Source organism: Sturnira hondurensis, unplaced genomic scaffold (assembly GCF_014824575.4).
Source record: "Sturnira hondurensis isolate 20B ecotype Veracruz unplaced genomic scaffold, ASM1482457v3 Scaffold0006413, whole genome shotgun sequence".
NCBI lineage: Eukaryota > Metazoa > Chordata > Mammalia > Chiroptera > Phyllostomidae > Sturnira > Sturnira hondurensis.
The window spans coordinates 765,019-837,107 of record NW_028079044.1 but is presented as its reverse complement, the minus strand read 5'-3'; the positions used below and the strand labels follow the sequence as shown (position 1 = coordinate 837,107).

The window sequence follows — 72,089 nt, the reverse complement described above, 5'->3', positions numbered from 1 at the left end:
CCACCTAAGCTACATTTGTATCAGCCCACATTCGGAATAAATGGAAATAAAAAGGAGACAGCCATTTGCAGGCATCAGAATTGGTTTGCACATACACATTACTTATTAGCTTGAACAGCTTGCTGCAAGGGTCTGTTGATTCATTTTTATTCTCTGGAACCCCTGCAGCCTCTCCTCCAAAGCCCAGCAGACTCTTAAACCCTTGGGTCAGGTAACTGCTTCTTTTATTTTTTAATAACAGCTTTATTGAGGCCTAATTAACATACCATACAATTTGCCCTTTTAAAGTGTAAAATTTAATGGGTTTTAGTATATCTACAGAGTTATACAACCACCACCACTATAATTTTAGAACATCTTTATCACCCCCATAAGAAATCCCATACACATTGGCAATCATTCCCCATTCCTAGGCACAGGAGACATCAAGAAATGAATTGGAAAATATCCCTGGCCTTGAGGAGTTCAAATTCCAGATCTGAGTGCAGCAGGGAGAAGTAGGATTGAAGAGGATAAATAGATGCGTTGGACGAGAAAAAAGCAATGTAGTTACACACAGAAACTGCCTTTTTGTCCAGTCCTCCCGGTGATTCATCCAGCCTCTGCAGAGCCTTTTTCTCATTCCAGATGAAGTTTTTGATAAAATATTTTTGGTCCGGGGTTTTCATAACTAAAATTTTGAGAACTCTTTTGTGTACATAGATTACTAAAAGAGGGTAAGCAAGCCCATGTGCCCCAAGCAGTGATGGCAGCTGCAGAGGGGGGGCACTCTCAGATTGCCCTGGACAGCACATCTGCACACTGTCAGGATTATCAAAATTGCCATGACAATGACCCAAGGGCTCTTCCTTGAATAAACCCTGTAAACATTCAGCTGACTTCAGCCAGACCCAACTGCGTGCCCTTGAGGTTTGCATACTGTTAAAAAGAGAGAGAAAAAAAGAAAGAAAGAAAGAAAAAGGCTGGGGTGGGTAGGAAGTGTGTAAAGGAAGGACAGAGAGCCTGAAGCAAAGGAGGAGAGGCCAGTGAGGCCTTGGAATAATGCTCAGCTGAAGTATGAAAAGAGCTCACTAGACATTCTGACTTCATCTTCCTTTTAAAATGTGCAGGTAGAACTGCTTGCAGCTCCAGGTCAACGTGCAGGTATCTCAAGGTCTCAGAACTTTTCCTCACTACTGACCACAGAAGAGTAGCCCTGTGAAGGAGAGAATGTAGAGAGTCCAATTCCTAAAGGGTTCTTATTTAGACCCTGTATCTAGAGCTCAGCCTCTGCTAGGTTGTGATGTTGTCATTACCTTTCGACTTCAGAGTCCTGACTTCTACATTCTCAACCCTCCCATTCGGGGCCCTGATTCGAATTAAAGATAAATTTCCCTCATTACACAGATGGGCATACTGAGGCCCAGAAAATGTATCAAAAATGTTGAAATGCCTTTGTCAAAAGAAGCAAGGTAGTGGATTAGATGACCCCTAATTCTATTCTAACACAAAGGGTCTAGAATTCAAAGACTTGCCCAAAGGAACCCAGCTATTTGGACCTTGGACAAGAACTCAGATCTCTCCACTGCCAGTCCAGAAGCCGCTGGAGGATGAATCTTACTTCATCTTTGCTGAGAAGTCCACCAGCAATTTGGATTTTTCAGCTTGTATCATAAACATCTGTTGAGCACTGCTATCTTGGGTGGAGGGATAAAGGAATAGAGCAAGGAAACATGCAGAACTCCCTTTATACTGAAAAACACAGTCACGTTTTGCAAACCAAATTCTACTTTTAAATGGAAGGTAATTTCCATATACATAGATTTTACCATGAATGCTTATAAAGGGGGCCATCTGTTTTGCAAAGTGAATGATCACTTCTTACTGTAGGATATATAGATGTTCATGTTTGGTTTTCACTAAAGTTTTATCCATATTTTTATGGTCATTTTGTAGACAGTAAAAGCAAGCTCCAAAAGGGACTTCTGGGTCCTCTAAGAGCCCCATTGAACAATCAGCCCTATCATGACTCTCTAATCCCTTCCCTACTCACCCAACCTCACAGCCTGGGACTCTCAGGAGCTTCATCTGATCTCTTCACGTTCCCTACATCGGAGCCCGAAGCTTCAAGGTAGCCATAATTTGGCAATTTTTGAAGCGAGACTCTCAAACAACCTTGTGCTGGATACTGGCATGGAAGAAGAGGGCCGTGTCCCTAACACACAAAGCCACTCTGAATTTCCATGATCCCCTGCCTGCTGGGCCCTATTGCTGCAGGGGGACATAAGCTCCTCTGACACTGGCCTGGACAAGTGCTGTGTATTTGGGAAGCCAGAGAAAAAGGATAAGCAGAAAACATCTTCAAGCACATTATCAGCCTACTTGATTTCTGCTGGCTGTTCCAGACAGCCAGACTCCCATCTTTGGAGGAGGGACCCTTGAGACCACAGGCTGGCAAAACACGGGCTCCCTGAGAAAGTAATGAACTGCAGGAACAAACTGTTCCTTTTCCAAGAACAAGCAGCCCTGTAATCTTACCCTTACTGGGACAAAAGGTATTAAATTATTTTTCTTGCTTTCCATGTTCCTTTAATGTGACAGTCATTGAACTCTTACTGCTTATTCAACCAGCTACTCATTTGTCAATTAAGCACAAGTATAGCCCTTAAACTGTGGTCAGATGCTGATGGTTAGCCCTTGTAAGGGTATCTGAATCCTTTCTCTCCGGCTAGGCTGTAAGCTCTTAGAAAGTGGAAGCAGAACCCTATGTCTTTGCTTTATCCTCAGTCTTGCTGTTTTGAACAGAACTGACACTCAATGCACTAATTAATCTGTAGATGAGAATTCTTAAGGGCTTATAACAATTATGAATCTAAATCCACAAATTGAGACAGGCATAAAAATTACTTCTTTATTTTCATAAAATCAAATTCATTTCCATTTTGAGTTCTCATCTTCCTGGACTTGTAAGAATTTCAACTTCAGGCCTTACTGGGGTATCTTTCCTCCTCAGGGTGTCCCTAGAATTCAGGTGGCTTCCACTGCGCTCAGAAAACCAAAGTAAGGGCCTCTATCTTCCTCCTGTCGTGCTCACTGCTGACATTCTCATTGTCCCAAACAATGGTGAGCCCTTAAGAAAAGGAACCTTTGCCTTTGGGAGCAAAGCAGCCAAGGTCAGTCTCTCTTGGTTTATTTTTCACCCTTCCCTGAAATCTTGCCACCGCTTTGAGTAAGGGACTCTCACATTGCTGAGCCCAAGTCCTTGCCAGGCTTTCTCACTACCTTTTCCCCAGTCTTGCTAAGAGTCTGAGGGAAATCCCTCTCCCACCCCTCGTGTTGCTTTCCATGGCATTCATCAGAGTCCCCTAAGTGACACCACTGAGTCAGGGCAGGCTCTTACTCAGAACACAATCAACACACATCTGCTTGCTAAAATAAGTAGGAAGCAGTCCATTAGCTTGTGGTCAACAGAGCAAAAAGACCAGGAAAAAACACACATGAAAAGAGGAGAGACTTTGTATTTCATTGGTTGTAAGCAATTGAAACTGACTCTAAAAAATACAGACAAAATAATAATAATTTATTAGGATAACAGAACACTGAGTAATGTTCTAGAACTGAAGGAAAATATGAACAAGCAGTCATCAAGAAGGATGGGGGAAAAAATCAATTCCAAGAATTTCAGTCAGATTCTCACAGATGAAAGAAGATTGAGTGGACTCTAGTCACCTCTGTCAACAAGTCATTCAGTGAAGTCTAAACTCCCAGGAGAGAGTCTGATGGGCCTAACCCAGGTCGTGTGAACTGCACCTCTGGGGCAAGACAGTTGGAGACCAAGGAGGGCTGAGGTCAATAGGTTCACAAAACACATTGAAGAGGGGGCAGAGAATTCCCCTAAAGGAAAAGCAGGGTGCTGCTGACAAAGAAGGGCCTAATCGGTAGGCAAACGATTAGTGCCCATCACACACAAGAGAGCTTCTCCAGGTAACAAGTTGCCAGGGGCAGAGCATCGTGTGTGGAGGAAACAAAACATCCTCATCAATATTAATGACACAAGTAACGATACTTAACATGAACTTGGAACACTGGCAGATGCAAACACCAAGCGCTGGCTGAAGAAAAATAATACAAGCATTAATACATGAAAGTGATCACCCCAGAGCAGACGGTGTGGGAATAGAAAAGAATAGGCCACCTGAAAATTAAATAATACACCAAATGCAAGACTGTTTTCTTAGGAATAAAGATATTATCAGTTTTCACGGAAGGAAACTTGAGATTTGTTCAAGAATCTCACTCCAAAAAACATACCTCATTGCTGTATAAAGGTGTATCTAAGCTATGGGTTGGCCAGAAAGTCCACATGGTTTTTTCCATAAAATAAAAGGCACACTTTTCATTTTCACCAATAATTTATTGATTTGGATATTTTGAGTATGCTGGCTATCTCCCACATGGTATAACATTGTTCTCAATTAATGTCTCAATTTGAATGCTATCAACTTCAACTGGTCTACCTGACCAGGGAGTGTCCATCCTCCCATGAGAAATCTCTGGCGTGAAACTTCACAAACAACTCTTGACACGTTCTATCAGTCACAGCACCTTCTCCATACACTGCACAAATCTTTTTTTTTTTTTGCATCTCAGTTGTGTTTTTACCTTTCTTGAATAATAAAGCATAATACATATTTTCTTCCATCTTCAGTATTAAAATGGCTACACAAAAACTCACCAATTTTGATAAGCATTTTTAAACACATACTGATATGGCAACTGTCATGATACAACCTAACAAAATCATTTCACATGAAGTTAAAGAAAGTTAAGTGCTACTAGAGCCATCTTATGGAAAAAAACAAACTCACTTTTTTGGCAACCCAGTAGCTATCTACTAATATACACGTAACTCTCATAATTATATGTGAATTCAATTACTGTCAGCTAACGATTTTATATTTATCACAAAAGTCCCTATTTAAAGAATCCATCCTGTTTTTATTAAATATGGATATTTTCTGTGGACATCATTCCGGAGGAGAATTGCAGACCTATGCAGAAGGTAGAGAAAGATTTGGGGAAGAGAACTTCACCAACCACATAGGCAACACCACCTGGTGCACCCCTCCCCCAGCCCAAAGAAACCTAAGTTAGTCCTCATTCCAGGCTGACCATTGCAGGCAGATTCACAGAGAGACTTCGATCACACCCACATTCCAACTGGAACATAGTTAGTATCAGAATTTAAGGAAAGTTCATACACAGAGATCAGGCTACCAGATCTGCTCTCAACTCTGCCCACCCTCCACCAGCTAAATCATGCCCAAAATCCTGACCCACAGGAACTGTGCAGTATGTGTTATTTTAGGCTGCCTACTTTGTGGCAATTTGTTACATAGCAATAAGTAATTAAAACAGGTAGCGATAAAAGTATATTATTTAGAAGTGAAGGAAATGCCATGGCTGTAGATGGGACAGGAATATGAGAAAGCATCGTGGTTTTCAACATTCAGTGTTTAAAACCATTTTTAATCATTTTAGCAGGAACATTGCTTTGATGCAAAAAAAAAATTTAAGTAAAAACTTACACACTCCGTAGGACTCTTATGGTGGGCGTTACTATTGGACATTGTCTGAAACCGGGAGAGCCAGTCACAGCAGAGTCTGAGGGGAAGGTGCAAGTCAGGACAGAGAAAGACCAGATGCTAACGTAAAGTGCAGAGGGCCAGAAGCAGCATCCTAAGCTTGATAAAGAAGAGGGTAGAGTTGGAAAATTAACCATCGATGTAACTGGTGAGTACTGGGGTTACACTGTTCACATCTGAGAACCACATAACTGCTCAGAAAATCAACCGGTATCTGTGGCTTGCTTTATAAGCTACCAGGGACACAGTCTATGAGGCACTGAGCTGACTTAGAGGCACAACACTAGGACAGAGAATAAATTTGTTTTTTTTTTTCCTCCAAGGAACATGTTTATATCATTGGACTTAGGATATAAATATTAGGTTGTATTCTCACTTTTTATTTAACATATCCAACTTTTCTATGGCTCTTAATTAGTCCAATTATTTTAATTATTGCAATATCTTACTGATTAAATGAGTCAGTTCCCTTAAATCACTGCCATATTGCTGAACATTCAGGTTATCTCAGCTTCATCAGACAAACACCACTATCTTGAGATCTTTTTTCTCATGCCCATAAGCATAGATCTGGACAGGAATTATGATATTGCTTTCCAAAAAGATGAAATCATTTAAAATGCATGGATGTATCTGTTTCACGATTATTTCTCTATCATTTGGTGTTTGCTTTCAGAACCTTTTTTTTTTTTTGGCTAATTTAGAAGTAAAGTCATACATCAGGTTTTCTTTAATTCTCATATCCCAGTTTCAAGGTAGAATAAAGTTGTCCTTTGTGTTCGCCTAGCATTTGTCTTATTCCTTGGGTGAACAGTCTATTCCCCCAATTTCACCCCACTCTCGACTTCTCTGAGGGCTCTTCCCATTCCTCATCCTCCCTAATGCGGGGAAGCCCCCATGCCATCCTGAGCCCACTTCCCTTCAGACATTCTCTCCCTGCATTCCATCCACCACTCCAGAACAGTGTTTCTCAGAGGGTGGACTGGGGCTCCTCTTCCTAAAAAATCACCTGAGACACTTTTAAAATGCACATTTCCTGTCCCGAGCCAAATGTACAGAAGCAGAACCCCTCAGCGAGCCCCTTGAATGCACCTCTTAAGTAGCTTCTCAAAAGTGATTCTAAGAGATGACAACCATTAGGCTAGGATCCCCAAATTTGTCTTCCCCATTTCAGTCTTTCCCTTGCTCCACGCCAGTGCAGTTCAGTTGCCTCCTGGGTCTCCCCAGCCAGCTGTCACTCGAAGCCACCTCTCACAGTGCCTTTGGCACTGCTGCAAATCAGCTCCGCTGCCTCCCTTCTGCCAAAAACAGGAGGACCGTTCCCTCGGCCTGTCAGCCCCATGCGGCACAATTCAGCACCAACGCCTATTTACAAACTATTCTTTGAAGGAGATTCCCCTTTTGATAAATGCCCTGCGGGCCCTAGGGTAATAACTGGTCTTTCTGTTTGTCTACGTGTGACATGATGTCCAGAAAGCATAATTCAATGTGACAGGTGTTATCAGCACCATCAGACAGTGTGGCTTTCTGCGCATCTCTAATAGACATGAGAGCAAGAGGGTCCATCAGTGGGACTCACGCCTGACTGCAGGGACAGGATGAGAGCAGGAGGGCAAGAGAAGAGGGCCACCACCTCCCCGCAAAGCAGCTGGGAGGTTTTCTTCACTCTCCAGACCCCAAGCTCTGTGATCTGAATGCATCAAAGGGCAATCATATGGTTCGTTCCAGCACAGTTCTGAGGGGAGGAAGCTTCCTGTGTACTCCTCCCTCCCCTCCGTCGAGGTGCATCCACCTCCTACACTATGTTCCCTGGGTCCCACGCCACCCAGGGGCCCTTGAAATTATTCTTAAAGTAAATAGTTCAAATGACAATGTAATCAAATCAGTTCCCACCCTGTGCTGTATTTTCATTTTGAAAAAGGAGACTGCAGAGGGCAATAGGTACCCTAAAAGGATATATTGATAATGTTGGGATTTCCAGACCCTGACTGTCCACATAGGAGGCTAACAGGAGAAGAACAGGAATCCAGGCCATATTTCCGATCACCACCAAGTCCAGTATTAGTGACCTATCACCACGCCAAGCTTCTGGCTTCCAGTTTAGTGAAGGGGTTCTTTGCCACAAATTTCTGTTTTCTCAACCTGTACTCCAAATCAGTATTCTCAAAGCATGTCCCAAAGAAACACCAGTCCCGTGCATATACTATGGCCCCCTTAGAGATTCAGAATGCACCTTGAAAGTTCTGAGAAATTGTCTAGTAAAGAACATTGTTTAACTTTAACCCAAGTTTTCCCAAATTCCTGAGTCTTAACACCTTCTCCCTAAATTCTGCCAATTAACCTGGCAGACAACCGGTATCCTGTGGTGTACACTTCGGTTAGTTGTACATCAGACTTTTTAAAATCAAATCCTCTTTCCCCTGGTTTGCAGGCCCATGCTCAAACCATTAGCCAAGAGTTTACACCAGCCAGGGCAAACTCTCTCCTTTTTTATTTATTTTATCATGTCAGAAAGTCTCTCTTCCTGTATTGGCTCTGCTGAATATTTTAGTTTGAAATTTAATTTCTAAACCAAGGTTGCAGTTTATTAGGAGCCCTTCCCTGAAGTACAAAGCATGCTTGGTGAATTATTTAGCAAAATGCAGCTTCTCTAAAAAGAATGCTGTGTTTCTACATACGATACTGCCTCTTTTTTCACTCATTCACATTCATTCATTTGTTCATTCACATTCATTCATTTGTTCATTCATGCACTGGACCAGTTTATTCCCAGCAGCACAGAGATAAATGCTATCAATCAAAGGGGAACAGTGAGTGCTATGACGGATAAGAATAGAAAAGTCCTATTCTTTCCCAGCTGAGAAGGGAAGGGGGGACTAGGCAAGTCAACTAAAAGTCACAGCAAGGCTCATAGTAGAGATTTGGAAGTTTGGTTGCAAATCAGAGACACTCAACTCCAATTAGCTTAAGGATAAGAGAGGGTGTAATGGCTCATTACTTGGGAAGTTCAGGGGAGGTGCTGGCCTCAGACTCTGTTTGCCCACACCTGTCTTTCACATCTGTTTTTCTCTCTGTAATTTTAATCACTGCCAGACCAGGTAGGCTTTTTTCACAAGACAAAGACAGCAGCCCCCCTTCATTCCTCCCAGCAACAGGACCAAAATGGCAAGCCCCTTCCCTAGCTCTCTCCGGCAATCTTGGAGACTGACTTTCAGGCTCCAGACCATCCTTAAGCCTCCACTTACAGGTCCTTCCCTAGCGCTCTGTCTCCATCAGCCTGCTGCTCTAGTCAGTTCCTCCTAAAGCTTACAGGAAGCCCAAGGAAGAGCTGGAAATGGACAGCTGGTCACATCTCTGACTTCCCACCACATAGACCGTGAAATGAAAGATGAAATTTCCAAGCACGTCACAGAGAGGTTGCATGAAATCTCAGTGTTAACTTTTAGAGGTCATCTTTTTTGTTTTCTTTGTTTTTGTTTGTTTGTTTTTATTCCAGGTGGCAAAGTGGATAGCTCACAGGCCAACTACTATATTTTTCTTTCCTTAAACTTTCTTTTTCTTCTTCTGGCCTACTTTCCTTTGGAGGAAAAGGTAAGTGCACTGCTTTTAAGAGGAAAGAAATATCAGTTATGGTACTAATAGGATATGTGTCAAAGAATCAGAAAATCTTACCTAACCTGTTTGAGGTTTTTTTCACTACTTTGCTCTTAATGTGACATGAAATGATACTGAGTTTTGATATAGTGTGTCATAAAGAAAAATAGGATCTCTGATCTTGTGAAACTGCTCCTTCCCTACCCACCCCCAAAATTAAAGTAAACTGATTGTTCCTTAAATTTTTTTAAAAATCTATTACAATCAATTGGGTGATTTTAAACACATACACACATATTATTTGTATGCATGTGCTAACACACCAGAGTCCATAGTAAGGATTCATGAGCTTTGTGTTCTCAAGGAAAATTTTATTCTAGAATTTCCATTACAGTGTTTCACAAATCGTGTTCTGGGAAGCCCATGCATCCAAGTTGCTTGGGCACTTGTTAAAACAGACTCCCAGGCCTCATCCGATATCAACTGAATTAGACTATCTTTGGGGGGGGGGGGTCCCAGGAATCTTTGTTTTTAAAGCTTCCCAAAGGATACTTCTGCACCTTAAAATATGAGAAGGCTTGTTCTAGAATTTTGAAAAATTTTACCAGGATTTCTGAGTTGTAATGTAGATATTTTTATATCTCTAAGGTAGAATAAACTTATGAATTCCAAGAACTTTAATTTGTCAGTGAAATATAATTAGCAGTCCTTGTGGATCATGCTTTTTTGAAAGTCTATGACAAAAATAACTATAAATACAGTTACATGACATAGAAGTTCTTCATATTTAAAAACACTCACTCTAGGTTATATATTAATGAGTAGGGTAGGTAAATTCCATTGTGACAAACTTTTGTGATTATAACAATCAATGTTGATTTTGTTATAATTAGTACATTTCAAGAACTGATGTGATAATTAAGATATAATTGAACTTAATCAGGGATGTAAAAATTTTATGAAAACTCATTACAGTTGTAAGTTTTCTTTCAGATGAACAACTTTCACTTTTCATAAACTGGATCTTATTTCCAATCGAACACAATAAGAAGTCAATACACACGATCCAACTCCCCCCACCAGCGTCGACGGAGGTGCATTTTAGAGCTAGGAGAGCCTAAGGACTGAGAACTCCAACCCCTCCTCCTACAGGTGAGGACATCGAAGACCAAGTCACATGGCTGATGACGGAACAGTAAGGAAAATCTAGGCGTCCTCACTGCCCTTTTCTTTTCTTACAGGCATTTAAGTAGCCCCTGGGGATACCCAAGCACAAAATTAAATGGTTCTTCAGGGGTGGGCGGGAGCAACCATTTTTTTTTATACAACAGATGGGCTCTGGAGTAAAAAGAAAAGGCCACACGAAACACAGATTTGAAATAGGTGCCACTCACCCACCTTGAAGTATTCATTGTTTTTTTCCTGCAATTTAGGAGATACAGTGGAAATGTTTAAAACTCCCAGTGTTACCCTGACTTCCCTACCAAATTCTGACAAAGCTAAAACAGAGGAAATGTGACCCCAAAGTAGTCAGGGATATTTACTTGATAGATTCAATGTGGCTGGAAAGAAATCAAGCAAGGTTGTTAATTTCTTCTCAGATGATTCATTGAGCATAGGCTATAGGTCTATGCACGGGCTTTCATTTATGCATTCTTTTACTCAACAATATATGCTGAGCACCTACTAGGAGCTGGGGGCTCTGACATACCCTAGCAATAACAAGATGAATGGATGGGAGGAGGCAAAAATAAAACTGTAATTGCAGTGTGTTACATCAATGGCACCTGTTATATCGGGTGCTATGGCCACAACTGTTCAGCGAGGTTGAATTAGAGAAGACTTTAGAGTGGAAATGACATTGGGATGAGTTGTGAAGGATAACTAGCAGTTTATGTAATGGAGTAAGGAAAAGGAGGGAAGAAATCATTCCAGGTCAGGGGAACAGCAAATGCAGGGGTGTGAAAGGGTGAAGAGTAGCCAGGAAAACAGCTGGAGACAGGGATCCAGAAAATGAGGACAATCCTGTAGCCATAAGCTTTGTTTTCCATGTCATCTAGCACAATGCTGTCATCTAACAAAGCCCAATGATTTTTTAAAAAATAACCTTTTAAAACTCTGCCTTCCTTGGGCAAAAGACTCCAAGAGACCAGAGACTGGTCACCGAGCCAGTCTGCCTGGGAGAGCTGGCTTCAGCACAGAAGAAAGGAAACTGTTCTTACTTCTGGTCTGTACAGTCTTAGATACCTTCCCACCTCTCAAAATCCAGCTCTCCCAGAAAGACTTCTAGGATGTCCAGAGTCCAAATAGAGTCTTTGGAAGGAAGGCAGGAAACGTGTTTTAATGATAAAATTAAATGGGGAAAATTATGGATTTACCCCATTTACCATAAAAGGTAAATGGGGTAACCATAAAATGGTTAAAATGAGGTTTACCATAAAATTCTGCCTCCTTTCAAAGCCCTTGGTATGTAGATCTTACAGTAATATTTTGCATTGGCGGGAGAAAACAGGTGATAGACATGATTCAAATAGGCTTCTGCTGCTTATGAGCTGTGTGACTCTGGGGGAGTCATGTAACCTCTTGGGACATCACTTTTCTGGTTTAACACCGGCTAGTTTGCTGTGAAGTGTAGCCTCCCATTGAAGTAACTGCTGGATATCACTAGAGCAGTTTCAATCATTCAACAAACCCTTACCATGTAAAGCCAGAGGAATACAAAAATTAATCTGAACTGTACTTCGCTCGCTAGTACCTCACCATCTACAGTGCAGATCGGAACAGACTCAGGTCGCATGGAGGAAAGCTGTTACTCCCAGCAGAATATTGACGCAGGACTGGGGGAGTGTGGAGGGAGACGGTGGGGAAGAAGGAAAAGGAATCAGGGCTGCGGCTGAAGGAGAGGAGCTTCTCAGCTGCACGCTTTTGCCCTTCGGCAGATTCCGAGTGTCCGAGTATGCGTGGGCCCATCACAGATGAAATCCGAGAGGTTAGCGGGACTGACACAACTCATCCAACTTCACACTCACAGACCCAACGGAGCCAGGGCCAGAATTCAGAACTCCCCACCCCTCATCCAAAGCACGCACCATTACCAACTCGGCCTCCTAGAACTAGGGCTGTTTGCAGATGTGGCAGACAGGATAGTCCAGGGAAAGCTGCAGTGAGGAAGCGATGGGGTCACAGAACAGAAACTCAGCTGCAAGGAGCGCCACCGAGGGAAGGGGTGGGCGGGAGGGAGGAGGTGGGAGGACAGACCTAGGGGCGGGGAGAGGGGCGCGGGGCCGCACTCTAGGGCTGTCAAGGGCACCCGCCCAGCTGCAAGAGCCCATCCTCAGGCTCTCCCACCATGGGGCGGCCGTTCCCAGAGCGTTGGCTGCCTCTGGCGCTGCTGTTGCTGCCGCTTCCCGCGCTGCCACAGGCGCTGAGCCGGGTGCACTGTCCCCCGCCCTGCAGCTGCCCGCCCGATGGCGCCCTGCGCTGTCCTGGCCCGCTGGCTGGCCTCACCCAACTGTGAGTATGTACCCCCACCCTGGGACCTTTACTTGCTCCTGGCCACCTTGCCACTATACTCTTTGGCCCACTTTACCTGGAATCTTGAAGAAAGACCATTCATCCTATCAAAACCCACCTGCTTTTAGGATGATGAGAAGCCAAAGCGTGGGGTCTGTCTTTACCATCCTGTGCCATACCTTGGATCTGGGCCCCACCTGCTGGCACAGCCTCCGGCCCCTAACAGCCCCAGGTCCCCTCTTTCTCCTTGGTTGGGGCCACAGCAGGGGGTGTGGAACCGCCCAGAAGCCACAGGGGACAGGGCAGCTGATGCTCCTCAGTCAACCGCTGTCTCTTCCAGGAGAATCTTGCGAGAATCTTTGAGCCTTGGGTCTGCCAGGTTGGTGCAATTTACTGTGACCCCTGTCGTCCTATGGTCCTCTAGGAATACAGCGTTCTGGCCCTGTGGCCAGGGGCAACCTCAACCCAGACTGTTGGGAAGCTGCCTCCCCTATCCAGGGCCCACGTACACTTTAGTGAGCTCCACCTGGTCCCATGCTTACTTGTACTTCAGTCAAGGCCTCATCAACCAAGGCCCCCGTGCCCCACCTGGGGCACACCAGCACCACCTCCACACTCTCAGCGGCAAGCAGGTGGAGGAAGTTGTTTCCTGACATGATAGGGTAAAGAGGAGAAGGGGGGCCTTTAGTACTAGTGTATCAGAGTGTTACCCGGTCCCCTTTCTTCAGTTTAGAAAAAGGTACCACACATAATATGATTTTATTTATAGGAGATGTCCAGATACACAGAAAGTCAACTACTAGCTGCCAAACTGCAATACAGGCATGGTGACTGCTAATGGAAGCAGCTTTTGGGGGTGACAGAAATGATCTAAAATTAAATGGTGGTGATGGGAGCACAACTCCATGAATATACTGAAAACCATTGCATTGTACACTACAACTGGGTGAATTTTGTGATATATGAATTACAGTTCAATACATTCATTAGAAGATAAAACAAAAGAATAGTAGTGCTCTGAAAGTATCCGAAAGGCACCAAGTTGGTGGAGATCTAACTGTTATGTTCTAAAAATTAGAGGTGGTACAATCCCATGCTGGGGGAGGAAAGAGACACTCCCTGCCCCTCTCAAATTCCTTGGGTCCCAGCAGTCTGTCAGAGGCCCACTTCACTGAGGGGGTCCCCTTCCTCCTGAGAGTCTGGGCTTCTCCCCTGGAAGAGTTAGTGGCCTTCAGGGAATATTTGTGGTTGACAGATACAGTTTAAAGGTTGAGGGGTTTATATTAATTAGTTTCCATTAATTATCTTGTCAGCTCAATTCCCTGAAGGTGAGGACCATGATGATAGAATGTTTCAATCAATCAACAAATCCATGGAACTTGCCTTCAAAGTCCCAGCCCTTGTCCTTCTCTGACAAGCCTCTCATCTTGCTCTCATGAATGATTGTGCCGCTAACAGCCTGTCTCACTTGCCTGGTACTCATCATACGAATTACGACACACTGAGATCCAAAGAGATGCAATAACCTACCCAAGGTCCCCCAGCTAATGAGTAGCAAAGACACGTCATCTATTAATGATCTCACTATGTTTGCTTTCTTAGTAAGAAAATTACCCCATCACATATATATATTTTTCCCAGCTTCTTCAAAGTTGGCACTGAGTAGAAACCCCCCAGTGGGAGGTGGGAAGAAGTGTACCGAGTCCCAGCTACTTTCAGATTCCGCTTTTTCCTGAGATCACTCAGCAATTCTTGCTGCCATAACCATGGTGGCCTCAGGAGCATCTCTCTTCCCTAGAGAAGACTAAAGTGAGAAAACAAAGTGAAACAAAAACTTCCTTGTTGCCCACAGTTTAAAGAAGCCGAGAGCCCCTCAAAAAACTTTTAAGGGCTGATTAGGTTTGAGGGTAGAGTCTGAGACAAGGTAAGTACTGTCAGCTGTCTAGTCTCACTCTCAAAAAGGAGCTGGTTGTCCAGGCTCTGAAGCCATTTGCCACCCCTGTGGGGTTCTACAGAATCCTTAACTTCCTCCCTTCACATGCACTGTATTGGCACCCACCCCAGGAGCATCTTCTCCTAGATATGTAGACCCCTTAGGTCAACAAGTGTGCTGCCCCTCACAAGGTCGGACTTCCCGAGAATCAGAAAGTTGAGTCTGACCTCTCATCCTTCAGGTGAGAATGCTATGGAAGTGGAGCTGGTAAAGGCCCAAATGGGATAACTTTTTTATCAGGATGTGGTGACTTCAACATCAATATGACCAACAAGATTCACAAGAATAGAAGGGTAGCCCTGGCTCGTGTGACTCAGTGGATTGAGTGCCATCCTGTGAAGCAAAGGGTCACTTGTTTGATTCCCAGTCAGAGCACCTGCCTGGGTGGCAGGCCAGGTCCCCAGTAGGGGGCACTCGAGAGGCAACCCCGCATTGAGGTTTCTCTCCCTCTCTTTCTCTTTCCCTGCCCCTCTCTCTAAAATAAAATAAAATAAAATCTTTTAAAAAAAGAATAGAAGAGTAAATATTTCAAGACGATGTTGCTGAAAGTGTGGTCCCAGACCAACAGCAGGAGCATCACCTGGGAAATGTTAGAAACGCATGCTCTCGGGCCCCAGCCCCAATCTACTGACTCGACAACGCTGAGGGTGTGGTCCCGCAGCCTGTTTTAATGAAATCCCGAGGTGATTCTAATGCATGCTGAAGTATGAGAACCAAGCCATTGCTCTCCACGGAGCACATAACCTCCTGAAAAGCAAGAAGTATGTTTTAAACTTCCTTGCACCATACACGTCCCTTCTCCATCCCCACTGCCCCGCCCCCCCACACACATCCACAATATCTATTTATTACAAAGGCAGCTGTGATCAAATCAAAACCCCAAACTCCAAGACACGTGGAAAATAAACAAGATTGAGAAAAGTTTTTTTTATCCTTAAAGAAGAAGGGGGGAAGGAATTCATCGAGGACAGGCACTGATGATACGAGGGGTGGGGATGGAGTGGGACCTCAGTGTGGGTGGGAGGAGGAGAGCATTAGTCTCAGATTATAGGGAAAGGGTTAATCTTGGAAAAAACAGGGAGACTTATGAGTCCTGGAGTAATAAAATAGTTGGGAAAAGGAATAATTCAACACTCAGGTGTCCTGACTAGTGTGGCTCAGTGGATTAAGTGCCAGCCTGTGAGTCGCTGGTTCAGTTCCCAGTCAGGGCATGTGCCCGAGTTGTGGGCCAGGTCCCCAGTTGGGCATTGATGTTTCTCTCCTTCTCTTTCTCCCTCCCTTTGCATCTCTAAAAATAAATAAATAAATACTTTAAAAAGTATTTTTAAAAAACACTGAGGTAAAGGACAGGAAATGTGTACGGGTTCGTGTTAAAGTCCTCATTTTCTTAATGACGAATGAATGAAATGGTAAATGGTAATTACAAGATAGACAAATGCTATGAATAACAAGTTATCAGGAGTTTGGAAGAGAACTGAAATGATGAGATAAGACTTCCAGAAAAAGAGGGATGTTGTCTTGCACTAAGTTATCCACAGGATTTACTCAGCAGAGAGAAGAGAAGAGGAGCACTTTCCATTCTGGGGGCTGGAGAAGGAGAATGCCACGGAGCACCTTAGCATTCATCAGCAGCCCCTCAGTAGATACTAGTTTATATTTTAATTATTTCAGGCCTTGTTGGTCCTATCTTTAAGACCTCCAACCAACACTCACTATTTGGTTTAAAGGGTGGAGGGGAACTGTACATTGTAAATGCTTGTCCTTGACAAGCCCATTACTTGCAAATTTTGAAGATGGTATTGCTCAGTTTTTCATATCCCTCCAACCCTTCCATATTTTATTAAAACTTAGGTATTTAAAATCTAAAATGTGATGCAAAAAAAAAGCCTCCCACTTTTCACTCATTTTAATTGGGGAATAAAAAATAGAAAAAATGATTAAATTTTTTTTTCTTTCCTTTTCTTATTAGTTCCAGACAACTGGAAGGGAAAGAAAAAAAATCTCACCTTGCCTATGGTTATATAAAGATCTTTGTCTCTATGACAACAGAAAGGTTGATCTGCTTGATATAGAAACAGCTTCTGAAAAATCTGTTAGTAAGAAAATGCTAATAATAATTACGGAAATTTATTTTTTGTATGTTGTTCCTACTGAACAGAGATTAAACTTTTAGACTTTATTATAAGACACGATCCAGAGACTTTGGAAAGATAAAATGTGCTGTACTCGTGAGTGCTGTACTCATGAGTCCAGCTTCACAAGAGGATGTCGGTTTCCTGACATCTTTCCTAAATGTCTTTCTCCTTCTTCCACCTGCAGTGGAAATCAGGGTCCAGAATAGTGTTTAATGTTGTAGAAATATGTATAGGAGGAGTGTGTGGTCCCTGACCTTGAGGAGTCCACAGTCTACATGGAGAGATACCCAAGAGACTGATGTACACAGGGAAAGAGGCAACACGGCTCTAAGGAAATTCAGGAATAGACCAATCACTATGGACTGAAATCTCCAAAGGAAGGCTTCCCAAGCCAGGGGACATGAGGCTGAACCTTGAAGAAGAAGAGAAAGAAGAGTCCAGGTAGAAGAACCACGGGTTATAATAGACTAGAGAAGCACAGAATAAGGTTGAATGTATTTTTTTCTTATTATACTCTCTCAGGCTCTTTGGGGGGATTTTTTTAAGGGAAGATAATAATATCACCAAAAACAGTTGAGTAGATTAACAGATAGTTGTGCAAAAAAAATTCCAATATGTAGTTCTTAACTAATAAACTTTCAAAATCATTCTTGGACAGTTAACTGCAAAGACATTAAGTAAAAATCATGATGTGGAGTCATTTTCCCATGAAGCTTTCCCCAATGCACCCACCCACCAACGCACACACACACTTGCTTTAATTCCCTGGACTTACATACATTTTTGCACATATCCCACCACAGTGTAAGATTCCCAGAACTTTGAGGTAGTTACTGAGCTACACACAGGGCACTCAGATGGAGGAGACAGTGAGATAACAACCATGAACCAATGCAAAAGGAAACCCGCATTCGTTAGCATGCGCCCTGTCTGCATGTCATTTTAAAATTCCCCACCCTGGCTGGCATAGCTCAGTGGATTGAGCATGGGCCTGCTAACCACATGATCACGGTTCGATTCCCAATCAGGGCACATGCCTGGGTTGCAGACCAGTTCCCAGCAGGGGACTCATGAGAGGCAACCATACATTGATACTTCTCTCCTTCTCTCCTTCCTTTCCCCTCCCCTCTAAAAATAAATAAATAAAATCTTTTTTAAAAAAGGAAAGAAAAGAAAAGAAAATTCCCCATCCTAGAGAACAGGGAAGCAAAGGGTGCTGTGGGCACCAGAAGGAGTTCTCTGTCTTATGTCAACATCCAGGTCCCAGATTTTGCAGACCCCTGGTCTGTCCTTTGAAAGCTTCAGGAAGGCAAGACTGGAAGCTTACCTATATTAATATACCCCAGCCAGATTATTTTAATTTTATGGTCTATGAAATTGACTAATTAGCCAAAAATCAGTCCCCAGCCCAGGATTCATTAAAACAAAACCACCACCAAGGCAGCCTGAATTGAGACCCATGGATTTCTAGTCCAGACACCAGGTAGGAGCCCACAGGACAGACTGGAAGCCTACCAAATTCTTGCCAGTAGGACAGTTTGTCCTATCCTCAGCTTCCCTAAACCTGGCCAGACCAAAAAAATCTCAGAATTCAGAAGCTCATGTCCCACCTCCCTACCCCACAAAAAAGCAAAGGCCCCAGGTAGTGGTTGATCTTGAACCTTAGTTGACTCAGGTCCCCCAGCTATAGCTTCAAGGCAATTCTTAAACATGGCTGTGCCTATAAACAGGCTCCTTGGGGGAAGCTTTGCAAGAACCAGATTTTATTACCTTTAAAATCATCCTTTTGGGGAAAGTGAATGATGGCCCCTAGAGAGACACTAAAAAGCAAGCAACAGAGTTCCCAAAGTCTCGGTGGAAGTGTAGAGCCAAACGGTTTCCATACAGACCCCTTTGGCAGTAGACCCAGCTCCTGCTTTGGAAAGCAATAATTCCTTGACTTTTTTCTTGCCTTTTTTTAAATTTCAAAAGCAGCATCAGATTAATTCAAGGCTTGAGTTGTGTTCCTTTCCCCATCTCTATCTTCTTTCCAAGTCCCTCAATTTGGTTTATTTTCATGCCTTAAAATGAGGCCCCAAAGCTTTATTTCCAAAATATAATCTCCCAGAGTAGCTGTACCAGACAGTGTCTTAGCCGTGGGTAACTCTGATCTCACACAAGCACCCTTACGGCCAGTTGTGCCACTGTGGTGGGGAGAGGCCCTGCCGCTCACTTCCAGAGCCCAGGGGGCTGGCTCCACGGGAGCATATGTGTTCTCTTCTGGCAGCTCCCCTTGGTGTGTGAAAAATCACATTTAATGCAGATTTTAGCAAGTCTCCCACCAACTATTTTTTAGAGAAGGGAATTAAAATAACCCCGCCCACCAAACAGGTGGGCTCTCTGACTTGGTGGGCAGCTTCTAGCAACTTCTCTGTATGGTCCTCATTTACTCCCAGCTTCTGCCTCACTGGAAGCTAAAACCCTCTCCTGGCCAGCAAACCCTTCACAGCTGCTCTGTGTGGCCCTGAACTCATGGCTCTGCAATGCCACCTGAGCCAAATTCAGAATCATCCTTGACTCTGATGAAATGAGGTGACTGCTGGGTCTCTAATTCTATCTCGTGAGCAAGAGCAGACAGCATTTCTGAGCCCACAGGGATGGGGCTGCTCTGGTGTATGACAGGGCAGGGTCCAACCCAGCTCCCAGATTATCTGAATTGATCAAAGACCAGGATGAAGACCAGGCAGACCTGAGTTCTAGCGCCAGGTCCGTTCTCCCTAATTTGCATTGTGGATTCAGGTTACTGATAAAGCCTCTGTGCTGTCTGTAAAAGGTGTGTGATGATTCCTGCCCAGTGGCTCTGACTGTGGTGAAGACAAACAAGACACCACAGCCCAAAGTGCTGGAAAATAAAGGTTGCACATAGCTACAAAGTATTATTGTAACCATCTGATGATGCAGAGAAGACTGCATTTACTGTTCAACCTCATAGCCCATATATGAGGTTGAACGGTCCATACCTATCATCCAGGAGCAAGCCTAATGGACTAGTCTAGTTCCTGGTAGTTGTTAATTACAGAGAATGACCTACTATATCTTCTCTGCCTCAAAGGGGAATAAGTACGAATCCCCAAAGAGCAGAGCTCATTATTGCCTAGAGTCTGATATGCTGGTCTTTCCAGCCCAGGCTGAGCTGCCCCTGACATACCAGCTAACACCTGACTATAGGCTACTTTCTATCGTTCAATTGGTTCACTCCCATCTGCCCAGAGACAGCATCCAAACCCATTCTGCATGCTTTCTTTTCCCCATTCCCCATCCCTACGCCTCAGGCTGAGAACAAAAAACCTTCCGTCAGATTTGTTGACCACTCAGGAACTAAATACTGAAATGAACAGGTCAACATACAGGATCCAATGACAGTCTTCAAACTAGGAGAGAGAGGACTACAGCTCTCAGATGACTACAGGGAACAATAGAAAGTGATAAAAGTCTGATAAAGGTTATAAACAAAATCTGACAGGAGTTCAGAGAAGGGAGCCATCCTTTCTAGCCAGAGTAATAAAGAAACTTCGGTAGAGATATCTTTTGAGCTGTAGTATTTTAAGCCTCACTCTCTATAGGGGCAGCTGTGTTAACACAGTTATCCTGTAAGGTCAGTCCTGCCCTTCGACACCAGCCTAGAACAGCCACTGGAAAATCACTACTCTAGGTCTTCTGCTCACACTGACCACCAGCACCTGCCCTGGCTGTGCCACGGAACACCAATGGGATGATGGGACACTTCCACCAGAAACCTTGGAAGGGCTCTGGTGGAGGCTTCTCTCATTTGCAAGCACTGGAAATCAACTTTGAAAACTTAATCGTAAGAGATAAATCTACTAGAAGAATAAAGAGGTAGAAGAATGAGGGCAAGATCCAGTGAGAATCTGGCATTTTAGCAGTAAAAGGTCAGGGAACTCCTTTCTACATTCCACTTTTACAATGAATCAGCTGCACAGACTCCTGTGTGTCCATTACAGTTTTAAAGTGCCAAGGAGAGAATCTGATTGGCTCCCCCCTATTCCCCGCCCCCAAGGCAGAAGCATATGAGCACAGTCAGTGAGATGCCTCTACCATGATGCCATCAGCAATGAGATGCTGAGAAAGAAGGGGCATTTTTGAGCCAGGCAACCCCATAAGCGTATCTGCCAGAAAACACCCATGCTGGTAATTTCATGCACTTCAAGTCCATCCTCAGATTAATTAAAATATGTGGTATATCAGTTGCAATCACCTTTCACCGGCTCACTAAATATTAAAAGAAAATAAAGTAAAAAAAGTTTGTAAGTGTCTGGAAACAGACTCTTATAATGAAAGCGCTCCTGAAGCATATCTGCAATGTCGCCTCCCTGACAGCGTAATATTCTCCACTTCTGTAAAATATTTTTGAGAAATCATTACAGATGACACCAATGTTCCCCCAGGACGACTTCAACATGTAGTTTTATTTACCAGAATTATTCTTGTCATGTTATATTATTGCTGGAAGAATTCTAGTTTGGGGGATAAAGATTGGATCATTTTGCTTCGCGTTTTTAGAAAACTTTAAATGGGTTTTGAGTGAGAGCTTAGGTGTATTTACCATTTTCCTTTGAGGCTTTATATTTTTAATTTAGTTGTAGCACAAGTGACTTGGAAAATCCATTATCCAGGAATCTTCTTGAACATCTTGCTTCACATTACAATTCATAAATACCCAGCAGCATCTTTGGTTCTCTGGAACGGCTGTGTTAGAGGACAGTCACTCAAATTGTACTTTCCAAGGGTGAGTTCCGACTGAGTGGACTTTTTTAAATCAATGAGCAAATGTAAATTCTGCAGAGTGGCTCCCTAGAGTTGAAATATTTAATGGAAAGTTGTTTTTTATCATTTCTTTAAAAGCTATCAGTTAAGGCCTATAATAGACACCTGAACCCAAAAGAAAGGTGCCAACTTAGGACCGTTTACCCTTCCTTTCAGTTGTCTGTATTATAAGGTAGTCAAATGTCAGGGACAAGTCACAGTTTTATACGCTTAAGAATCCGTGACAAATTGAAGAGTACACTGCAAAGTACTGAAGCCTACCCCACCCCCAACAAGGAAGCAGAGTTCTCATTAAGCATAAGTGGAGTAGCTTGAATATTTCACAGTGAGCAGCTGTGAATTAGAAGTACTTACTGAGCTCTTATCTTGTGCTTGATGCTGTAGCAGTATTATATAAACATTTTCTAACTTAATGTCAAAACTCTCTGGGTTAGTTAGTATCACCATCATTTACAGTTATGGAATGAGGCCTGGCTGCAGGGCCTAGCCTCACGGCCCCACTATGCTGCTTCCGGAGAGCAAGCACACGGCTGACGGTGAAGACCCCTTCCTTAAAGAACGGAGCACCTGAGATAACGCTTTAACCACGTAGAACGTGACCAGCAGAGAAGTGTGGGTGTGCCAAACGGTGGAGACAGGGTGACTGAAAGCGGGAAAGTGTGAGGCAAGTTCAGGAAGCACAGCAGTCCGGAGTGTCTAGGGAGGCACTGTCCAGTAGAAATATAATGTGAGTCACAGGGGTAATTTTTATTTTTTAATAACCACATGTAAAAAGCTTTGAAAGGGTGCAGTTTTAATAAAATGTTTTGTTTAATTCGATATGTACAAAATAGTATTATTTCAACATGCAATCAATATAAAAATTATTGATGAGATACTTACCATTCTTTTTCCTGCCAGTCTTCAACATTTAGTGTGTATTTTGCACTTCCCGTGCATCTCAGTTTGGACTGGCCATATTTCAAGTGCTCAGCCACGTTCAGTGTACCAGTTATATGAGGGGAACAGTGGGTGACAGGGCTGATGAATGAAGTTTGGGCCTTTATCTGGAGGCCCTGGAGCACAAGGCTGAGACATTTGTCAATATCTGAGTAGAAGAGTGACACGGTAGGAGGTGTCAGGAAGATTAATCTAGACTGAGCAGGGGAAACCCAGGACAGGGTGAGAGGAAACCAATTTGAGGAGCATAGAATAGTCAAGGTGGAGAAAAGAAAGGCCAAGAAGAGTGGCAATGAAAAAGGAATAAAGGGGCTAGAAGCAAGAGATGTTTGAGGCAGAATCTACCAGAGACTGAGTGTGTAATGATAGAACAGAAGAAATGTTCATACAGGGCATCTGGTCAACTTCAGATAGCAATGCATTAAAAACAATACCTGTGTGGTTCTTAAGTGCTGAGGAGAACTGAGGAGAGAAAGAAAAAACAGTCTGGTAGGCTCTGATGCTTCAAGGAGGAAAAGGAATTTGAGCTGCATCTTTGACGTTGAAGACCGTGCACATGTGCCATGGAGAAGCTGATGGCTCCATCAGAAGGCGAGGTTGTCACGGAAGAACCAGGGGATCATGTAGCCCGGTATGTGAACAAACCTCCAAAGGAAGAGTGCTGATGTGGTTTGATTAGTGAAGGGACAGAGCACTGGACCAGGAATGAAGTAACCTGTGTTCCGATCCAGATCTGCCACTCAATTGCCACGTGATTTCAGGGAAGTCGTTTCATTTTTCCTTACGTAAGGTTCTTCATCTGTAAAGTGAAGAGTGACCCTTTCACTCTGATTCCTTGAGCCTTAATAAGGCAAGTGCTTAAAGGTGGTCAAACAATAATCAAAACTACCTAGATGTATTTTTAAAGCATGTTCCAAAATTTTCTGATGTATAACTTATTATATTGGATGTCCACCCCTACTGACCTCATATTTCAGTTAACATTGAAGTCTCCGTTCCCTCAAAATAAATGCTAAAGATGAGGCCAACCAATGAAGACATACCCAGTAATAAAATTACCAAATAAATCAATGCATTTGAAATCGTGAAGATTTAAAATTATTTGGAAAGAGGAAAGCAATTTTATTTCATTCCAAGATGAAAGCAAGGTTATTGTAATTACTGAACAGCACTGAAAAGAATACAAAAATTCTTAAGTCTCTGTTAAATGTAGAACAAGGTCTTTTATAATAAATACAAAAACATTAACATTCTTGCCCTGGCTGGTGTGGCTCAGTGCTGACCTGTAAACTAAAAAGTCACAGGTTCGATTCCCAGTCAGGGCACATGCCTGGTGTGCAGGCCAGGTTCCCAGTTAGGGGCATGTGTGTGAGAGGCAACCCAATGTTTCTTTCTTTCTGCCTTCCCCTCTCTCTAAAAGTCAATAAAATCTTTAAAAAAGACATTAATATTCTTTTGATTTTAGATAAGGTAATGCTCCTCCCTCCCATTTCAGTTACTTCATTAGGCAAAAAACCTTTGACCATCTTTAATTTTTCTCTTTTTCCATCCCTTTGATTTTGTAGTATTTTAAAATTCAGAATGTGGAGCTCCAACAATAAACTAATCATCTGTAAAAGATGAATGGACATTTGTGTAGCTTTCCTAAATCAATAATATAGATGGCTTTTCTAAACAATTAGAGGGAAACAAATAAAAGTACTTCACTTCTGCCACACTGGGCAGAAGTGAGGCAGGATAGTAGGAAGCTAGGAAAATTCATTAGCAAGTAGAATGGGGAACTTAAAACACATAGCTGATTCAAACTGGTCTCATCCAGCACCCTGACTCACCCGCCTCCTTCTCTCTTGCAAAACCACTCCCTCCCTCAAGCATTAAGCCCTCAGAACAATGAGGTTCTGATCAGCATCAAATAATCTTAGGAACAAAACCTCAGGTCTGTTGACCACAAAGAAAGAATTCTGGTCAAACCAGAGATAACATCCAGGCCTGTTTTATTTCAGCTCTCAGCCCAGAAAAGCAGCAAAACCAGACAAAGAGATGCCATGGCTGGCATCAGGGCCAGATGCAATGACCAACCACTGACCAATCAGTAGAGGCATGTCCCTAACCCTATAGGCTCATTTTGATGAATCCATATATTAAAGGACACACCTGGAAAGCTGATAAATATTCTAAAACATTGAGATCTTCCCCTGAGAACTCCCCTAAAATCCCCACGTTTAGAAAGCAGGTAAACACACAAGACAAAGGACTCGGTGCACACATGCTTTCTAGAACATGCCCATGACTTCTTTCTTCAGTTATGTATCTTTGCTTTCTCTCTCCTAAGCTCTAAGTGTCCCCATGAGACTTGCAACCAGGGAAGCAGCAGGCAGCAGTAGCTCGCCCCTATGGACTAACCCCCTGAACCTGTCTCCAAGGCCCCTCCTTTTGCCTCTGTAACTTGTTTCCTGAGTCCACGCAGCCCAGCTGGCTTACTTCTTCTACCTCTGTGACTTTCTTTGTAAAAGGCCAAGGCAGCTCTCTGAGCAGCTGGCTCAATTCTTTTTTTTTTTTTTTTTAGTGTACTTTTGCTTTGCTTGCTAATTAAACTTCTTCTTGTGCTAGAGTTCTTGGCTCTGAATGCTTTCTTTGTTGAACTCAAGAACCAAGACCTAACACCACTGGTAACAGAAGGAAAGGTGAGAGCTCCCGCAAAATGACCAAAGACCTTACCCAGGCTTTGAAGGCTCCAGATTGGTGTTACATTTCTTCCCTGGCTCTCATCTCTCTCTGACCCTCCTCAGCCTGTGGGCCTCAGAAGTGGCTCTGCCCTGGAAACCATCTGTGTACTCTCAGCTCTTAAAAGCCAAGGGGAAATGGGGAACCTGTATTTGTTATTGGTTTTATGCTTTGCTCATCTTTAAAAGGAGAGAGTGTACCCACTGAACCATATTTTCCACTCACCTACAGAGTTTGCTACTTAAGGGAACTTTGCATGGAATCCTTTCATAGAAAAAAGAACCCTTTGATAATTCAAATGTCTCCCAGTTGATAGGTTTTGTAAGCAAGGACTTCCAAATCGTGGGTTTCCTTGAAGGGAAACACAGAGCCATCTGAACACTGAAGTTCTCCAACTAACTTTGTTTTAAGGGTTAACAGTCCAGTAAACTGGGCAGATTAGCTCCTCTGAAGGCCATCTGTGTTATTAAACTCAGAATAGAAAAAGAAAAGAGGCCCAAGGCCTGCCCTTGAGTACTCAAGAGACCTTAGGAACTATTAGGAGGAACCTGATAATGTGGAATCACTGTCTTCAAGGTGATAGGGTTTATTTGTAAGCAAAGCCTCTGGTGCTGGGCACTGACACATGATGCTCTGGGTGCTTGGCAATTAGGGGTAGCTGGGAAGGGGCCTGAGTCAGGCACCCAGGTGCAAGAGTTGATGGGAAGAAGCTCTGATGATAGGATAGTCCTAAGCAGTCCGACCTTGAGACTGCATTGACAAGTCACTGGATGTGGGCTGTCCAGGAAAGAAGATGTGATCTTGTTTGAGGTGGTGATTTTTGGCTGTGGGTAATTCCAGGAAAGCAACTCAGCTGAAAGTTTTAGCTGCCCACTCTCCCACGTGCTGGGGTAATGAGTGCCTCGGTGCTAAAGGGTGATTTTGGCAGCTCACCACAGCATACACTACAGGAAACCCAGCTGCACTGGGTACACCCTACACAAGGTCCCCATCTGTGTTAGAGGTCCCAGTTTAAAAGTCAGAACCCAGCAGTGAAAGAAATTGCATTGATCCTAACCAGATGTCTCGGCTCCTCTAAGGGTCTGAGATAGAGGGATACATAGATAGAGGGATTTTGTTTTTGTTTTTGTTTTGTTTTGCTTTTGAAAAGAAGGCAGGGCAGGGGCTCCATTCCTAGATGGAGTCTGGGAAGATAAGGCACAGGATAAGGCAAAAACAAGCACCAATATGGTGTGGGGGGAAGCAGGTCTAATCCAAGGTACTGCAAGCACACTCCTACACTCCAAATATTGTTGGGCTTAATGTAGACAATGCAGACAGACACAGACCATCACCAGAGTCATAACCAATTTCACGATCCCCAAAATAGGGTGAGTGCTTTATTCTAATCCCAAGGAATAGAGATTACTTCTACTTCAACTTCATAACTGGAAGGGCTGAGGAACTCACAGGCAGGATTCTTGAAGAGATGGAGGTTCCAGAAATGATGAGACTAACTCAATCTTTATCATCTGATCTAAGTATTTGTTTCAACGTCTGTTCCAAAGGCACTTGGGCAAGGCAGGATTTGGCCATAATCCATGTGGCCCCTATGTTACATCATTCGTTCATGTAGACACCAAAGTTTAAAACTGTACATGGGACTGTGCAGATGTAATAAATGTAAGCAGCTACATGGCTTCCCAGCCACAGTCTTCCACAGCCATCTCACTTTTCAAGAGGCAGAGAGAACTCCCTACCTGCAAGTTGAAACTCCCATCTGAGAGCCCACTAACCCTTGCTCTCTACACCCATCTGAGATGATGCGCAGTGTGGGAGTGCCACTGTTTGAGACAGAACAGGCTCTGTCTCTCTTTTATTTTTCTTTGCTTTATGCATAGCTTTCATGCCTTTTTCGACCCTGGACAGCAGAGTCACCAAACTATCCTTGCCTTTGGCCTTTTTTTCTCCAGTTCTCCTTGGCTTCTACTCTATACCTAATGACACTGGCTAGACCTCTCCACAAGAGTTCCTGAAGTTCACAAAATTTTTGGATACATGTAGGCCTAACTTCAAAATAAAATTAGAAAAGAAGAAAAGGAAGAAGGAAGGAGAGAGGGGAGTGAGGGAAGAACTCAATATATCAAAATAAAATGTTTTTTCTTCTCCATTTGTCTCATAGGTATAGAGGGTTAAGTTGATCGTATTTCTTCATTCAAGTAACATTATCATTGGTCCATTCAAAGGCTCTTTCTGTTTTTAGTAATTTATTTTATCCCCTTCCACTTCCTTCTGACTCACCTCAGGCACCCATTCTAATGTATATTTATATGTTCTCTTTTAAAATGTCTACATTTCCTGGCTGGTGTAGCTCAGTGGATTGAGCACTAGCCTGCAAACCAGAGGATCACGGTTCGATTCCCAGTCAGGGCACATGCCTGGGTTGCAGGCCGGTTCCCTGCAGGCCAATTCCCAGCAGGGGATGCACAAATGGCAACCATACATTGATGTTTCTCTCCCTCTCTCTTTCCCCTCTAAAGATAAATAAATCAATGAAATCTTTAAAAAATGTCTACATTTGATGGACAAGTATTTTAATTCTGCAAGTAGTATTTTATATATGTCACTAATTTCTTACTTTTTTCTCTCGGCACGATTCTAAGATCAATGCATGCTGCCCTGTGTGTCTTTAAACTCTCACTGCCAACTGCTGACCAATGAGTTAGGTGCCTACTGTCCATATTTTATCATTATCTCACTCAGTAGGGGACACCCAGCATGCCTCCAACCCACCCAATGCCACATGCTGTGAAGAAAATCCTTGTGCAGTTGCCCTTCAGTTTCAGTGTGAGAATTTCTCTGGGACATATGCAGGAGTAGAATGGCAGAGTAATTAAGATAATCACATTGCTAAAAGTTTCTGGCTTCATGGAAAGAATCACAGAAGCATCCATCAAAGAATAGAGTGCCTTAAAGGAAGTACATTCAAATGATTATGAACAAATCATGGGCCATGTGAACAAACAAGTTTAAGTACAGGACATGGACACTTGAATGCTTAGGAACTGCAGCCAATTGAAGATGCATCAGAAATAAAGACATGACATCTCTAAAATAAAAATATAAGTCAGTGAAAAAACCCGGTTTGGGATTCACAGAACCATATTTTCCACGTGGCTTCAAGAGAATGCATCTGTTGTGAAAAGCTCAGTGCTCCTGCCCTGCCTCACCCAACCTCTCTCCCCATTCTCTGGCCCCCGGGGTTTTATCTTGCCCTGTCCACATCCGCACAGCTCCCTGCTGTTCACTCAGTGACTCTTTTACGGTTGGAACTCAATCACTCTGCCTTTCCTGCTCTGCAGCATCAACATCAACTGCAAAATTTCATCTTGCACCAGGGCTGTTCCGCAGTCACTGGGGACAGCCAGTGCCTGATCTACTGCTTCTCACTTCTGCCTGACCTTTACTCCTCATCCCTCATCCCTATATCAATCAAAAGCTCAAACAACTTCCCTGGTCAAATCTGAGCCAAACTGCTCTTCTGAGAGCCACGCTGTGCCCCCTGTTGGAGAAGGAGACTGTCTGCTGAGAGCTCCAGCTTCTGGGCTCTATTTGCATATAAATGGCTCTGAAGGGTTCAGTTGAAGCTTTTATGTAAACACTCTCCCAAATATGTTCTGCACTGCATTATCCCCAGCAATAAAGATTCTGGAATCAGAATTTGGCTGTCAGTTTTATTGATGTTGCATGGGGTACAGTAGAACACAGCTTTCTCTTCTGGAAATTTATTGACTTGGCAGTGCAGAAAGCAATAAAACTGTGTTTTTAATCAGTAAGCCAAGCAGACATGATTCCAGAAGAAATATAGGAAACAAACATGCCATCGTAAGAATATTTCTCCCCCACCAGCCCTGTTCTTCTTGGATGCCCTGTTAAATAAGTTTGGGTACTGAACAATGTGCTTGAGGAACTGTCTTCAGGAATAGATTCAGGGGACCAAGTTTGGATTACTTCCTCAAGACTGTACCATCTCTGACTTCCGCCAAGATGGAGGCATAGGTGGAAACACTGTGCCTTCTCCCACAACCAAGTTTGAATACAACAAAGGTTTGGAGAAACAAAGACACAACCAAAGGACAGAAAATTGAATTATACGGAAGTCCGACTACATCTAACCGTTCAACGGGGACGGTAAGAGGGGCGGAGCCAGCAGCGAGCAGGGTCGGGCAGGACAGGTCCCCCGACCCAGGCGCACAGGCAGACGGGAACCAGTTGGGGTGCGAGGCAGACCGCGGGCGCATATTCACGCACAGTGAGACAGACCACGCAGGCCCCAGGGGGCCAGGGCTGATGGCGGTGGCACACTCACGTGCAGTGGGACGAAACGCGTGGGCCCGGTGACGGCAGCAACTGCGGCACTGGTGAGGGCCGTGGCGGCAGGCGGCGGACATGACGCCATAGTCCCTCTTTGACCCCGCCCCCACATACAGCGTCACAACCCAGCAACTTAGTTGCCCTTCAGCACCGGTGAGGGCCAGGGCGGCAGGCGGCAGACGGGACGCCAGAGTCCCTCTTTGACCCCGCCCCCACATACAACGTCACAACCCAGCGACTTAGTTGCCCTGCTCTAGTGAACACTTTAGGGCTCCGATCCTGCTACGGAACAGGCACGAACAGCCCAAAAGATGGCGCAAGAAGAACTCAAAGTCCCAGAGCCAATAACTCTAAGCGACCGAGAAATTGCCAGCCTCTCAGAAGCACAATTCAAGACACTATTTATCAGGATGCTCACAGAACTGGTAGATTATAGTCACAAATTAGAGGAACATAGTCACAAATTAGAGGAACATATGAAGGCTAAACTAATTGAAATGAAGGGAGATGCACAGGAAACCAATAGTGATGGAAAGGAAACTGGGACTCAAATCAATGGAATGGACCAGAAGGAAGAACAAAACATCCCACCAGAAAGGAATGAAGAAATGAGAATTCAAAAAAATGAGGAGAGGCTTAGGAACCTCCAGGACATCTTTAAACGTTCCAACATCCGGATTATAGGGGTACCAGAAGGGGGAAAGAAACAGCCACGAGTGGAAAACGTATTTGAACAAATAATAAAGGAGAACTTCCCCAGTCTGGCAAAGGAAATAGACTTCCAGGAAATCCAGGAAGCTCAGAGAGTGCCAAAGAAGTTGGACCCAAGAAGGAACACACCAAGGCACATCATAATTACATTAGCCAAGACCAAAATGAAGGAGAGAATCCTAGAAGCAGCAAGGGATAAGGGGACAGTCACCTACAAAGGAGTACCCATCAGACTGTCAGCGGATTTCTCAAAAGAGACCTTACAGGCAAGAAGGGGCTGGAAAGAAGTATTCCAAGTCATGAAATCCAAAGACCTACAGCCAAGATTGCTTTATCCAGCAAAACTTTCATTTAGAATGGAAGGACAGATAAAGTGCTTCTCAGATAAGGTCAAGTTCAAGGAGTTCATCATCACCAAGCCCTTATTATATGAAATGCTAAAGGGACTTATATAAGAAAAAGAAGATGAAAAAGATGAACAGTGAAAGGACAGCAAACACACAGTTATTAACAACCACACCTAAAACAAAAGCAAACCAAGAGGACAGCTAGATCAGGAGTGGAACCATAGAAATGAAGAACACATGGAGGGTTAGCAACAGGGGGGTGGGAGGGGGAGAAGGGGGGAGAAGGCACAGAAAATAGCATAGATGGTAGGTAGAAAATAGATAGGGGGGAGGACGAGAATAGTGGGGGAAATATAGAATCCAAAGAACTTGAGACATGTGGTTATAAACTAAGGGGGGGAGAATGGTGGGGGAGGGAGGGTGTGGGTGGAGGGGATTGAAGGGGGGGAATAGAACAACTGTAATGGTATAATCAATAAAATATATTTAAAAAAACATTAAAAAATAAAAAAAAAAGACTGTACCATCTCTAAGAGACTGTTGAGTGAATGAATTTTTCTGAAATAAAATTTCTTTGCATTAGCCCCAAGAGAGGAACTGTTGGTGAGATGCTTTGCAGGAGGAATATCAATACAGGCCTTCTCTCAAGATCAGCAAGGTTACAGACCTGCCCCTCCACCATGCTCACTGAAAGAAAGTGGGTTACCTGGGTATATATCCAAAGGAAATCAAGTAACTATCTTTAGTGATATCTGCACTCTCACATTCACTGCAGCATTATTCATGATAGCCAAGATAAGGAAATAATCTAAATGTCATTAGTTAATATAACAAGAACAGTTTGCATGACACTGATGTAACCTGGCAGCCAAGGAGAGTGGACTGGAACACACATGTGTGAACGATGACAACTTCACCGTACTAGTCAGTGGGGAAAGTAGAGCCATTGAATGAGCATGTGTGCTATATGGCCATCACATTCAAAATGAGCAAGAAGAGCAACGAATCTGCATTAAATTTTGCACTAAGCTTGCATATTTCTCCTCAGAAACTATTTGGGTGATTCAAAAGGCTTTCAGGGATGATGCAACGAGTGCAGCACAAATAAAAGTGTGGAACAAATGCTTCAAAGATGGTCGAGAGAACCTGTTGAAAGTACCCACATTCTGGAAGGCCTGCAACAAGCAGAACACCTGAGAATATTGAACATGTACAGACTGCAATCAACAAAGATCAGCAACTGACAGTGAGAGAAATAGAAGCTGACCTGGGGATTCCAAAAACTACTGGCTTTTCCTAAAACTAAAATCACCTTTGTAAGGAAAGAGATTTCAGACTATTGAGGAGATTCAGGAAAACATGACAAGGCAGCTGATGGTGATTCCAACAAAGGATTTTGCAGAGTGTTTTGAACAGTGGAAGAGATGCTGGGAGAACTGTGTGAGGTCCCAAGGAGTCTACCTTGAAGGTGACCAAGGTGTCGTTGTCCTATGTACAATGTTTCCTGTATCTTGTGCCTTCAATAAATGTCTATTTTTCATATTACATGGCTGGATGCCTTCTGGACAGACCTCATAGGTGTACACACACACACAATGGAATGAATGGTTTTCAGCCATAAAAAGAAAAGAAGGAAAAGTGACACCTGTAACAACATAGAATGGACCTGAAGGACATTGTGCTTAGTGAAATAAGCCAGACATAGTAAGATATATACTGTACGATATCACTTTTATGTGCACTCTAAAAAATTGTTTTTAAAGTGGCTTTCATAGAAACAGAGAATAGAATGGTTGCCAGGGCCTGGGAGGAGAGAAAAATGGAGAGACCTAGGTCAAAGTTATATCAGTTATAAGAAGAGTAAGTTCTGAGGATTTAATGCACAGCATGGTGACTATAGTTAACAACACAATATTGTACACTTTAAAGTTGCTGTGAGTTGATCATAAGTGTTCTCACCACACATGCAAAAAAGAGTTAACTGTGTGAGGTGAGGGACATGTTAATTATCTTTATCTTGGTAATCACTGCACAATGAATGTGTATATCAAATCATCATATTGTACATCTTAAATATATGCAATTATATTTGTCAACAATTCCTCAATAAAGTTGAAGGAAACAAGAAACAAAGAGAAAGTCAGTTAGGAATCACATGCTTTGGCCCAATATTGAACAATGGACAGGACACTTGGTCTCAGTCTGCTTAGTCATGTTGCCTTGTTCAAATTACTTACTCTTTTCGTGATCCACTTTCTTCTGCTATTGAAGGGGAATTTCCCACATCACTCCATTGTTGAGTGTATATAACAAGGTTAGAGATGGCTGTGCACTACTACACAGCACCTTACACCAGCAGCAATTCTCTTCCGGAAATATAAGACATCTCACTGATTCAAATCATCCTGTTCTGGTTCTTGCTGTTGCCAAGTAATCACTCTATTCTCAACTCATGTAATACATGATTTTTGTCTCAATTCAAGAACACTTAGATTGTTCCTTTGGATATAAGAGTCTGAAGGAAATGTTCTATAAATGCTCCCCCAAAATGGCATGAGATGCCTATGTGATTTAACCACATTAGCAAGTGCTCTTGGGATATTGAAATGGGCCGCCTGGAGGGGACAGACCATGTTCTCAATCTTCCCTTCTCCTGTCTGCCTGATTTCCAATTGTATTTTCATCATTCATTTCTCCACTCTACCCAAGAAAGCTTCTTTTCCATCCTCCCAGTCAAACCTATGGGGCCACTATAGAACAACCTAATAACTATTTACTCACTACCAAGCCCTGTCCTTTAAATGCATTATCTTGATTAATCATAACAACCCTCTGAAATTGGAATTATTATTTCAATTTCGTCAATGAAGAAACTGAGACAGAGTGCTTAAATAACATGCTCAGGGTCACATAGCCAGGTAGAGAAAGAGTGGGGATTTGAACCTGTGTGTGTCTGATCCCAAAGTTCAAGATATTAATCCAAAGATCACACACTGACATAGGCCAAGAACAAGTTATAACACATCTTTTTACAGATATAAGTTGGAATTCTCAAGCTAAATTCAGTTGTTGAGGACTCTGTTGTCTTACATGCACATACACACCCCACATTGCATTTTATTCATGAACTTAAAAGCCACCCAATATTAAATCTTAAACTCCTGGCTTTCCTTCTCTCTTTTCTAGATCACTTGACTATCTCCCTATCACCGTTATTCCATCTCAAGCTTTCAGAGGACTTAATGAAGTCACAAAAATGTAAGTAAGCTACTGCATATCTAAAGACACTCATAATTGGAATAATAATTTTTTTCTCAGAGAAATCATATTTGAAAGGGGGTAATTTTCCTAGGAGAAAGACTGTATTTGGGAAACCCTAGTATTTTATCTTTTTTAATACAAACAATATTTAGGGGCCTTTAAAGAAAGGTATGGTTTTCAAGAGTCATTAAAATCTAGATAATTAACTGAATGCATTTTGATTAAGTGATGATAAACTTCTCAAGCAGAAAAGATGAGAGATTCCAATCATAAAAATTCTCCTGCTAGAGCAGTTACTCCCTCGTGTCATATTTTTAGATAACACCCACATAGAAGAAAATGTGTTGGAAATTTATTGTGCATTAGAAGATAAACTTTGTATCTAAAATACAATAAGCATAAGACAAAAATACAATATTTATAGCCTTAGTGATAAAAGGCATTTATTAAAGTGTAGAGCAGCCTAATAAGGCAGTGTGATCTTACTTTCATGTCAGATGTAACTTCAATCCTTTGCCCTGGGGCTCAGGTTCTGTGGCCCAAGACTCCATTCAGGGAGAGAGAACTCGCTCAGTACTCCAGGACTCCTGCATCCTCCTTAACATCAGTCTGAGTCAAAGGAACATAAGGGGCCTTTTCATTTCCAGAGAACATCTCTGATCTTAACAACACACTGAGCTTTCAGTAGCTCCTAGGGGAACTGCTGATTGCTTTTTAGGCTATTAGCAAGGAGCGAGCATAGTAAAAAAAATAATTCCGGACTTCCGGCCAAGATGGAGGCATAGGTGGAAACACCGTGCCTCCTCGCACAACCAAGTTTAAAGACAACAAAGTTTTAGTAACGAAAACACAACCAAAACACAGAAAATTGAACTGTAGGGAAGTCCAACAACAATGAACCATTGAGCCAGACCAGTAAGAGGGGCGGAGTCAGCGAATGGCAGAACGGGGTCAAGCAGAAAAAAGTGGCCAGACCAACCCAGGCATGCAGGTGGCAGTTGACAGCTCCCAGGCGTGGGGTGGCAACGGGCAGACCCAGTGAGAGTGCAAGGTGGCTGGCTGACTATGGTCACACATTTGCATGCAGATAAACCAGGCAGAGGAGCAAGCAGTGAAACAGACAGCACAAACCAGGGCCCCAGTGCCAGGAAATAAAGCCTAAAAGCACCGATTGGAAAAACTTTTGGGGTCGAGGTGCCAGGAGAAGCTCCCAGGCTCACAGAGTTTGTTGGAGAGACCCACAGTGTCCTGGAGGGTGCACAAGTCCACACACCCGGGAACCAGCACCAGGGAGGCCCAATTTGCTTGTGGGAAGCAGCAGAGGGGACTGAAATCAGAAAGAGAACAGAACAAATGCCATTGCCCCTCTCTGACCCTGCCCCCACATACAGCATCACAACCCACCAACTGGGTCACCCCACCCTGGTGAACACCTAAGGCTCCGCCCCTCATATGTAATAGGTGCGAACAAACCAAAACATTATGGTTGAAGAACAGCTCAAAGCCCCAGAGCCAATACTTCTAAGCAACAAAGAAATAGCAAACCTATCAGACACACAGTTCAAAATACTGGTGATCAGGATACTCACAAAACTGGTTGATTTTCATCACAAATTAGAGGAACAAATGAAGGCTAAACTAAGTGAAATGAAGGGAAATGCACAGGAAACCAATAGTGATGGGAAGGAAACTGAGACTCAAATCAAGGGTGGACCAGAAGGAAGAACGTAACATCCAACCAGAAAGGAATGAAGACATGAGAATTCAAAAAAATGAGGAGAGGCTTAGGAACCTCCAGGACATCTTTAAATGTTCCAACACCCAAAGTAAAGGGGTACCAGAAGGGGAAGAGGAACAGCCACAAGTAGAAAACTTATTTGAACAAATAATAAAGGAGAACTTCCCCAGTCTGGCAAAGGAAATAGACTTCCAGGAAATCCAGGGAGCTCAGAGAGTCCCAAAGAAGTTGGACCCAAGAAGGAACACACCAAGGCACATCAGAATTACATTAGCCAAGATTAAAATGGAGAGAATTCTAGAAGCAGCAAGAGATAAGGGACAGTCACCTACAAAGGAGTACCCATCAGACTGTCAGCTGATTTCTCAAAGGAGACCTTACAGGCAAGAAGGGGCTGGAAAGAAGTATTCCAAGTCATGAAATCCAAAGACCTACAGCCAAGATTGCTCTATCCAGCAAAACTTTCATTTAGAATGGAAGGGCAGATAAAGTGCTTCTCAGATAAGATCAAATTCAAGGAGTTCATCATCACCAAGTCCTCATTATATGAAATGTTAAAGGGACTTATCTAAGAAAAAGAAGATAAAAAATATGAACAGGGAAAGGACAGCAAACTCACACTTACTAACAACCACACCTAAAACAAAAGCAAACTAAGAGGACAGCTAGATCAGGAGTGGAACCATAGAAATGAAGATCACATGGAGGGTTAGCAACAGGGGAGTGGGAGGAGGAGAAGGGGGGAGAAGGTGCAGAGAATAAGTAGCATAGACAGTAGGTAGAAAATAGATAGGGGGAGGGCAAGAAGAGTTTGGGAAATATAGAATCTAAAGAACGTGTGACACATGGACATAAACTAAAGGGGAGGAATGGTATGGGAGGGATATGCAGGGTGGAGGGGAATGAAGGGGGGAATGGGACAACTGTAATGGCATAATCAATAAAATATATATTTTTAAAAACCACAATAAGAAGTACCTAAAATAATAATAATTCCCTAAGAATTAGTATAAATTATAAGAAATTCACTGCAGGTTACAGAAATATCAGTTTGCTTAAACCTAATTCTTACTCTTCTTTTCTCAAGTTTAAACATTGAGTTTTGGGAACTTTTAGACCTCCTGGTGAGAAAAGCAGCCACAGTGAAATGAGCAAACCATTGGTAGGAATAAGATGAATCGACCCAGGGACCAGTCCATGACTGTGTTGTCACAAAAGATATCAACTGCCATAGGCTCGGCCTTTCTGTGGGCTAACGCTCTCGTCACGTCTGAAGTCTTCGGTGAACTCACCAAATTCACAACTGGTGAATCTGAGACTTATGTCTCAGCTGGCAGTAAATGGTAGCTTATGTTGGGGGTTTAGAATAACATTGACATTACCTACATGCTTGGGGGTGGTATATGGCAAAACTGTTTCCTTTACTTTGTGTCTTTTTAAAAAAATCAATCCATTCATTAATCCATTCATTCATTTCTCTCCAATGTGCCAGGCACTATGATGTCACCAAGGTTCAGAAGTGAATGAGACATACTCCTTGTCCTCAATTTGCTAACAGAGTGAGAAAAAAAAAAGCAGCCAAAGAAACAGAATCCAAGGAAGACACTATGTGCAGGAGTTGGCCACACTGCCATTGCCTCAGAGCAGGATTTGGGGAAAGGGGGTGTTATGAAACAATGAATTCAACCCAAACTAAAACTGCCCTAGAATAATGGAGTTGGGAACCCAGACAGACTGATCCTGGTCCTGAAACCTCCCTGAACACACTAGGTGCTGGAGATGCAGCTACTATGGAAAACAGTAGGAGGGGTTTCAAAAAATTAAAAACGGAACTGCCTTATGACCTGCCATTCCCATCTCTGGGTACATCTCCGAATGCACCCCTACGCTACCGCAGCACTGCCGAGATCTGGAAGCAGCCCAGTGCCTCTAATAGACAAGTGGATAAAAAAGCTGTGTGATACATTTGCACAATGGAATGTTACTGGACTATAAAAACAAGAATGAAAACTTGCCATTTGTGACAGCATGGATGGACCTGGGGGGTATTATGCTGAGTGAAACAAATCAGTCAGAGAAAGAGAAATACCGTATGATTTCACTTATACGTGGAATCTAAAGAACAAAATTAATGGACAAACAAAACTGAAACAGACTCATAGAGACAAAGAATGGATTGATAGTTGAAAGAGAGGAGGAAGTTGGGGGACTTGGTGAAAAAAAGTGAAGTGATTAAGAAATACAAATTGGTAGTTATAAAATAGTCATGGGGATGTAAAGTACAGCATAGGGAATATAGTTGATAATATTCTAATAATGATGTATGGTGCTGGGTGGGGGTAAACACTTGTAAAGTGTATGACTGTCTAACCACTATGCTGTACACCTGAAACTAATACAAAATAATACTGAACATAAACTGCAATGGAAAAATTTTTAAAGGAAATGATATGGGCATAAATAAAAGGTAGATGGAAGAAAAACACTAGGTGCCTCTCCAACCAAGAGGAATTTCTTTTTAGAAATTCAATTTTCAGAGCCGCAAAACAAAGGAATCTGAATACATTTTCTCAAAGGGCCTGTCCACTTCTAATAATCTATGATCCTACATCATAATAAACAAGGAAGAAAAAAAACAGGGATTACTGAAACTTGCATTTCAACAGCACCTGGGATGTAGGTGCCCATCCGTGCTCCTACAGGGAGATGTTAGCACTTTACGACATGGGGACAGCTAAAGGCACCCATGCTCTTTTTCTAAAAGAACACACTGGGGCACCCAGTTGTTGGGCCATGTGCATAGCTGCTTATGATGCCGCGCAGTCATGTATTTCATGTTTCTTCTTCTTTTTTTTTTCCCCTCTCTCTGCCCTAGTGAAATTTCTCAGAGCGATTCCCTGGAAAAGATCGAAGCTAATGCCTTTGACAACCTCCTCAATTTGTCTGAAATGTAAGCATCAGCTAACAGATCGTTTACTGCTATACACTATCACCCTCACTGGCTGAAGCCCACTCATTTTTTGTATTCAAGCATCCACTGCTAGGAAACCAAGAGGAAAAGACTACAGCAATTACCAGGTCTGGGCAGACACTAATTTCTCTCACTGCAGTGGCCTCAAGGTTGCCATGGTGACAACGGCTTCTCCCTGAGAGTTGTATAAACTCTGAAACATCACAACACAAAGTTGGAAATTAAAATTGACACTGTGGAGTCCTGCCAAGTAGCTCTTACCTTAAGGAAGGGAGGGTATGAAGTACTTGGTCCAGTGGAAAAAATTGGAAAGGAGCTTAGACATTATGAATTAGTTCACTGGGAACTGTTTGGGCATATTCATTCATTCAGTAAATGGTTCTTGAACACCTACCATGTGAAAGCCCTGTATTGAGAATGTTTGTAGGGTTTATTGTTGTTATTGTGATGTTTTAAAATTGGTTCTTAACAATTATCCTTTCCAAATCATTATCTTCCTCCAACTTACAAAAAGGATGGAAGAAGACTGGCTTAATTCAGTTTTCAGTTGACGAACTTCTATCCCAAAGAAGTTAGCTGACTTGCCTGATATCACACAGCAAGTCAGCTGGGACTACGAATCAGGTCATGTAACCCCTAAACTGGACCTCTTACTGCTGCCTGGTTTGGCCCAAACCAGACCTTTTACAAACTTCTCCCACATAGGAGTTTGGAAAGTTAAGGGAAGGAGAAAAGATGTTACCAACAAAGAGTTTTTGAGTGCTTGTGCTTGGAACTTATTTTCTCTAAAAGGCTCAGAGAGGTAGCTTGACCAACGCAGCACCTTAGGCAACAGCTGAGCTGGGATGCAAGCCCAGCCTGTCTTTCTTCAGTGCTTATGCATTTCCCACTGTACCAGAAGACCTCACTATGAATGGTCTAAGTAGCAATTATCTGAAGAGAATTAATTGATCAGTATGATGACAGTGTAGCCAGGGAAGTGAGAATAACTCACCAAACAATTATGGGAAATCCAAAATACTAGGTATTTAAGTACTAAAGGTATAGTCTGAATTTGTCTGTGATGTAGAACTTCGGGAGGTTCTCATTACAATTGTAGATGACAGTCCTACCCTAGACCTAGAAATTTGCAATTTAAACACACTTCCCAAGTGATGCTGATTCGGCACAGCTTACACTGAGAACTGCAAGAACAACTTCGGGTAAACAAAGCTTCTCATGAGGCAAAGCAACATTTATCAACAGAAAGAAAAATGAAATGCTCTGAGGGAAACTTCATAGACCTTTCCCAACGCCCAGAGATGAGGGCATTACTCTGCATGGGTTCTCTTTGCTTTGCTCACGGCTGGATCCCCGGCACCTACACAGTGCTTGGCACGTGCAGGACCTTAATCAATGTTCGTTGAATGAAAGAGTGGCCAGATGAGTGGTTTAGGTCAAACCCCAAAAGACCCATAAGAGATAAAAGTCCCTTCCATCTCACCCACATACAGCCCACAATTGCTTGATTCCATTGTAAAAACAATTACAACAAAATGTCACTCACCTTTAAACAATCAAAAGGACCTAAAAGATTAGGCATGAATGGCAGGTAAATATGGTAAAGTGGGATGAGCACTAGACCTGGACTCAGAAAACACGTGTTCACTTTTGAATTCTGCAGTTTCTCAGACAAACCATTCAATTTCCTGATTTCATCAACTATGACAATGATTGTGAATACTGGTTGAAGCTTTACAGGGAACCACACACATTGATTCCTTTAAAATTCAGGGGTGTCAAACTCATTTTCACCAGGGGCCACATCAGCCTCGAGGTTGCCTTCAAAGGGCCAAATGTAATTTTAGGACCATGTAAATGTAACTACTCCTTAACAGTTAAGCGAGAGCTCGGTGCTGCCGCCAGGTAGAAACAAGGTGCCAGACCGGGTGAAACAAGGCAGAGGGCTGGGTTCAGCCCGCGGGCCTTGTGTTTGCCACCTGTGCTTTAAATCACTGACCATCCTCTGAGGAAACTGTGCTGTAAGTGATATACTCAAGGTCATACAATTAGTAAAACCAGGATGCAAAACCAAATTAACTCCAGAAACTGCCCACCTAACCAGTACACTATATTTTTCTCTACACAAGAGCAATTATTGGTTCCTCGGGTGGTTGTTCAATGGCATTTACTGACCTTTTATTGAATCCAGAGTAGACAAGACAAGGCAACTGTGGCCTCTTCTCAAGGATCAAAATCACTGGTGGAACTAGGGAGAAGGACAATAATACCACTGTGATGTTATAGCTCTACTTGTACAGTTGGCAAAGCCTTGCCTTGTACATTATCTCTACAAGTTCTATCACTACCAATCAACCTGTAAAGTATGAAGAGTGTCCATTATCACTTGAATATTTTGGAAGAAAGCACTAGCTCAGGGAAGTTAGGAGATTGGGCATCACCACGCAACAAATTATCTACAGAATGAGCATAAAATTCCCCAAATCCAAGCCCCCAGACTCTGCCCCGCTGTTCCACAGACTGGGTGACCATCTGGATAACTGGTCAGTGTGGCTGCCAGCCCAATACGAAGAGACCCAATTTACCTGCAAGGGAGAGTAGCTAATTTGCTCATCTCTCCTAGGAGCAGAATCTCCCATTGCTCCCAGTTTGCAGGCTCCACGGTGGGACAGGACCTACTTGGCCAGGAGCCCTGGATATTGATGCTGCCTGGGGGCAAAGAGGGGGTGGAGGGAAGTGGAACGGGGGTGAAGGGGAGTTGAACAGACTCCCAGCTATGATGCACCTGCCTTGGCAGAATGTTGAGAGCAGAGCTTCCTGGAAATAGCCACTGGCTCACACCATGCTGTTTCTATCCCCGGGGTCTCAGAAGCTCCTCTCAAGCGTTTGATTTTATTGATGCTCTCTGTAGCCAGCAACCTCTGGTGACCATGGTGTCATGTGTGCCAAACAATACATAGCTAGTAAGCTGCTGCCCGTTTTCCCTTCTCTCTTTACAGACTGATCCAGAACACCAAAAACCTGGTACACATCGGGCCTGGAGCATTTACGAATCTCCCCCGGTTAAAATACTTGTGAGCAATTTCCCTTTTTAAGCAATTGGGAAGGGGAAGATGAGCATCTGATAAAAATCAAAACAATTCCAAGGTTGGAAAAAAGTTTTTAACCATATCCTTAGCATTATTTGCATTTCCATCTTCAGCTCTCTGACTTAATTTCGCATTTCTTGTCAGCCACGGTGCTGACATACCTGTAAGTGGTTCTCAACATGGTCTGTGGCGAATCACTCTTTGCAGTGATTTTCAAACTGGAGGTGGGAAGGGGGTGGGGAGGGGTGGTCAGGACCCTTTAAAAGGGTAAATCAGAATCTCTGAGGCAAGGTGGTGACATGGAAGGAAGATAGGCGAAAGTGGGAGAGGCAATCCTGATTTGGCCCCCTACCCCTGACTGAGAACTACTGATCTCCTTTATCTCTTTTGTCCATTCATTTTAAGTGAAAACATTTTACATACTGCTTTCGGGTAGGCACTGTGCCATATAAACTAAACCGTTATTTCCCAGTTCCCACTGAGTCTGATGAAGTCCACTAGGTAGAATTATCAGGTGAGTACCCTGCAGATTCTCTGCCTTGCCAACAAAACCAAGATTCCTGAAATCTGATACAATCTATAAATGTATCACTCTGGGTCTTCTCAGGTATCAAATACTCACTATTCACACAGAAAAATTTAAATCCCTCTGACACATGTCCTCTCTCTCTTCATCCTGATCAGTTAAATTTCATAAAATCTCCAGAGGACACAAAGCCTACAACACCACCATATCCAAAAGGAAAAAAAAAAGGGCGGAGAGAGAAAGGCCATTTTCTCTGGTGTTCCACGTCACCCGTGCGATCTTGCTCTGGGCCCCCTACAGGAGCTGCTGCAGGCGTTAGGGTGGCTCGTTTGGCAGCTCCGATGCTGGAGAACTCCTAACCCAGTTGCTCTGCTTTTCCAAACGTTCCAGAGGTCTATAGGACACATACATATCTCAGCATTAACCACTTTGGAAAAACAGAAGAAAATGCTGGAACAGAAATTATTGACTACAGCCCCTTGTTATCTAAGAATCATTGTCTTTATTAAATAGCATTTTTACCTCCCCCTTAAAAATGGCATTCCCTCGATCCCAGTGCACACTGCAGTCCGAGCCCATGCTGCCACCACCAGCCCCAGACAGGGCAAGGGCTCAGTGTGATCTGGGGCAATGGGTCAGGAGGAGAACCAGAGAGAGCCAAATGGGAAACCGGGCTTCCTTTCCCTGTCACTAGGATGCCAGGCACTGCCTATCAGCTGCCCAGAGTCCATGACTGGCAAATTTAAAACTTGGTTGGGGGAAATTCAGGTGCCTAGGCTCCCCTAACGCAGTCCATTCTTGTACAATGAAATATCCTTCAATTTGACCTACCATTAAAGCCTCTCTCTTCTTTGAAATTTAAGTAAAAGGTGCGGGGGGAAGGAGACTTGAGTAGCTCAAATAATCAAAAGAATGTTTAATGATTTCAGTGAGATACAAGGAAGCACTTCCTGATATAGTACAAATGTGCAAGTGATGTGATAGGTAAAAACAGGGTGGAAATAAATGTAAATGAAAAGACCTGAAAGTTTGGTCCCAGCCCCTAGACCTCTAAACAGGAATCATTAATGCAACTTTTCCCATGGTGTCACAGGCGTTTAAATTCTCACAGCCTTCCACAGCTAAAAGCATGACTGATAAAGCCAAACTCAATATTTTTAAATGTAATAGTATTTGCAAAATGCCTCTGTACTGCTTGTATCTTTATGCCTTAATAACAATCACTTTTTCTCATTCTCTGCACACATCCCCACCTTGCCCCCGAATCACAGGAGCATCTGTAACACTGGCATTCAAATGCTTCCAGATGTTACAAAGATCTTCTCTTCTGAATTTAATTTCATTCTGTAAGTACCAGGCTGATTGCTGTACATAACAGTTTTCTATTTGCAGCTAAAATTTGGAAAGTAAATATTTCTCCTTTCATTCCTCAAGGGAAATTTGTGATAATGTACACATAACCACCATACCAGGAAATGCTTTTCAAGGGATGACTAATGAATCCACAACACTGTGAGTAAACCCCCAGATTCATGTTCTGCCACAGAGCCTCCTGCTATTCTCATTTCTAGCACAAGGCAATCTCTTTCTTGTCTTTTACCGAGTCCCTCACTCGCTGGTGACATTCTTTTTGACCTAAAATGCCAAAGGTGAGAGGGATTGTGTAGGATCGAAGCTGGGTCATATGCTCACATGATACCCAAGCAACACACTCAGTTTCAAATTCATCACATGGGCCCAAGGATTTACAGAACCTGAATTTCCAATTGATGAAATTGTTCACTGCATCAGTGGACTGCTTTGACGCTGCAAAGAGACAGCCTGAAGGGGAGTGGCTGCCCTGCTAAAAAGAGAGCACAGAAATTTCAAGTTTTGTCAGAGAAGAGCTTGGGAAGATACTCTCCAAGTGGGTAGCGTAGTTGATCAATGGACCCTGCTCTCTTTCTTCTCCCTCTCACTCTGATTTTCACCCCCTGGGTGATTTTGTGAGGCAATGCCATCTGTACCCATTCCCTAAACCCCTTAATATTAAATTTGAAAATACTATCTTCTTATTTGACCATCACTTATCAAGTTACTAGGCCCAAAGGTCTTAACCCTTTCATGATCTTTCCTAAGGCCTTGCTATCAAAACTATGGCCCATGGACCAGCGTCCACAGTATCTTCTGAGGGCTGGTTAGAAATGGAAACTTGCAGGGCCATCCCAAACCTACTGACTCAGAATCTGCATTTTCCCAAGATCCCAAGTGATTCATGTGCACATTAAAGTGTGAGTGGGCATTGTACTAAGGTAACATACGTCATTCTCTTCACTGTGCACCTGCCTAACTTCCTTCCTTCTGTGATCCTTGCCATCTTCACATGGGGCAACTTCCTTTGACCCACCATTTGGAAGCAGCATCCGGGACACCACATCTCATTTATTTCCAATGCCCAGTGACCCATATTCAATTCTGCTCCACACATCCATATCCCTCTCTCTCTTTTTGGTTATAGCCCATGGCAGGATTGTAATGAGGCAATAAGTGAGCTTGCCCTTAGAGAGAGAGAGAGAATTGGATGACCCTGAAATGAAATAATTGTGAAGCAAGAGGACAGACAGTGTCAGGGGCCATTTTTTATATCAGTGGATTCTAAAAATTGGTATCAGTGGTATACTGCGGTTGTACAGCACTTTTACTTTGTGTAGGCATAATCCAACACATATAATTGTTACGTTACAAAGTTATGGCCCTGGCTCAGTGTTTCAACCAAAAGAATACAGAGCAGAAAACAAAAAAGTTTCAAAGTAAGTAAAATTCTTACTTGAATACCTGGAAGGTGACTGCAGGTCCTGGAGGAACTTCTCCACAGTCTTTCTGCAACCCCCCCCCCCCACTTCCCTCACACACCACAGGGCTTACAGTGTTTCTGACTCATTGTTACATGTGGATCTGCAGCTACTCACCTCCATCATGCCTCCTGTCAGAAGAGGGGTGTTTACAGAACACACACTGAGTGGAGGAGTACTGCCTGTGTTAGGATTGCATGTCTTCCCAATGTCTTTATTGAGAACACCTAAGACATATAAGATCCTTATCCTCGAGTAGCTCATCATCTCAATGGGGGAAAATGAAATAATTAAAGAATAATATAAGCCATTAGATATTCACCATGAGAGTGTGTGGTACACAGAAATAAGAAATCTTGGAGAAGTCCTCTTAGGCTGCAGAAATCAGAGGAGGCTGCAGGGTAGAGCTGAGATCTGAGTCAGACCTCAGAGACCCAGCAACATTGGTAGTATTTACATAGCATTTATTAAATGCCTGCACTGTTTTTAAGTATTTTTAAAAACTCATTTAAGTCTCATAGCAACCCTTTGAAGTAGGGACTATCACTCAAATTTTTAGATGAGGAAACCAAGGCACTGAGAGGTTAAATAATCCAAGTGAGGGGACGACAGCATGAGCAAAAGCATGGCTGTGGGAGGAGGAGAACGGGATGAGCCGCACTCATCGGGAGTGAACACCCTGCTTAAGGAATGGGAAATACATTAGATAAATATCTTTACATAAAAAGGAGTAGAAAGGAGTTGGATTACAGAGGGTCTTGAATGCTGGGATAAGGGGTTAAAAGGCTTAGAAGCAACCGAATAAAAGTAGTAAAAAGACCTGGCTGGTGTGGCCCAGTGGATTGGGCCAACCTACAAAGCAAAGGATTGCTGGTTCAATTCCCAGTCAGGGCACACGCCTGGGTTGCGGGCCAGGTCCCCAGTAGGGGGTGTGTAAGAAGCAACCACATATTAGTATTTCCCTTCCTCCCTTCCCCTCTTTCTAAAAACAAATAAATTTTTTTTAAAGTATTAAGAAGAAACCACCCAATAGAGTAGCCTTTACTCAAAGATCACAGATAACCATGACTTCCTTTGATTTTGACCTAAAAATAATCTGGAACTAACAGGTACTCCTCCTAGACATGTGTAGAATGATGGGAGTGGAGTGCAATAGGAATGAAAGGCCAGAACACTCGGAGGAATATCCCCATGGACTGTTATTTTCTTACTGATGAGCTCACAAGACTGGGCCACCCCACCAAACTCACAGAACCACCAAAGATTCCTTTTCACACATCACTTCAGCATGTATACACAACAGCTACATAGTAGTTTTATTTGGGGACTATTAATTTATGTTAGTAATGATTTTAAGACCAATAGTGCCTACTGGCAGGGTGTAATTGCCCCACCTCTGAAGTTAATGAGGGCTGTGCATCCTTCTCCCCCGAAGAGCCCATGGGGGCATTGTGCTCCATCCCCTCCTCATGCTCAAGCCCACATCTGCGAGGGGAGAGGTCCGGTTTTGCTTGGCACTTGCTCTCAGCTGAATGGGCCCTTCTGTAAGCAAAGAGTTATGTGGGGCACCCCCTGAATAGGGTTATTACACTTAGAGAGGAAAGCCTGATTTTCTCACCTATGAAGTTCTACTCCCTAATTAGAAAACAATGAAAGCAAGCCTTGTCTCTTCATGAGTAGTAGTTTTGAAGATTTTGGTTTTTGTGGAACCCTTCTTGCTCTCCCCCAACCCAAATCTGCACCAACTGTGAGCTTATTGAATGAAAACAAAACACTTCACTGGGTGCTGGAGACGCTGAGTGGGGCTAGTGCTAAAACTACCCATTACACTCTGATGTCCCTTTCTAGCCATTGGCTTTTCACTGAATCTCCTCCAGGGGTCACTTTGAAATGCCCTCCTGGGTAAGCAGGATTTGGCTGCACAACCTTTAAAATATTCTAGATCACTGGTCATACCAATCTCAAAAAGCTGATAACCTTGATTCATGTCTAAACTCCACAAGGAGAAGGAAAGGTCACAGCAACAAATTCTCTAAAACCCTCTAGAGAAAGGCTGACTAGTGACGATGACAAGGTTTCAGGCTGCACCTGTGACAAGCCACAGTAGAGAAAGTGCCTGGCACTGCCATCGAAAGCCTGGGTTCTAGTCCTGACTCTGGGTGCAACCAGCCATGGTCAAGTCCTGCCACCTCATGCCTCTGTTTCTGTCTGTCCAACGGGATTGTTAATGCCTCCTTGTGTAAATCCAGCCACCTTCCATGTCTACACTGCACCATCACACTTAGAAGCTAGCATGCAGCAAGCCGGGTTGTTTTAGACCACCTTGGAAACACTGCGTCGCATCATCTCAATCCAAATTATTTTTATTTTGAAAAATTTAACTGATAATTGGAGTCACTCTCCATGTCTTCCCACTGACAAATGGAAAGGACAGTACTATAAACCTCTCTATGTACCTTACCTAGATTCACCTACTATTAACAGCTTGCCAAACCTACTCCATTTTTGTATGTGTCACTACATACAACACATTTCCCTTCTGCCGAACCATCCAAAGAAGTTTGTGGACATCATGACACCACATACCTAAATACTTCAGCGTGTCTCTCCCCAAAACAGGGATATCCTACATAACTACAGCGCCATTACACTTAAGAAAATCAACATGAATTTAATGGTGTTATCCAACCCACAGTCCATATTAAAATGAAAATGTCTTTTATATATATATTTTTTAATTCAGAGTCTAATCAAAGTTTATTTATTGCATTTTCACTGTTATGTCCCTAGTCCTCCCAACCTTACCTCCCAGCCTACCCCCAAGAACTACGCCCCTGCCTTCTTCTGTTCCATATGACACTGAATCCTTTGAGGGGGCCCAGGCCAACTGTCTGGCCTCATCTGACTACATTGTCATAACTAGATTCAGGTCAACATCTCTGCAAGAACACAACAAAGATGTTATGCGTCTCCCACTGCATCAAACCAGGAGGCACATCACGTCCCATGGTGCCACCCCTTCGCCATTGGTTAAGGTGTTAATGACTGACAAGCCCCCAGTCATAAGGGTGCACCTTTCCCCTTGTCAGTACTAAGTAAACCATGGTGGCACTGTTTGAGTTTGTGTGACCATGCCATGGCTACAGACCTTTCGGTCAATGGTTTCAGCATCTATTGATTATTCAGCTACTGGCTATAGAATGACAAAATGGTCATTTTAAAGTCTACCATTCCAACACATTTATAAGCCGGCATGCTTCTGTAAAAAAGAGGTTTCTTTTTCCTTCCTTTTATCTCTCACTCTCTCTTTTGCTTTCTTTTTAAATATGGAATGTGGATTTTAAAATTTTTTATTCAACGTATTATAATCCATTGTTGTCAGCATTTCTTGACTATCTGTCATCTTTTTATCATTGCTATGATAAAGTCATCTAAGTTGACATGGACTTGGCCGAGGTGGAAGGAAACACAAGTGTTTAAGTGCTGCTGAAAGGCAGGAGGCACGGCCAAATCACGGAGAGAGATCTCCTGCCATAGAGGCGGCAAACCCCACAGAAAGAGGGGAGTTCTGATGAACATTCAGAACTAGTATCCTGGCAGCAGACAGTAGTGACCGGTGACAATTACCCACCAAACCACTGCCAGGGCATCCACTAGAGAAATGTTTTTATGTATGAGGAATTATTCAAATATAAAGGGACTTTAGCCAAGTACCACATGAAGAAGACAGTGGTGAATTTAGGAGCCCTCTTCTTTGAGATCACGTTTGTGTAGTTGTTTGATTAAAATTTGCTTATAGATATATCACCATGGGGCATCTAGTCTAAAATAGTATGCTTTGCCCTTCAAAAATGGGGGCCACTCTGAGACCCTGAGGCTCTGTAAACATAAGTTAAGCTTTCTTCTTTGAAATCACCCAAAACTAGGTGACTACATGATCCAAGAGAGAACTATGGCAGAACATTCATATCACCCCAGAAATGCTTTCAGAGCCCCATGAATATTTGGAGTTTTTATAAGGCAGTATTCAGAATAAAAGTATCATCTGTGGTTAAGTTCTAAAGTCTGAATCTTATTTTGAATAAAAAGGTGCCATTCTCTCCGTTTGAATCACAGTTACTGACGTTTGAATAGAGAACACAGACAATGCTTTAAAGTAAAGTGCAACTATTATAATAGAGGAGAGGAGGGGGAAATTCATTTCTGTGCCTGCGACAGCATCCTCAAGGCAAAGGAGGCCCTTCCAACACCATGAGGTTTGGGGGAAAAAGTTATCTGAAGTGACTCTCCAGATGTTTTAAAGGGCATAAAGCTCTGTGCAGGCCTGACAACACAGGGTATCCCACTTGCATTTGTGATTTCTCTGGACTAAGGAAGCCAGTCTTCTCATCAAAACAATGCAGTGCATCCTATTGTGTGAGTCTGGTAAAACCGGAGATGCAGAGCAGCAGCTGGAAAGGAAACAATGAGCCATATTCTTTGGAAAATTGGCACAAGCTATTAAAAAAAGATATGAAAAATGTCCAAATGCAAAAATGTCAATGATGCCAACCCAGACTGAAGGTGGCTGAGGGCTTTCAGAGAGCGACTACATTTGGGGCAGCCCCAGCCACTGAACCGACCTGCCCCACCTGGGAACAGAAAGGCCTTACCCCTGTGGAGTTCCTTTAAACAGGTGGCTGCATTTTGTGAAAATTCTGTCCAGAGCATGGAAAGGGAGACTGTTTACCCCAGTTCTGGTCAGGAAGCTGGAGGCCACTGCCAAATATATGAGTAATAGGAGCAACATATTACATATTTACTGTGTTCCAGAACCTGTTTCTAAAGTGTTTAACATGTTTACTATTTTAATCCTCACAATAACCTTTGAGGTCAATACTAGTATTATCACCCCTATTTTCAGATTAGGAAATTGAGGCACAGAGCGGTTAAGTAACTTTCCCAAAGCAAATTCAGCTCATAAGCTTGCAGACTGGGATGTAAGCCCAGGCAGCTGGGCTCTGGGCTTGTAGACTTAACTTTGAGGTGGTACTAAGAACATTGTAAGCCCCACAAAAAAGTACAAAATCCTAATATGTATCAAAACTAGGATCATCAGGGCAGCACCTAGCAGTGGTAGGAAATGGCATCCAGACAACTGGTGGAACATTTGCTTTTTGTTCAAAGTAGGGGCTACTTTTTCTTGATCCACCACACACACAGCTTTCTCACTTGCAAGGCAAAGAAACCAATAAGGGGACTAGACTCGACTCAGTTCTGGCCAACAGACTACCTGGTGTGCACAAGGAAATGATGAGAACTGCATCAGCCTATGACATTCTCTAGGGCAAGGAGTCCCAAAGCGGCATACCCAAGGCTTACTGGGAGAGCTTGCTATAAGAGCACATGTTCCCTGACACCACTACCAGAGTGTGATTCTGTTGGTCTGCGGTGCCCCTGGCCAGTAGGTCTGAGTCTGCATTTTTGGCAAGCATCCAGGTGACTCTGATTCAGTAGATGGAGGAGAATGCTTTGATGAATCCCAGCCTAGACTCTAAGAAATCCAGTCTCAAAGAGGTTCAGAGAAAAGATGGGTATGATTCTGTTATTGAATAGAGATTGCTATAAATGACAAGATACTGCCAAAGAATAATATTCTAAGTATAAAATGAAAAACACAATTCCCATGCAACTGAGTGCTAAGGACGCCAGAAGGTTGTTTGTAATTATACAAGACAGCAAATATAAACCAATTATGTATCCCCTCGGATCGTACAATACAAATGGAGAAGGAAAATTATTGAAAAAAATGGCATCCAGTAATCAACTACAGAATATAGTGAAGAGCTGGCAAGTGAAGCTTAAATTCAGAAGACTCCCAGAACAAAGCACACGAGAGCAGGGTACAGCCGGGAAAGGTTCTTGCTCCTGTGGCTGAACTCGACTCCTGCTCTACTCTGCCTGACAGCAGAGCTCCTGAGAGGCAACGGGCATTATGAGAGGCCTGAGGGTTTCATGGGATGAATTAAATATATTCCCTTGCCCTCTTTGAACTCAGTCTAATAAGGAGACTTTACAAAGTATTTCACAACCTCTGTGTTTTCTGAATTTCAGTGTTCAAATATCATGCTTCAACCTGAGTCCCACTTCTATTTATTTATATGCTGGTTTGTCTCAGGTGTGCTGTGGGTTGATGGAAAGAAACCACAAATACAAAAAAGTACATACGTATTACATACACGTACCCTACACACATACACATGTACCGAGACAAAATTCCACGGTTGTTTTATTAAACAAAAATTAGGGAAACCTGCCAGATAACAGCCACATAGAGTGAGAGTGGGTGCAGAATGCACCTGAACTGTGTCACAAGTCACATTCCCCAAACTGTCCCTGACATGGTCATTCAGCTGTCAGCACCTCGGGAAGGGAAGCTAGGGTCCTGCCAGACACAGGAGTTAAATCATTTTACCACAGCCCTTTCTCACTTGAGTCTTACATCATTGTTCATGAAGAACTTACAGAAATATTTCTATGTAAGACTGTGGCTTTCAAACACATTTGACTATAATTTATAGTAAGCAATTTACCTTCCATATACTTGCTTATTCATCCAATTCATTTAACATATACTGATTGACATCATCCCAGGTGCCAGCCACTGTTCTAGATGCAGAGGATTCTGCAACGAACAGAACAGTTCACATTCTGCTGGAGGAGGTAGACAGTGAACAGTATAATACAGTCACAGGTCAGACGATGCTAAAGCAACAGAGAAAAAATCAGAAAAGGGGGACAGGGAATGCCGAGATGCTGGGGGAGAGGAGGACGGTAGTTTAAATGGGGCAGCCAGGAAAGGTTACACTGTGAATCAAACACAGCCTTGCAGGAAGAAGGAGAGGGGGTCATCTCAGGGAAGAAAAGTAAAAACAACCAGCAAAACTGATGAGCGAGAAGTAACTACAGACAAAGTGTGCCCTGGTCCCACTTTTGCCACCTGTTGGCTTTAGACAAGTCACTTTACTCTCTGATCCTATTTCCTTCTTTGCAAAATGAAGGGGTGCCACTTAATTCTCTCCAAAGTCCTTTCTGGCTCTAACATTTCCCAGCATCTGTGTTCTATGAAGCCTCCAATGCCTTATTCTGGGCAGACATGTATGTACATGTACATGTGTATGTGTATATACATATGTGTATATACTTATGTGTATATAACATGCAAAAATTATGGCAAAATTCATAAACAGTACTGCCTTAATTACATGTAATACACTAATATTTTCCATTCTGTTCTAATACACTAATATTTTCCATTCTGTTCTAATCACTTCTATTTTATTTTTTAAATGCTGATTGCACCCAACTACATTGATTTCATTATCCACTAATGGGTCTTAAAGAACTGTTTGCAGATATTGAAATCTTCTTGGTTGTGAAGCCAGATATGACATCACCAAAGCCACATCCTCATTCAAGAAAAAGGATAGGTAACTCCGCACGAGAGCCTTCCTTCCTCTGCCCTCAGCTTTCCGCATCCTAGACCACCCAAATGCCCACAGGCCTGCACAACCAGAGACAAGACTTGTTGGTCAGCTCTGGCTTCAAATCCCAGCTCTGCCCCTGCTTCGTCTGACCTCAAGCAAGCTACACAAGAACAGTGAGGCTTGAGTTTCTTATTAGGACAATAAGGAAATGGTGATGAAGATTAAATCATAAAGTATATGTAGAATGGCTGGTTAAGTATCCGATACTTAACAAACACTTAAAGTTGGTGGAGATGGAGGAAAACTGCAGCAAAAAGAATAGCTTTATTTTATCAGATTCTAACATTTAGAATCTAAAATGTTGGAGAAACAGAGATAGACATTAGGAATGCCAGCAATTATCTTAGTAATAAATGTCACACGAGGAAGAATGTGTAATTCCAAACTGTTCCTTTTCATCCTAAACCCTCTCTCTTCCCTCTTCAGCAAACTATATGAAAACGGATTTGAAGAAATACAAAGTCATGCGTTCAATGGGACAACACTGATTGCCCTGTGAGTATGCTTATTTCCCCGGCTCATGAATACAGACGAAATACTACTCTGGCTACCAGATTACATTCAGTTTTCAGCAACAAACTCGGGACAAAAATAAACTTTCAGGTAGCTAGTCCTCCATGTTTCATGCATGTTACTAGGCAACTGGCCAGCCGAAGATACCAGAGCACCCAGATTTCAAAGACAGATGCAGCCTGGATGCACTGCAGTTGACAGTTTGCTGAAATACTTGACACCCTACTTTAGGCTCCACCATCTCACAGTCTCCCTCTCTAGGCCCCTTGCTCAGGTGGAGAGAGCATTAGAGGCAGCATGATTTTAGCAAAGGAATTCTTCCCATGGGCCCCACTGCAGAGAAATTGGGTAACACCATTGAGCAGCTACTCAGCCACAACAGACCAACTCAGGGTCCCATCTCCCTGATGCCTGAGTGGTGGCGGTGGGTGGGGGAAGCGGACAGAAGGAGCAGGAAATAGGTTGCTTACTTTCCACGGAGTGAAGGAACCTTGAATTTTCACCACACCCTACTCGAGTCCCCAGTGTCAACAGCGTTTAAATCAAGGGGAGCATCCCAACCAACTGGTTCCTTCATTGTTCTCAACCTCCCTATTTGTACGGCTCCTTTTGTACAAGAGTGGTTTATTCACAAAGCATGCCGGGCGAGGGCTGTTTGAACCCTAACAGGTGCAAGGTGAAGTGGCGGTCACAGTACCGCTCTCTATAATAAAAACTAAGAGCACATGAAAACCTCAACTAAAGTCAAAATTAAGGAAAATAAGTGAAAAGGCCTTTATCATAAATAGATCATATAAACTATGGTCTACACCAGTGTATCTCAAATTTTAACACACATAAGGATGACATGAACTGTTAAAACAGATTCCCCAACCCCACCCTCAGAGACTTTGATTCAATGGGCCTAGGACAGAGATTTTAACAAGCTCCCAGAAGATGCTGATGTTGCCAGTCTGAGGTTGCAGAGCACAAGTCTATATAATACTCTCATACTATATATTTATTTTAACTATAGATATTAATCAAAGGCCCTATTATATTGATACCATGCTATATAGTTTGGTGGCTAAGAGAACAGATCTCTAATCTCACTATTTACCAGCTATCTTGGAAAAGCTACATCACCTAAGCCACAGTGTTCTCATTCATAAAATAGAGACACTAATAGGCTTGTTTTGAGGCTATCCCTCCAAAAATGAAAAGCTCTATTTTTGCATCCTCTCTACTTAATACAGCACCTGGCACAGAGTGGGTGCTCATTTATTACTTGCTACATTACATTGTCAATCAACTATGAATGAATAAATAATAATTAAATAATGTTATACTTCTATGCTTTTAGTATAGGTCTGGCACATTCTAAGCACTCTAGAAATAGTGGCTTTTTAAAAGTTGTCCTTCCTATCATGGAGTAAATTTTCTGTCATTTTCCTGTTGACTTGAATTTAATGAAGGGTTTGCTCTAGCCAACTGAATCTGTTTTTGACAAATTTAAGTCAGAGGCATATCCTCCCTTGGCACAGTACTCTCCGATGCCTCATTGCATTATTCACTCAACAAGTGTCTGCCAAGCAACAGCTGTGTCTAAAGGACCATGCTGTATTTTGAGAGAAAACGAACATGAATAAACCCTGGTGTTTGGCCCACAGGAGCTTTCAGCCTAGGAAGAACCATCTCTAAATGGTGTGTAAACTGTACACCAAGGAGTAACCAAAATAGAAGACAAGATGAAGAAAATTGGAGAAAGCCTCGTGAGGACGGCAGGTCTGGAGCTGGGCCTGACTTAGCCACGCAAAGACAGAAGGACAATGCACTCTGGGCAGAGAACAACGGAAAGAATGTCCCAGGGAGGAAGCATGAGATACGTTTATGGACCAGCAAACGGTACCTTCTAGAAAGTTCTAGTTACAGGACAGGGAAAAAGCAAGAAGTGCCTTAGGTGCCAGAATAAAAAATTTGGACTCTCTTCTGTAGACAATGAGAAGTTCTGGGAAGGCAAGTGTGAGAGAGGTGCTTAGAGAAGAGTCATCTTTCAGCAGGAAGGACAGAGGATTGGAAAGGGCAGTTCAGAGCTAGAGGCACAGACACCAGCGTTATCTGAATAGAGGGGCAGCTGAAGTCCTTTGTGACTGAGGTCACCTGGACAAGGAGGGGAGGGGAATCAGAGGACTGACTATGAAATTGAGGGAAAACAAGACTTGGGGAAGAGAAGCCAAGCAGAAGCAAACAGGCGGAAGGAAAACCAGCAGAGTGCACCCTTTGGGAGGTCAGGGAGACAGGACTGCAGGCGGAAGGGCCTGGGCCAGCAGTGTCTCAGCTGCTTCAGAGAAACCAGAATGGGCGTGGGCCTCAAAAAGTACAATTAGGCAAGATTCTGTGTCCTCCACCCTTCATTGGGAGAACGTGGAAACCAAGAGCACAAGTCAATTTCACTCATCTACTCAGTCAGTACGTTTTACATTAAGCATCACCAATTGATCAGGCACTGTATTAAGGGCTGGGTCGCAACGGTAGAGTAGAGACAGCCCCTGCCCTCATGAAGTTTCTGTTCTGGCATAAAACACAGACAAAAAGTAAATTAAGCACAGGGTCCAGCACAAATAACACCCCTTTCTATGAGCTGGTCATCTATACCAAATCTTTTATTACAAAATCACAAGCATGTCATTCTGTAACATAACAATTCCATACTCAAGCACACCATATGGCATTTCAGGTGACATGTTCAAACTGCTGTCCATCTCATGCAGTACATTCATGTACCCTACCAACCACACTCAATGGCGTTACTTCTGCCAGACCCTGTATACAAGGAAGAAAACTCATCACTGTGACCTGTGAGAGTACAGAGGGATGACTGACTGTAGGTCAGGATGACTGACTGACTGACTGGGACTAGGTCATAGCCCCAACAAGAATATGATATTTAGGCTGAGCCTAAAACATGACAAGGAGTCCACCGTGGCAATAACAAAGAGAAGTGTGTTCCAGAAAGAAGCAACAGCGTGGGCAAAGGTCCTGAGTTGGGGGTGGGGGAAGAACTTTACAAGCTCCAGGAATTAAGAGGAGGCCAGTGTGCTGGAGGCCACCAGCAAGGGGAAGGCTGGTGTGAGATGGACCTGGAAATGGAGAGGGAGCACGTCATGCAGAACAGAGAGGCCATGGGAAGGAGTCCGAGTTGTCTGCTAAAGACAAGAAGATCTGTTGAAGGATATACGCACAGAAGGAAGAGGAGTTTTCAAAACTGTCATGCAAAATTTTCAAAATCTACATTCAGCCCAGTGCCTGACACCTTCATAAAAAATCCTGTTCGAAGTTGCTCAGAACAATGACGCCAAAGCTCTGCCAAGTTCTCAAACACACTAGTTACTACGGCAGGACAGGGTGGGGGGGGCAGCACTAGAAGTTGCCCTCAGACACCTCCTGGGGTCTGGGAGTCAGTTCCCATCCTTCCCAGAGCACCCCGGTGAGGAAAGCTTTGGGTGGCACCTGGTGGTTCTTCCTCGGTGCTTCAAAAGGTCATCCTGCCTGTGCTGCTTACCCCCAGAGGACCATGTCACCTGGGAAGGTTCCCAAAAGTGACACCCAGAAAAAATGTGGCAGACAAATCTGATTCATTTTTTGCCAAATTGCATAATGCAGAGTCATCAGTATACAGAAAGATCCAAGGTTTTAATATAACATGCAAAATGCTGTCATGAAACTTGAAAAATTAATTTGACCTGGCTGACATGAGGATTATCTGTTCACGGAGCCCAGTTTCAATGATTTGTGACCATCACTGAACATAATTGAAACAAACCAAATCAGGAACAAGAGCCATGGAAGCTCGGGAAGAAAAAATTCTTTTGATTTAGATTTTAAACAGCAATTATCTCTGACAACCTCATCTTTTTGAAAATGGAAATATACCCAGAGGATGAGACAATGTGGGACTGACAGGTGTGTTCTGATTAAAGGGCTGAGGGATTCCAAGGAGAACGCTGAGTAGAAGCATGTGGAGGAGTTACCCAGGGAGGGGGATGCAGGGGCGTGTGCAGCTGTTAACTGGCAGGTGTGCTATGGAGACACGCAGAGAGATGCTGGAGAAGAGGTCATGCCACTAGATGAGCCCAGTAAGTACCTAGGCACCCTGCAGGGGAAGGGCCCTGGGTCTCGGTGCGTCCATAATGCTGTAACATGATGCAGAAGAATCACGTTGCCATGCTCAAAATCACACCAACAATGGATGTGTACCATGCCCAGTGTCCACAGTTTCTGGAATGCTCTTTGAGTCACCACCCTTCTCTTGTAAAAAGAAAGTGTTGAAGAGAAAACTGGCAAGTCTGTACCCAGGGACTCCTCTCCCAGCTCCCCTGTCCACATAGAGAACCTGTTTGGAGATGCCAGCATCTGGACCCAGGCAGGAGGCAATTCTGCAGGGCCGGCCTGCGCTGTTCCTGAGTAGTTCACCTTGAGCTGTTGAGTCAAAAGGAACAGAAGCCCCCAGGTAGCCCCTGTCTTAGCAGCTTTGGGCTTCTGCCACAGGCTTAAGAGCCATGGCCCTAAACCCTTTTGTTTCCATAACATGCACGGCTGGTGATAATCACACACACAGCAGATAACAGCAGGGCACTCAGGTTATGGGACAATTTTCTGCACAGCCTGTACTTTCTCCCCTTTCTCACCCACATAGCAATGCATATTTGAAAAAAAAAGTGCAATTAGCATGATGAAAGGAATAACTTTGAGTGAACCCTACTTTTTTAAGTACAGTATTTGCAAACCTCAGTATATCACTAGTAAATTCTGAGACCTCAAGGTCAGGACAGCTGAGAGCCTTGACACCGGGCAGGCTGCACGTCAACCCTTCAGCCTTGAACACTGGAGCAGCATTTTCATCATCACCCAGCTGTCCGATAGTAATGGTCCATACTCCTGGACAGCACCAGTGAGAACTTTCAGTTGTAGGACAAAGGGTTCCATCGAGTAGGGGGTGTCACAGAGGAAAGGTGGGGCCAAACACACACTCACCCTTTCACAACTTCGCCAAGCACTAGCATGTCTTTTTCCACTTTACTTACAGTCCCACCTCACGCTAAGCCTGAGCACCACACACAGGCTGGTCCAAACCTAAGTGCACACAGCTATGACCGGTTGCACAGGAGGTGCAAACTCTACTAAGATCACACTGTCCTTCCCCACAGGGACCTGAAGGGAAATGCCCACCTGAAGAAGATACACAATGGAGCCTTCCAGGGGGCCACAGGGCCTGCCATCTTGTGAGTACAGTACTGCTGCCTCCTCTCCCCACCCAGGGCACACGGCCCAGTGTACCCCAACCGGCCTGCTTAGGGTATCCAGCCACATCGCCCCCAGCCTGTATTGTGGGGCATCAGCCTCTAGGGCTGCTATAACCAAGTCCCACAGCTGGGTGTCTTAAACAACAGAAATCAATTGTCTCTCAGTTCTGGAGGCTGGAAGTCTGAAATCAAGGTGTCAGCAAGGTTGGTTCGTACTGAGGGCCATGAGGGAAGGGTCTGTCCCCAGACTCTCCTCTTACTTCTGGTTGTGGCAGAATAATTCCAATCTCTACACGGCACTCTGTGTGTATGTGTGCACCCCCAATTTTCCTCTTTTTTATAAGGATACCAGTCATACTGGGTTAGGGCCCATCCTAATGAACTCATTTTAACTTGATTACCTCTATAAAGACCCTATTTCCAAATAATGTCACATTCCGAGGTCCTGGGGTTTGAGACTTCAACATATGGATCCAGGAAGACTCAATTCAACCCGTAACACTAACTGTGAAGGGCCGCCTCGTGTGCGGGGGAGGCAGCTGTGATGCTTGGGAGGGGATTCGTGGGGCAACAGCAGCAGCCACTTAGAAGAGGGGCAGAATTTTTGAATTTCCACTGACGGCTCTTCCCCCACACAATTAACTTGTTTGGAGTTTTCTTGGACATGGCCTCAAGTCCAGAAAAACCAAGGAGTTCAAGGCTTTGTTTACAAAACCTGAGCTTTCCACACAGTTCTGCCTGCATGTCCAAGTTCACTCACTTTGGACTGCTGAATCTGGTTTGCCTTTACAGAATGTGCATTCTGTTTCTCAAGCAGACAATGACTAACATCGTGCAGCAGCTCTTAGTAATATAACCAGCCTGTGCTTCATGGAAACCTACCCTGCAGGGCTTGATCAATCAAAGACAAGGTATCTGAGGCCCTGAGTATTCCCCCTGGGGTAGAGCACAAAAGCTGATGTCACTGCATGTACCTGCTGTCTCACAAAGCAGGTAGTTATTTCACTTCTGCTAAGTGGAGAGAGGGAGAGGGAGAAAGGAACCAGGAGAGGAGAGAGAAATGCTAACGAGTGTATGGCAGCTACAAGGAGTTATACTCAACCTTGAAAGGAATAATGGGGCGCATATAAGAAAAAAAACACAGCCTCGCTCTTTTGAATTTCAATCTTAATGACAGTGGTAACTAAAATGCAAAATTTGGGGAAGGCAAGATGGAGAAAAGATTCCTCAGAACCAGAATTGTTCAGAGGGGAATTTCACTCTATGAATCAAATAAATGTATGAAATAAGTAAATAAAAAGCCTCTCTCCCTTTTATTTTTCAGGGATATTTCTTCCACCAAACTGCAGACCCTACCTAGCTATGGGCTGGAGTCCATCCAGAAGCTAATTGCCACATCATCCTATTATCTAAAAAAATTGCCATCAAGAGAAAAATTTACCAATCTCCAGGATGCCATATTGACTTACCCCAGCCACTGCTGTGCTTTTAGAAACTTGCCAGCAAAAGAGTAAGTAAAAAACAAAAGGAAAAGCCTGCCGAGCTGTGGCAGAAACTCAGACATCAAAACAGTCAGCTGGCCGACAGCTCCCCGCCTTTCCACTCCCTGCCTCCTAGACCCCTTTCAGATAGACAGGAAGCAAATGAAACATCCTGGCTCCCCCCTGAAAACCGATTTCAAATAGTCAACTTACCCTGAGCTAGACCTTTGTACCCTATCTTGAGCTAACTGAATTATAGCCTCAAATTATTAGGCTATGATAGCAGTGCAAAATGAATACAAAACTGGTATCTCGGAGATCAATTAGCTCTACTGCTTAACGGACAACATCATTCCTAAAGAGGTGAGAAAGTGACCTCAAGAGGGTAAATTTTACCTAATGTCTAAATCTTCACTTAAAAATAGACCCCCCCAAAAAAACTAGAGACAGGGTTTTTTTTTTGTTTAGGCTATTTCTCTTGCAGCATCAGACCATCTTCTGTTTCAGACACAATCCTCGCTCCCTGAGGCCCAGTTTAGGGAAGAAAAGGGGCAGACGCTCCTGGCTGGTTTGTGTCCAGTGAGGGGCATCTTACTGACTCAATGGACCCATTTCATTCCAGATTGGAATGGCAGGGTATACAGTGTTTCATTCTTTCCTCCAAGCATTGTCTTCTACACTTTTTCCCTGAGATGCATAGTAAAAGATACATTTTTTACACTGTAACCCAGTTCACATCACATATGTAACTGACATAAAACAAAGCAATACTTCACTTTTTACGTGTAGTATGTTCTGAAATTGTCTTGTCTATTTTACTGTTTCATTTCATGGTTGGTTGGTTGGGAGTTCTCTGGGGGCACAGAGGAAGAGTTTCTGAACGGCAGCAGGGGTTATGCAAGGCTTCCTGAGAAAGTGACTTCTGCTGAGCCTTGAAGAACAGGTGGGCTAGACAGGTGTGGGGGAAAGCATGCCAAAAAAGGCAAAATAGTTCCTGTGAAGGCGCAAAGGCAAGAGACAGTGCGATCCAGAAAAACTGGAGCCAGAAGACTTCTGGGTACATGGAAGAAGGTGAGCGAGGAGAGGAAGCTAGGGGGAGGTGGGCCATGCTGAGCTCTGAGTGCCAGGCCACGGGCTGCCACGGAACAATTTAAAGCAAAATTCCTCAGATTTTCCTTTGTAAAATACCACTCTGGCCGCAGGATGTAGGCTGGGTTGGAAGTGAGCAAAGCTGGTGACAGACCAACCAGAAGAATACAGATAGTTTCTACACCATTTAGAAACTATCAGATAGTTTCTATACAGATAGTATTTGCTACACCATTTTTGTAGCAAAGAGGTCACATCCCTTCTGAAATTATTGGCCTTCAAAAACTGTAGTTCAGGGGCTTTTTATTCTAGCTGGTGAGAGAGACTGTCTCTAGGTATAAAAAAAAGCGGAGGTGGGGGACGGTGGATTATGCAGTTGTGGACCAGTATCAAAGTGTAATGGGAATGTAGTCACACAGGGTTTGTCTTGATTGGGATTAACTGATTCCTTCCATACCCCTAAAGCTCGAAACCTTGGATGCTACTGAGGATGCAGAGCCTGAAGCTGGGCCAGTGGGACGTTTGTGCAATCCCTGATCAGCCCTCTGCCCTGCAGCTGCTAAGTCTGGATAATGCTCACAGCTGCCTGGGCACAGGGCCCCAAAGACCTCCTTGCTATCTCTGATTAAAATTTCAGAAAAGACAGAGTAGACGGAATCCAATGCTATTATCTGAAGGACATAAACAACCACATTTCATGTTAACTGTAGATTGGTTCACACAGAATCTCTTAGTGTCAGATTAGAAACACCATCTCTCTTGCTTTCTCCCTCCCTCCCTCTCTCTCTCTCTCTCTCTCTCACTCTCTCACACACACACACACACAATTTGATCCAAATTTCAGGATGTGTAATTCTCACTCCAAATAACAAGCCGATTGATTTTTTAAAGTGAGTCCAGCAGGTCAAATAGTTCTGATATATTCTCCACTTTCCTGCTTCTGTGTAAAGTCATTCCTAAAAGGAACTGTCTTGTTAATATAGGGGATATATATTATCCTGGTTCGGATTGCCTCATTTCTCCTCTACTCCTTAGGCGACGGTGAGGTTCTCACAGCCTGCTCCCCTTCCTTCTATTTCTTCATCAGCCTTTTCTTTGTTCCTCCCATTGGTGTCATTTTAGGAATACAAGTATAGACCTGCTTTTAATTCCTTGGCATTTTCCCCCTTTCTATTGGCTAAAGGCTTAAAGGGAAAGATGAAACATATATTTCTGCACATAACTGAAAAAAGACAGAAAATTCACATAATGATGTCAGGTCCAGTATCTTCAAATCCCTACAAAAGAGGTTCCCGGTTACAATTCAAAGAGAGCGAGGAGAGTGGTGAGGAGCAAACCCTAATATACCATAAAGATGGCTTTTAATGAGCAGTGAAAAACCCGTGATTCAATACGACAAATTTAAGGTTTTTCCTCTCTAGAGCCTGCACAAACCACTTAACATTCAGAAGCTCTTTATCAAAGCTTGAAGCTCTCTAACGACAATTCAGAAACCTGTACTCTCTCCCCAGGAAGCATTTCAGTAAGGACAATGGCACAGAACGCCAAGTTGGTATAATAGGTAAAGAATTTGAACGAACAAAGCATAAACAGACATGATCAAATTTAGTTTAAAGACCAAAAGCTCAACTGCTTTTTTTCCCCTCCTCTTCTCTTTCAGGCAGAATTTTTTATTTTCCATTTTTGAAAACTTTCCCAAACAATGTGAAAGCACAGCATGGAAACCGAACAATAAAACGCTGTAAGTATTTGCATGCAAAGAATCTCAGGGTGCCCTATCTCATTCTGTGTGCACCTTATTATTATCAGTGGCAACAATTTTCTTTCTTTTCTTGGTTGGGGGGAGAGTGTTTGCAAAGCATTTTTAATAGCTTTAAAGTCAGAACTTTTCTTTGCAAGTGGCATCCAGTTGATCAGGTATCTCATTCAACTTGTTAAAGAAAAAAAAAACCTTTCAAAGTACTTACATGTTCATTCTACTATTACACTGAATTCTCCTCAGAAATTCAAGTTACACTTGCAAGTATTTTAATGTCATTGAGGGCTTCTTTGAATGATAATTGCATTTGTATGAATTTTCACTAGTCATATTGTCAACATCCCACAAAGATTAACTGATGGCAACACAGCTTCTAGAAGAGTCACTTCCTTTAAAGAGACTTAGGCCACCTTGACCACTCTGTTCTGGAGCTTGCAATTACTCAGCCTTAATGCTATCACTAATATACACCGGATGGGAATTGTGATACCATTCTACTGACTGATATTTTTAACATTTTTCCTGGCTGCCTCAGCATCTCATGTACCTTCAAATGTAAAAAAAAAAAAAAAAAAGCGTGCCTCAAACAATAACTCGTGTCCCCATGTCCCACTTACTGTGATTTAGAAATTTTATCATTTCCCCCATGTGTCCTTCAGGCTACAAAACCAGATGCCTTTCTAAGAAATCCTGCCAATCTCCATTCCCTCTTTTCTTCTTTTCCCCCTATGGATCCACAAGTTACGCAAAGGCAGCTGGGTAGTGTGATGGAAGGACCCTGGGCTCCCTGTCTCCTCAAAGTTGGACAGGAATCCTTGGCAGAAATGTTCCTGTAATGCTGGGTATTCCTGGACAAGAATTACCTTTTCTGAGCCTTTTTTCCCTCATCTCTAAGGGACAGCAGAAATATTATTTGGCTTTCAGAACTATGAGAGCTGTTGCTGAAAAAAAATACTATATCCTGGATCCTTCTTTTCTTTTTAATCAGGTTGGTCCCCATCTGGCCTCCGGTGTCCCTTTTCCTTGCCCTTCCCCCTCCTCCATCAGTCCTCCCACCAGTCTCCTTCCACATCACTCCTTCGCAGTTGTATGGCTTTTTACCTCAACAGAACGCCACTTCAGGGTCCAATCCATGGTAGCACCAAGGGGTGGTTTGGGGGATGGGGAGACTTTAGCTCCCTCTCAATAACCCTCATTAGCCCCCACTGCAAGCCTTCCCGAATGAGTGTAAAATCTTCAAGTATGCTAACACTGCTTTAAAGCAAATCCCCTAATCTCTAGCATCCCCAAAACTACCTAAAATATATAATTTAACTTAAAAAGTGTGCTTCCTACAAAATCATTCTTATGATAAGTCCCCTCCCACCCCTTCCCACCAGATTGCTCTTCCTGAGTCTCTAGAACTTAGACATTCTAGCTAGAGCCAGCCAGTAAGCCCTCCCTGCTCTCCCCAAGATACCGTGGTATTCTCACTGCAAGGGCTGGCCCCATTGTTTCCCTAAAATTCTGTCTAGTCTTTTCTCCTTTCTTTGTTCATAGTGACTGGAGCAGTGGTGCCACTGCTTCTCCTTCCTCTGACTCAATATTGTTAAGCCTCTGTGAGTCCATTCACATTCCCTGCCTAAGGCTTCAGTACTAACCACAGCTCCGGGCTGGGTTTTGTCAGTAAGCATGCTGCTGCCCTCAGGAGCCATCCCAGGACACAAACGTAAGTAGCAGCAGATGGGTATTTGGCCTGAAGATAAATCACCAAGGATAAAATTGCTACATATATACCCAGTGATGCAAAAAGAAAAGACAGGGCAAAGGACCAGGGGAATGGGAGAAAGGATTTGCCTGACCTCTTATTGATACTAAATTTATTCAGAAATCCTGGCAGAAGTTTTAGAACTTTGAATTAGTGCTTCTAGAAGCTGAAGTAGTTTCGATAGGGGGAAAGGAGTAAGGAAAATTAAGGCAGCAACAGGTGGAAATTTTCACTTGATTTAATAAAGGCTTTATTTTGTAGGAATCATCCAGGAAGCTTGCTTAAAATGCAGATGCCTGGGCTCCATCCCTAGAAAGTTTGTCTCCGGATTTGAAGTAAAGCCAGGAATCTGTATTTTGCAAACACCCTGGTGATTCTGATAGGAATGGTCCATGCTTTGACAAACTCTGGTGAGGAGATGGTGAACAGAGGAAAGGCCCCTGGACTGTGGGTATGAGGACCTCTCAATGCCACTAGCACCTAATCCCGAGGGATTTTAGACAAGCCACTCACCTGCTTTAATTCTGGTTTCCTTACCAATAAAATGAAGGGTTCAATGAGATGGTCTTAAAGGCCTTTCTAATGTGAAGAAATAACCTATTTTCTTCCATTGTGTAGAACCACTCTCTCTCTTTAAAGATTAAAAATAGATAATTAGATGGATGTGCATGAAGTGAGGGCCAACAAATGTGCTCCTTATGTTTAATAACAGAACGGGTGAGGTTCCGCTGCCGTCTTCCGTGCATAGCAGCAGTCCCTCCACCATTCCAAATCGGTTTCTAAGACTCCCAGCACCTTTTGAAATCCTGGGTCATGGATTTCGTTTCTTTTTTTTTAAATCTGTGTTCTTTCCCTTCAGTCACTGTATTGCTCAAATACATCATTCCATCCACTCACTAAATTAAGTAAATACTTCCTTATATAGAACATGGGAAGCTAAAGCTGTGAAAGTAGAGAAAAATACTCTTTGAATGTGTGAGGAACCGTCAGGTAAAACACATAATTGTAATGATCCCAACAAAAAAAATTATGCCCAATAATCTCTAGCAGCCAAGATTATAGTAGCAGATTGTGGGCAAAGAGAAAATCTGTTGAGCCTACATGCATCATACTGTATGCAGTGACTGTCCTTGTGTCCTCGCAATTCCTCTCAGAGCCAGGATCACTCAGCTTTGTTCATTCCACAAACATTTATTGAATGGATATTCTGAGCCAAAACTGTGTGAGGCACTGAGGTTTCAGAAATAAATAAAATCTAGTCCCCTGCCTTCAAGAAGCTACATGTGTTAAGAAGCTAATGTTAAGAAGCTACATGTTTCAAGAAGCTAATAAATATTAAAGGTGGATATGTATCATATGCAACATAATGACAATACGGTTTAACAATTACAGTGGTACCTAAGCACAACCATAGCAGAGAGAAGGGGTAATAAACTACTTGAAGGTGTAAAATCAAGAAAGAGAAGCTTCTCTTTAAGGATAAGGAGGAATTCATCTGAAAGATGAGAGGAAGGGAAGGAGAAACAGCACATAGGATGAAACAGTAGAGTTCTACTGTTTCATAACTTATTCTGAGAGACACTCGTCCCTTTATGTAACCAAAAGGACAGTTAGTTGCACAGGGCATTTGCAAGATAATTACAAGAATCCCTAATATTCACTGAGCACTTAATATGTCAGGATTTATTCTAAACATTCTACATGTGTTAATGCATTTGATCCTTAGCAGAACCCTAGCCAGGAAGATAGGATTATTATCCTTACGTGACAAATGAAGAATGTGAGGCACAGAGATGTAATTAAGGAAGGCTATTCCAGGAGGAATGTACAGATGGACTGGGATGGCAAAATGAGGAAAGACGCCAGGAAAAAAACACATGTGATTGTCCCTTAAGAGATGAACACCTGACCTCAAACAGTAGCAAGGGGGCTGGGAGGAAGGGCGTGACAGAGGTGGGACTGTTTCTTTACTCGGGATAGAGTCCCTCTTCAATCCACTCCCTGAATTTCCTTTGCACACCCACTAAGAAGTATCTGTTTTCACAATTTCTTCCTACTGTCCATGACTACATTCTTCCTCTGCGTCTAGGGCTCTAGCCATCCACTCCTTGGTTTCTGTTTCTCTCTGGGCTATTCAGTTAGCAGGGACCAAGGTGCAAGCCAGTGCACCACTAGCTGACTACATCCAACAGTGTGAGCCTTCCAACCCCATTTGTGTTCTACCACAAACGGCTTCACAGCAGTTTGGGTGGCAACTGAAAGAGATAAATAACTAAGAAAATGCCAAGAAAGGCTTCTCTTTGATTTAGCAAGTATACTTTGTCATCTCTAAATTTGTTTCCCAAAGAAAATCATCCTCTGTTAGCAGTTTCATTAAGTCTTTGCATCAGTGTATACAATCTATATATTTAAAAAGTCTGAATGCTTTTTTATTCCCTTCTTAAACTCCGACATCAATTCAGAGTTCTCGGGTAACTTAACAAATAAATATAGGACAGACTATTGTGGCTTTGTTTCCTTTTGTTTCTTAGGCTTTAAGAAAACACTAAGGATGACTGTTAAATTCTGTTTTAAAAATCAGAATCATAGAAAATCCCTTAAGTTTATATTGAGCCTAAATATTCTTCTTACAGTTATTCTGCCATCTTTGCTGAGAGTGAACTGAGAGGCTGGGATTATGACCATGATATCTGCTCACCCAAGACAGTCCGATGTTCTCCTGAACCAGATGCTTTTAATCCCTGTGAAGATATTATGGGCTATGACTTCCTTAGGGTCTTGATTTGGCTGATTAATATCCTAGCCATCATGGGAAACATGACTGTCCTCTCTGTTCTCCTGACCAGTCGTTATAAACTGACAGTGCCCCGTTTTCTCATGTGCAATCTCTCCTTTGCAGACTTTTGCATGGGGCTCTATCTGCTGCTCATTGCCTCAGTTGATTTCCAAACCAAAGGCCAGTACTATAACCATGCCATAGACTGGCAGACAGGAAGTGGGTGCAGCGCTGCTGGCTTCTTCACTGTATTTTCAAGTGAACTTTCTGTCTACACCCTCACGGTCATCACACTAGAAAGATGGCACACCATCACCTATGCTGTGCAGCTGGACCACAAGCTACGATTAAGACACGCCATTCTGATGATGCTTGGAGGATGGCTCTTTGCTACTCTAATTGCCATGTTGCCCCTGGTGGGTGTGAGCAATTACAGGAAGGTTAGCATCTGCCTCCCCATGGATGTGGAAACCACTCTCTCCCAAGTGTACATATTAGCCATTCTGATACTCAATGTGGTGGCCTTCGTCATCATTTGTGCTTGCTATATTAAAATTTACTTTGCCGTTCAAAACCCAGAGCTGATGGCTACCAACAAAGATACAAAGATTGCTAAGAAAATGGCAGTTCTTGTCTTCACCGATTTCACCTGCATGGCACCTATCTCTTTTTTTGCTATCTCAGCTGCCTTCAAAGTACCCCTTATCACAGTAACCAACTCTAAAGTTTTACTGGTTCTTTTTTATCCTGTCAATTCTTGCGCCAATCCATTTCTGTACGCAATTTTCACAAAGGCATTCCGGAGGGATTTCTTTCTGTTGCTGAGCAAATTTGGCTGCTGTAAACATCGGGCTGAACTTCATAGAAAAAAGGATTTTTTAGCCTATACCTCCAACTGCAAAAATGGCTTCACTGAATCAAATAAGCCTTCCCAGTCCACTCTGAAGCTGACCACACTGCACTGTCAATATACAGTTGATGAAACTTGTTGTAAAGAGTGTTAACTGTTCCATCAGTAACCACATCATTGAACTCTATACCTAAATGTGTAAAGCATTATTTGTACCACTTTTAACAAAGAGTTGGCTTTAGGAAGTTATTTATTCTTAGGAATATTAGGCAAAGAAAGACTTAGACATAGTTCAAAGTATAGTCCATGACCATTACCAGTCCACAAACTACTTGTCATTGGTATATGATATATGATACAGAAAATAAGAGTGTTAGAAACTTTTGTAGTAATTTTGACAGGGTAATTTAATGTCTGTTGACTCTATTCCAGTATTAAAAAATAGGTGGCATTTTACGTCTTTGATTTTTTTCTCATTTCACCTTTGTAGCAAGTTTTTATTGCATTTTACAAAAATATTAGGCTGTAACAAATTTGGAATTTAAAATAACTCATCCTGGTTGAGGTGTCTTCTGCCTTCCTCTGCTTGGGAGGAAAACTTATTTAGAAAGTTACAGAGAACTTCCGGCCAAGATGGAGGCATAGGTAGAAACACTATGCCTCCTTACACAACCAAGTTTAAAAACAACAAAGTTTTAGTAACAAAAACACAACCAAACCACAGAAAATTGAACTGTACCCGATGTCTGACAACAACGAACCATTCCGCCAGATCAATAAACCAGGTGAAGGAGCGAGCAGTGAAATGGACCACACAGGCCCCAGCAGCAGGAAGCAGCAGAGGGGACCACCACTGCCCCTCTTTGACCCCGCCCCACATACAGCATCACAACCCAGAGATCTGGGTGGCCCCGCCCTGGTGAACACCTAAGGCTCTGCCCCTCATACATCACAGGTAGGAACAGACCAAAATATGGCTCAAGAAGAACTCAAAGCCCCAGAGCCAATAACTCTAAGTGACCAGGAAATAGCCAACCTATCAGATGCACAGTTCAAAACACTGGTGATCAGGATACTCACAGAATTGGTTGATTTTAGTCACAAATTAGAGGAACAAATGAAGGCTAAACTAATTGAAACGAAGGGAAATGTACAGGAAACCAATAGTGATGGAAAGGAAACTGGGACTCAAATCAAGGGAGTGGACCAGAAGGAAGAACGAAACATCCAATCAGAAAGGAATGAAGAAATGAGAATTCAAAAAAATGAGGAGAGGCTTAGGAACCTCCAGGACATCTTTAAATGTTCCAATACCCAAAGTAAAGGGGTACCAGAAGGGGAAGAGGAACAGCCATGAGTGGAAAACGTATTTGAACAAATAATAAAGGAGAACTTCCCCAATCTGGCAAAGGAAATAGACTTCCAGGAAATCCAGGAAGCTCAGAGAGTCCCAAAGAACTTGGACCCAAGGAGGAACACACCAAGGCACATCATAATTACATTAGCCAAGATTAAAATGGAGAGAATCCTAGAAGCAGCAGGAGATAAGGGGACAGTCACCTACAAAGGAGCTCCCATCAGACTGTCAGCTGATTTCTCAAGAGACCTTCCAGGAAAGAAAGGGCTGGAAAGAAGTATTCCAAGTCATGAAATCCAAAAACCTACATCTAAGATTACTCTATCCAGCAAAGTTTTCATTTAGAATGAAAGTGCAGATAAAGTGCTTCTCAGATAAGGTCAAATTCAAGGAGTTCATCATCACCACGCCCTTATTATATGAAATGTTAAAGGGACTTATCTAAGAAAAGAGATAAAAAATGTGGACAGTGAAAGGACAGCAAACTCACAGTTACTAACAACCACACCTAAAACAAAAGCTAACTAAGCAAACACCTAGAACAGGAACAGAACCACAGAAATGGAGATCACATGGAGGGTTAGCAACAGGGAGTGGGAGGAGAAGGGGGGAGAAGGTACAGAGAACGGGTAGCATAGAAGGTAGGTAGAAAATATATAGGGGGGAGGGCAAGAATAGTATGGGAAATATGGAATCTAAAGAACTTGTGACACGTAGTCATAAACTAAAGGGGGGAATGGTGGGAGGGGGTATGCAGGGAGGAGGGGAATGAAGGGGGGAAATAGGACAACTGTAATGGCATAATCAATAAAATGTATTTAAAATAAATAAATAAAAATAAAATAAAATTATTCATCCTTTTCTTCAGATAGCTTGAGAAACATACTCTAGAGATGTACTGTTCCATCTGGTAGCCACTAGCCACATGTAGCTAAATTTAAATTAAATTAAATTATAAATGTAGTTCCTCAGTTGCACCAGCCAGATTTCAAATGCTCAGCAGCCTCACGTGCCCAGTGGTTACTGTATTGGACAATACAGATACAGAACATTTTCAGCATCAGACAAAGTTCTTTTGGATAGTGCTGTTACAGAGACTTTCATCCATCCCCTGCCTAGGTTCTATTATTTAACATTTAATGTAAGTTAAGAATCTAAAGGCACTTTTCAGCCTATTTTCTTGATTCAGTGTTTAGCTTCTCAAGACCAATGAAATAATAAATAGAATGGAGACTTCTTATGGGTAGGAACTGATCTCACTATTGTTTTCCTGTCTCTTAAAGTTCAGGATCCTGGCAATGGTATGCAATAAATGTGCAGAATCACACTGAAGTTACAAAATCTGTAAGGACAAAAATGTTTTTTTTCCTTTCGAGGGTCCCGTCTTTTTATTTAACTAAGTAAAAGGAAATACTTAAATATTTAAAAATACTTAACTTTCATCCTTTCTGCCCTTTGAAGGATGGTAAAGAAATATACTTGTATATCCAATATTGGCTAGAATATATTTTAATCTATCAGAATTAATTCATATAGGACAAAGAAATTGTGTTTTTAATTGCAGTATTTTTGTATGTTCCTCTAACTTTTAAAAATAAATTTTATGGAAAGCTTATCATATGCTATGCTAAACAATAAGTATTTTATATATGTTAACTCATTTAATTTTCATAAAACCGTATGATGCATATATCATTATTCACATTTTGTAGTACAGAAAACCTATTACAATTTCCCCAAGTTCTCAAAACTAATAAAATATTCAACTAATAAAATCCAAACTTAGAATTCTGATTCAGAACCCCAGCTTCCCTATCAGCAAATCACAGTCATTCGAAGGCTTATTTCATGGGTTCAAAGTTCTATAAATTGTCCCCAAAATTTTATTGTGAATATTTTCAAACATACAGAAAAGTTGAAAGAATTATATACTACACACCCATATATTAAAGTCAACATTTTACTATATTGGTGTCATTACCAATTATATAATTATCTATCCATTATTTATCTATCCATTGTTTCTGGTGCATTTTAAAGTTAAGTTGCAGATATTAGTACCTGTCATTTCTAAACCCTTCAGTATGGTCATCATTAACCAAGGTTTGACATTGGTTTACATTTTCAGGTTAAATTTCTATATGGTAAAATGGACACATCCTAAGCATACCATTTAATGAGTTTTGAGAAATGAATACACCCATGTGACCCAAAACTTCTATGAGAATAAAAAACACTATTTCCCTCACAAAGTTCCCTCATGCCCCTCCCTAGTTAATAATAATGTTACCTCCCCAGAGGTAACAATAATTCTGATTTTCCCCCCATAAATTAGTTTCATCTATTGTAGAACTTCATATAAATGGAATCATACAGTATATACTGTTTTGTATAAGACTTCTTTAACTTAGCACAATGTTTTTGCTATTCATCCATGTTATTGCCTGAATCAGTAGTTCACTCATTTTCATTGCTGAGTAGGATTCCATTATACAAATATAACACTGTTTTCCATTCTCTGATTAACTTTTCCTTG

At 42.8% G+C, this 72,089-nt stretch overlaps 1 protein-coding gene across 1 annotated transcript; it reads left to right on the top strand.

Moving 5' to 3' along the window:
- The first annotated feature begins 12,567 nt into the window (after window positions 1-12,567).
- Window positions 12,568-68,559, top strand: LHCGR (luteinizing hormone/choriogonadotropin receptor). The gene is made up of 11 exons (XM_037048999.1): window positions 12,568-12,731; window positions 33,944-34,015; window positions 38,632-38,706; window positions 41,727-41,801; window positions 43,614-43,688; window positions 43,777-43,854; window positions 53,126-53,194; window positions 58,399-58,473; window positions 59,819-60,004; window positions 62,725-62,805; window positions 67,204-68,559. Exons 1-11 carry the CDS (start codon window positions 12,568-12,570, stop codon window positions 68,348-68,350), a joined length of 2,097 nt encoding a protein of 698 aa, XP_036904894.1. The 3' UTR covers window positions 68,351-68,559.
- The last annotated feature ends 3,530 nt before the right edge of the window (window positions 68,560-72,089 follow it).

What these genes read in the sequence shown, in the direction of transcription:
- LHCGR (XM_037048999.1), top strand. Translation starts at nt 12,568, where the DNA reads ATGGGGCGGCCGTTCCCAGAGCGTTGGCTGCCTCTGGCGCTGCTGTTG. An exon ending in CTTAATGAAGTCACAAAAAT is followed by an intron (nt 34,016 to 38,631) that starts GTAAGTAAGCTA and finishes TCTCTGCCCTAG; the next exon opens with TGAAATTTCTCAGAGCGATT. An exon ending in TCTGAATTTAATTTCATTCT is followed by an intron (nt 43,689 to 43,776) that starts GTAAGTACCAGG and finishes TCATTCCTCAAG; the next exon opens with GGAAATTTGTGATAATGTAC.